Source organism: Myodes glareolus, chromosome 23, assembly GCF_982192425.1.
Source record: "Myodes glareolus chromosome 23, mMyoGla1.1, whole genome shotgun sequence".
NCBI classification, from domain to species: domain Eukaryota; kingdom Metazoa; phylum Chordata; class Mammalia; order Rodentia; family Cricetidae; genus Myodes; species Myodes glareolus.
The window spans coordinates 14,929,207-15,001,295 of NC_142048.1; the positions used below are offsets into that span (position 1 = coordinate 14,929,207).

The 72,089-nt window shown below is 39.2% G+C and overlaps 2 pseudogenes; one reads left to right on the forward strand and one right to left on the reverse strand.

Moving 5' to 3' along the window:
* The first annotated feature begins 2,072 nt into the window (after window positions 1-2,072).
* Window positions 2,073-24,743, forward strand: LOC125413946 (electrogenic aspartate/glutamate antiporter SLC25A13, mitochondrial-like; annotated as a pseudogene).
* A 39,176-nt stretch (window positions 24,744-63,919) lies between these two features.
* LOC146890627 (small ribosomal subunit protein uS5 pseudogene) lies at window positions 63,920-64,558 on the reverse strand (annotated as a pseudogene).
* Between the last annotated feature and the right edge of the window lie 7,531 nt (window positions 64,559-72,089).

A 72,089-nucleotide genomic window follows, 5' to 3' on the forward strand; every position in this document is an offset into this window, starting at 1 on the left:
CATTAGTGTCAGAGATCTGAAATGCATGACTCTGAGACCCTCCAAAAGAGAAGGGGACAAGTCTGGAGCATGTGAAGGGGATGAACCTACAGATCCAAAATAGGAAGATTCCATGACACAGGTCAATGGCAGCTTATCCAAGAGAAACCCCAGAGAGAACCCATTATCAGTAGTGTAGCAGAAACCAGATGTCTCAGGCCAGACTGATGACTCACAGCACTGGACATTTGCAAGTAAAAGATGAGTGGACTGAAGGGTAAACTGTGTATTTCAATGGGCCACATTACACCTCTTTTTCTTTTTTGGGGGGGGGGCAAGTCCTTTTAAATTTAATTTTGCTTTGAGATGGAAGGTTGCAAGAACAGAGGGTGGATGTGTGACGACAGGGAGATGAGTAAGATTGGAACGCATGATGTGAAATCCACACAGAATTGATAAAAATCGGGAAAGTAAAGTATTCTACATTCAGGGAAAAGACATGTCATAGAACACTGCTTTTAAGGAGATCAAGCTGAAGAATTCAAAAGGAATAAAGACAAGGGAGAAATCGTGTTGAATTATATGATATGTGGACAAGATCACACAGAGGTTGGCGTAACCTTAAACTTAAACTAGGTTTCATATTTATGTCCAGCTGTAGGAGCCAATATTTTTAGTGTATTTCATAAGCATGGAGTATGTAGTTCAATGCATAGTGACCTCATTGGTTATTGAAAGAAAGGTGTTTTCAGACTTCAACAAGCATACACAAATTAAAAAAACTTTGTTTTATATAGATCTACCAGAGAAAGCATATTGTTTAGACAAAACAGAGAAATTAAAAATGTTTTTCTTGTGACTGAAGATGTGACTATTCAAGAGCATATATTGTTTTCTTAGTGGTCCCAGGTTCAGGTCCTAGCACCCATGTTGAGTGCCCCAAAACACACACTCTCTCTGTCTATATATTACATACACAGAGAAAAAGAATGTGGAAGACATTATCCTAACCAGGGTAAATCATGCACATATGGGCAAGCACTGCATGTTCTCACCTACATGGGCAGAATCTGCAGAAATCACATGCATGGCTGCACAGAGGAATGGGTGGTTATCAGACAACATGGCTGGAATGAACTCTGTGGAGATGTTCAAAGAGCATTTTCAGTGAGGTAGAAGACTAACGTTTGGAGACACACTGCAGAGTGTGATGACTATAGTTGGTAATAGTGTATTGCTTATTGTAAAATTGCTACAATGGTAGACTTAATTTTTCCATAGTAATTTAATAACTATGTAAAGTGATAAATATGTTAATTAGGCTGATTTAATTTTCCTGTATTGTAAACACATATCAAAATATTTTTCCTCATAAATTTATACAATAATTGTCATTAAAACTAGCTTCAGCAAAAGAACAAGGAATTGTGCTTGCAATATGTTACTGATAAGTCTTTGTAGTTTTCATAATATTTTCATAACAATGATCTTGTGTGAAACAGAGGGACTTTAACAGCTTATAAAACACAAGTATCTTGGGTCCTTTCCAATTTAAAGTGCTGTCACTTTGGTGGTAAGCACTTCACTCTAAATGTCGACTTGTTAGGAGATTTTAACTTCCCAGTCATGTGCTATCCATTCATCCATCTTTTCATCCATCCATAATCTACCTATCTATCCATCCATCCATCCATCCATCATCTATCCATCCATCTATCCATCCATCCATCTATCTACCTATCTCTCCTTCCCTCCCTCCTTCACCCTCTTTCATTTTTTTTTCATTTCTTCCCTCCACAATACGCTGTGCCACAGGGCCCAGTGACTATGAACTGAATTCCCTGAAAATTAAAATGAAAAGTTTTGTTTTTTCAAGTAGATTTCTTTCAAGTATTGTGCTGCAGTGACAGGAAGCTAGCACACTGTTAACATTCGTTAGTATAGGCAAATGGATTCAGCAGAAATTCTAATTCTAGTAAATCAGAGGTTATTTGTGAGATTTTCTTCACGAACGGGCTAGCTAAAAATGGTCCACAAAGAGGAAGCTATTGTTCATTGTTTTAACCTGGGAAAACAACTACATACTGGGCTTGATGGAGAGCAGCAGCTTCCGGTACCTGCCCAAGATTGCTGAAGAAGCAGGAAGGTACGCGTCTTAGTAATGGTATTAAAAGGCTCCAATTCAAACAGTGCAGTGTTTAGCATACCCATTTAACTCACAAAATCACCTGAAAAACAAATGTTCTTGCTTGTCTTGTTGACCCTGAAATTAGATTATTTCAAGGCACTTGTTTTCTTGGTATTTTAAAATACTGAACCTGTTTAATCTATATGAATATGGGCTTGTATAATATGACATTTTATACTTTAGGGGACCATGGAGGCTGTAGTGTGGCTGTTTCCTCTAACCCAGAGATAATGGGTTGGCTCAAGAAATCCACAAGAAACTTATAAAATTCATAAAATTCAACAGGAAGCTCCTCCAGTTGGCTGGAGGCAGTCATTGAGGTGATATAAGCAGGAAACAATGGATCTCTGCTTTCCTGAACCCTCACCCATGCTAGGGTGGAGCGTTTTGGTGATGCAGTAGTGAATGAAGTCACCCATGATCCCTCAGTGACCCAAATAAACTCACAGACTCACCAGGATAAATGTTGGTAGAATAATTAATTTGTGGCTCTTGGAGCCCTATCTTGCTAAATAGATATTTGGTCAGGGTTTCTCAAGGAAAAGTCAGGCAACAAATGCTTTATCACCCAAAGCCATTAGGAGAAGAGACTGAGAGATTTTTCTTCCATTAGCTGTTCCCATCTATTGCAGGTTTAGACTTTTAGTTACTACCATACGCTTGCTCTGCTCAGAGTTGGGTTCTCTGCTGCCTTGTATGATAGGTAGAGGGGGAAAAAGCCTTCCTTCAGAACACATGTACTGCTTCCATTTAGCCCTTTTTATAAGTTGCCCAGATATTTTACCTGGGATCTGAAGCCTGTTCCCCAAAACCTTTTATGTTCTGGAGGATTCCAGAACCACAAGAATCAATTGAACACTTCCATTTTTCTTCCACTCTTGAGTTACTTCGACAGATTGTTTAATCTATCAGGTCTCTCTTTTGTGCCTGTATTTCATCTGGGACTATGAGATTCATAGTCTTCAGGTTGTCTGGGTTCTACTGCCCTAAGGGAGTTCTATCATTCAAGTCTGCTGCTAGAGTATATAACAACCTTTACCTGTGCTCAGTACCAGGAAGATCTTTCCTCCCCATGCAAACCATTCTACTAACTGCATTCCTAGTTTCTTGGACACTTTAGGCCTACTCAACAAAAAGACATGCTTTGGCTGCTGTCAGTTTTGGCATTTTTCTTATCAAGATTTCAGAGTGGAGGTCATAATGTTATAATAGTCTCATAATACACACTGGCCTTTGCCTGCACAATATAGAGAAAACATTTGAGTTGCCTAGATCAATAAAATAACTGGATTTTATGAAAAATTCTTGATGTTTTTGCCACTGTTTTGTCTAGTGTAACGTATTCTTTTATTACATTTCTCAGTTAAAATAACAAAAGGTGAAAATTAAAGTAAAAAGGAATATTAAAAAGGAAATGATATTGCACTGAAAGAAATAGTAAAATGTAGTCAAAAACATTTTAATTAAACAAGATTTAACAAATCTTATTTTAGTTATTTAAATTATATTGGACAGAGCCACCTTGTGTCCAGTATCTTTTTGAAGTCAAATAATAGGTGAAGTGTGATAAAAATTCACATTTATTAAATAATTCACCTGTAGCTATATGAATAGCTAACCCAGAGCCCAAGCTGGTCTCTGTGGTTTTGCCCCTCTTACAAAATAAAACAAATGTCCCAGCATCTATTCTTTCTCTGTTGTTCCTTGGCTTAGCACAGAAAAATGAGTTGCATTTTTTTTAAAAAAAAATCATAGTGTGAAAAGCCAAGGACATAAACTGAAAGCGTGTGCTGCTCAAATTTTCCTCAGCAATAGAATTCTGTTTCTCTGCAGCTTCTCTGTACTTTCTGTATCTACAGCTTTGGGAGATTCGAAGGGTCCATAAAATAATAGACTCATGTTTTCTATCATCTTCTTTCTTGTCTCTCTTTTTTTTTTTATTCTGGAAAGTTTCTTCACCTCCGTGAGTTTTGTGTTCTCACTTTTGTCGGGATCTGATTGTAGCATTGGCTTCTGAGTTCTCACTGTGAGGATATAATCATTTACTGAGTCCTAAAAATGAGTTAAGACATTTTTTAAATTGTTACCATTGTAACTTCATTTTCCTGTGTTTCTTGTTTCATTTTAGGGGCCAATTATCCTCTTTCATTGATTTCCTTGTGGCCAAGAAGGCTTTAAGTCCTGACCTTGGCAAAGGAGGAATGATGGTTGTAAAAGACAATGTAGTCATTAATCAGTCATTTTGCACGAAATTAAAAAAATTACTACATGTTAAGAAGTTGCCTCCAGCTTGGTTAAGGGTTAGGCGAGTTGACCTCTCATCACTGTTTTCTTACAGTTTCTCTTGTATAGGTAATTCTGCACTAATTCTGCACTGCTTTGAGATGCACATGACTGTTCACCAATATTAGAACTCCGAAGTGTCTTCAGCATTACTCTTTGGAAATGTAATTATCAAAAAGTATAGAAGGTTGACAAGATAGCTCAGCTGGTATTGCAATTATTGACAAGCCTGATGGCCATAGTTTGATCCCTAGGACCTAAACCATGGAAGGAGAATATTGACTCCTGGTGCTGACTTCTGACCTCCACACGTGACTAGTAGCATGTGCACATGCACACATATGCAAGAAATAAACGAAGGAAGCAAAAATGTAAAGAAAGATAGAGCCTCATCCCTTAGTCCCTGTGATGACTGAGAGTATAACTTCAAATAGACATCTTGCTCCAGTTTATAAAGTACTTCTTATCCTTAAGACAAGTTTGTCAAGATCATGCAGCTTCTAGCTGGCTCTCTGAGAAATCAGGCCACACTGCCTCGGGGGGTTCCTCTCTTTTTCTAGGTAGAAACTTGGTTTTAAAAAATGTGTGCTGTCACATTGGAGACTTAACAGCACACCTGAAAGCTCTAGAAAAAAAGAAACAGACTCACCCAGGAGGAGTAGAAGACTGGAAATAATCAAACTGAGGGCTGAAATCAACAAAATAGAAACACAGAAAACAATCCAAAGAATCAATGAAACAAAAAGTTGGTTCTTGGAGAAAATCAACAAGATTGACAAACCCCTAGCCAAACTAATCAAACGGCAGAGAGAGAACACTCAAATTAATAAGATCAGAAATGAAAAGGGGGACATAACAACAGACACAGAGGAAATTCACAGAATCATTAGATCTTACTACGAAAGCTTATATGCCACAAAGTTGGAAAATGTACAAGAAATGGACTGGTTTTTAGGTAAGTACCATTTACCAAAGTTAAATCAAGACCAGGTGAACAATCTAAATAGACCTGTTAGTCATGAAGAATTAGAAGCTGTTATCAAAAACCTCCCGATCAAAAAAAGTCCAGGACCAGATGGTTTCAATGCAGAATTCTAACAGAACTGCCAAGAAGAGCTAATACCTATACTCCTTAATGTATTTCACAATTTAGAAACAGAAGAGTCATTGCCAAATTCTTATTATGAATCTACAGTTGCCCTGATACTAAAACCACATAAAGACACAACCAAGAAAGAGAATTACAGGCCAGTCTCACTCATGAACATCGACGCAAAAAAATCTCAACAAAATCCTGGCAAACCGAATCCAAGAACACATTAGACAAATTATCCATTATGATCAAGTAGACTTCATCCCAGAGATGCAGGGCTGGTTCAACATATGCAAATCTATCAATGTAATCCATCATATAAATAAACTGAAAGGAAAAAAAAACATATGATCATTTAATTAGATGCTGAAAAAGCATTTGACAAAATTCAACATCCCTTTATGATAAAGGTGTTGAAGAGATTGGGGATACAAGGATCATACCTAAATATAATAAAAACTATTTACAGCAAGCTGACAGCTAACATCAAACTGAATGGAGAGAAGCTCAAAGCCATTTCATTGAGATCAGGAACATGACAAGGCTGTCCACTCTCCCCATACCTCTTTAATATAGTGCTTGAAGTTCTATCAATAGCAATAAGACAACATAAGGGATCAAGGGGATTCGAATTGGAAAGGAAGAAGTAAAACTCTTGTTATTTGCAGATGATATGATAGTGTACATAAGCGACCCCAAAAACTCTACCAAAGAACTCCTACAGCTGATAAACACCTTTAGTAATGTGGCAGGGTGCAAGATCAACTCCAAAAAATCAGTGGCCCTCCTATACACAAAGGATAAAGAAGTAGGGAGGGAAATCAGAGAATCTTCACCTTTCACGATAGCCACAAATAGCATAAAATATCTTGGGATAACTCTAACCAAGGAAATGAAAGATCTATTTGACAAGAACTTTAAGTCTTTGAAGAAAGAAATTGAAGAGGATACCAGAAAATGAAAAGATCTCCCCTGCTCTTGGATTGGGAGGATCAACATAGTAAAAATGGCAATTCTACCAAAAGCAATCTATAGATTCAATGCAATCCCCATCAAAATCCCATCAAAATTCTTCACATACCTTGAGAGAACAATAATCAACTTTATATGGAAAAACAAAATACCCAGGATAGTCAAAACAATCTTATATAATAAAGGAACTTCTGGAGGTATAACCATCCCTAACTTCAAATTATTACAGAACTACAGTATTGAAAACAGCTTGGTATTGGCATAAGAACAGAGAAGTCGACATATGGAATCGAATAGAAGACCCAGATATTAACCCACAAACCTATGAACACTTGATTTTTGACAAGGGAGCTAAAGGAATGCAATGGAAAAAGGAAAGCATCTTTAACAAATGGTGCTGGCATAACTGGATGTCAACCTGTAGAAGAATGAAAGTAGATCCATATCTATCACCATCAAAACAATCAAGTCCAAATGGATTAAAGACCTCAACATTAACCTGACCACTTTGAACCTGATAGAAGAGAAAGTGGGAAGTAGTCTACAAGACATAGGCGCAGGAGACCACTTCCTAGGTAGAACCCCAGTAGCACAGACAATAAGAGAATCAATGAATAAATGGGACCTCCTGAAACTGAGAAGCTTCTGTAAAGCAAAGGACACTGTCAGTAAGACAAAAAAGCTACCTTCTGACTGGTAGAAGATCTTCACCAACCCTTCATCAGACAAAGGTCTGATCTCCAAAATATACGAGGAACTCAAGAAACTAGACACTAAAACTCTAATTAACCCAATTAAAAGATGGGGTACTGATCTGAACAGAGAATTCAAAACAGAAGAACTTCGAATGGCCAAAAGACAGGGTCATGCTCAACATCCTTAGCGATCAGGGAAGTGCAAATCAAAACAACTGTGAGATACCATTTTACACAGGTCAGATTAGCTAAACTCAAAAACACCAATGATAGCCTATGCTGGAGAGGATGTGGAGTGAGGGGAACACTCATCCATTGTTGGTGGGAATGCAAACTTATGCAGCCACTGTGGAAATCAGTGTGGTGGTTTCTCAGGAAACTGGGAGTCAACCTCCCTCAAGACCCAGCAATTCCACTCTTGGGAATATACCCAAGAGATGCCCTATCATACCACAAAAGCATTTGTTCAACTATATTCATAGCAGCACTATTTGTAATAGCCAGAACCTGGAAACAACCTAGGTGCCCCTCAATAGAAGGATGGTTAAAGAAGGTGTGGAACATATACACATTAGAGTTTTACTCAGTGGTAAAAAACAATGACATCTTGAATTTTGCATGCAAATGGATGGAAATAGAAAACGCTTTACTGAGTGAGGTAAACCAGACCCAAAAAGAGGAATATGGTATGTACTCACTCATAAGTGGATTCTTGTCATAATTAAAGGTCTTTGTGCCTATTATTCGTGATCTTAGAGAAGCTAAATAAGAAGGTGAACCTGAAGAAAATCATGTAGTTTTCCTCCTGGAGATTGGAAGTAGATAAGAGTGTCAGGCAACATTGGGTGCATGGGGGCAGGAGTGGATGGAAGGGGAGAGGGTTAGAGAGAAGGGAGTAGGGGAGGATTGGGGAAAGCTTGGGGGATTGGAATGGGTGGAGGAAGGAAGGATGATTATGGGAGCAGGGAAGTATATATCTCAACTAAGGGAGCCATTTTAGGATTTACAAGAGACTTGATTCTAGAGGGGTTCCCAGGTCCAAGGAGAGATCCCCAGATTGTTCCCTGGACAGCAGAGGAGAGGGTGCCTGAACTGGTCTTGGCCCATAACCATACTGATGAATATTTTGCATATCACCATAGAACCTGTATGTGATGGCTGCCCCTTCTAATCGAAACTCCTTCTAGGACCTGAAGACTTACTCTTCAACTTCAGGCCATGATGCTCTAACTCCTAACAAGCTCTTATGGGCAATTTGTCTCCGCCTTCCTTTTCTCTGGTCATCCCGATTCTTTCTATTAAGTGCAGACAGTTTGCATTTGCTTTGGCTAAGGACTATTGACAAACACAGGTCGGGGAGGGTGTGTTTAGCCATTGTCCTGTGGCAGTACGTTTTCCCTGGCAATGATATGCTGCAATTTTGTGTTAACACTTGTTTCTGACCCACCTACTAGCTATCTTTTGAGAACAACTTAAACTGACGTGCGCCTGGGTCCGTCTCTGCCGGTGGTTTTAGTAGCTTGGGCTTCCGTCACTGCAGTTCGGACAGAGCAGTTCTCGAAGCCCAGACATCTGTCCCCGTTGGCAACCCGTCTATTCTACTCTACTTTTGACCTTTTGTTTTCCTGCATGTTTGGCAATTCTTAGTTGTCTGCTCATCTTTAACCACGAGAGAGTTAGTAAGTATATGTAGTGATGTGATGAATTCCTTTCGTTCATACTTTCTTTAAAGAAATCTCCACTGAACTGGGGTCCTATGGGCAGGTGTCTGTGAGAGATGGAGCTGGTCCTCTGGCAAGCTCGGTTTGCAGTTGAGCAGATTAAGATACCCATGAAATTGCCAGACTCTAAAGCTTTTCTTCTACGATCAGCAACACCTATATTTTTCCCAAATAAAATGTTTGCCTTTCAAAACCAACTTTAGTTTACTTGAACTGGAGAAAAATGTGTGTGTCTGAGTGTGTGTGTGAGTGCGTGTGTATGTATTTTTGTATGTGTGAAAGAGAGAGAGAGAATTAGGAGGAGAAAGGTTAGAAGGAGTAGGGAGAGGAGGAGAAGTAGGAGGAAGAAAATGAATAAGAGTTAGTACAATTGTTCTGAAGACATAATTTCAATTATTTTGCCTGTATTTTTTAAAATTTTCCTAACCTCAAGTTCACAGAAAATCAGCTGTTCTACCTGAAAAAGACAGTTTTGCCACCACAAAATACCATCTCATAAGTATTTAAAAAGTTAGAATGATTTATTTGTTTTTTATTTTATGTGTAGGGTTATTTTGTCTCCATGGTTGTGCACCACCATATGCATGCAGTGCACAGTGCCTATGGTTGCCAGGAGAGGGCGACAGAGCTCCTGGAACTGCCGTTAATGGTTGTACAAAAGCCACCTTTTGGGTACTGAGAATTGAACCTGTGCCCTTTGGGAGACGAGCCAGTGCTTTTACCGCTGAGCCATCTCTCCAGTCCCTTCTCACATATATTTTGATGTGAGGTCTTCAGATAGTTTTTGGTATCTTTATTTTTTGATTTTAAATGAGTAATACAAATTATTTATATTTATTGTATATAAATATGTTATCTTGAACTATGTGCATATTGTGGAGTGGCTAAATCTGACTAATGAACATTTCTATTGCTTCATATACTTACTATTGTTTTGAGAACAGAATCCTTAAAATTTTTACTTGTAGGTCAGTAAAACATCTCAGAGGGTAAAAATGTTTGCTGCCAAACATGACAAGCTGAGTTTGATCCCCAGAACCCACATGATAGAAAGAATCAATCCCCGCCCACCAGTTTTTCTTTGATATGCATACATTTGCCATGGCACAAATGTGCCACCTCCTCAACACACACATATGTAAAATAAATAAATAAAATATAATAAATTGCTTTTCAAAGCTTCGTCTTCCTTGTCCTTTCAGAAGGGACAGTTAGAGATAGTCAAGGTGATTGAGTTGGGTGGGGATTTGACTTATTGGCATAGTTCTCATGTAGAAAGTCCAAGACCCTGGAAGGAAAACCGAAAAGCATCCCTTTCCTTAAAGCAATCAACACTTTTCTTCTTATTGTATCTCCTAGAAACAGCCCACCCATTGGATGTATCATTGTGGGCGATTTTATGTCTCCTTTACTGCCATTTTAACATTTTCTACAGAAGGCAATGCCGTGCACTCTCTGCTGCTTTGCTTAGTGTTTCTAAGAAATGAGAGCCCAGTCAGATGGCAGTGCTTTAAGAAAGATGTCCCTGCTCAGCCACAGCGTGGGTAGGCAGCTCTCTCGAGGTTGGATAAAATACCATGATATGTTCTGAAAAGGTGTCCAGATAAAATATTTAGAGCCCAAGTCTCCTTGATGATAAATCAGGGAGATGAAGGTAGCACTGGCATTGCTGTTTCTACAAGGACACTTCTCTAGAAGAGAATGGGACCAGAACACCAGGGTCTCCCTAGAAGACAAAGATCAGGGCTCTCTGCATCTGAGAATGCTAGGAGAGGATCGGGTGGTCTGTGTTCCTATTATGATGGGAATAGAAAGAAAATATCCCCTGACCCATGTTTCTATCCCCAGAGGCAGATGGAAATTAGCTTTAATAGGAGATATTTTTGATAGGAGATATTTTGAATTGTCTGGAAAATCTAAAACCATAAATTGTTTTATCAATTCTATGATATACTTCCTGTTTACATTTTTTTTTAAAACATGGTCATATCACACAGGTATGAACCCAGCTCACAACGTCTAAACAAAGTACTGGAGTTTAAAATGTCTTAGCCAAAGCTAAAGCATCTCTTTTGGAATGCACATTTATCCTTGCTTCAGAGAGTTCATACAGGAAAATTTTCCCGAAAAACAGGCGGCTCACTGTTAGCCACCGATGACCCCTATAAGACTCAGGGCCTCAACGTGTGACAGCTGCTAGTAATACAGCCTGTCAGCCCTGCATGAGAGATGGAATGATAGCTTCAGAAAAGGCATTTATGACAGTGAACACTTTTGGAATTGTCTTTGGGGAACAGAAAATTAAAATCAATACAAAAACAAAGACTTAACAGGTCTGAATATGAACCAAATAGACAAGCCTTATGTAATCTGAATTCCTCAATTTGTATACGAGAGTGATTCATTTGTCCTTTAATGATGGAATTATGAGATTGTTATGTCTCTCACCTTTTTTTTTACCTTTTAAAAGTCACTGCATGACAAGGGATGTGCAGTCTAGGAAGACAGCTCTTCTTTGTATTTCCTTTATTTAGTTTTGATACATTTTCTTGCATCTTTTTTAAATATTAGAACTATGGAGAACTATCTTGTGGTGTGTTGTTCAGGATTTCCGAGAAGTGTCATTTTATTTCAGTAAATGGAACATTCTAAGCTAACTATTGACTATCTTATGCCTGCATTGAATGCTGGGCCCCGATTCCATAACTCACAGTTGTCTACTTTCTTTTAGAAGTATACACACTTGAGAAGCCTTTTGAGTGATGTTGGTTAATACCATCGGTGAAAGCATAAAACTAAAGAGGCAGTTGAATGTGTCTCTCCCTGTGGGTGTCAATTTTCTTTATTTGAAATGCCAGTCCAGAGGGCTCAAACTTTTGCACAAAAATGTGAGTTGGTGACATGCTAGCTAATGGGCAGGCACAGTGGGGGGAATGTCGGAGGTCACCCATCACACGGCTGCTGTGTTAGTGGCAGCATTTTGTGTACGAAACATAGCGTTATAAAGAAATTGTTTTGATTTACTTTCCTTCCTGACTCCTTTATACTTCTAAGTAGTACAAAGAATGAAAAAACCCTGAGAAATTTTTGTTGTCAAGGGCATTTTTACAAGCTATATTCTACAGAAAAATTCTTTTTTTCTTTTGTTTCTGAGAAGGCAAAAATCTCCTTTTTTATATTTTTTAAGTTGATGGACATGGCTTGTGTTCATACTTACCCTTGTGATAAATATTCCAAAATCACAATGTGAAGCAAATGTCTGCTTATAATTAAAAAAAAATTGTCTTAGGCATTGATGGTTGAAAGTGACAATCTTTGATTTTTGCCAAATCTCCATGTCTCTTTATGACAGGAAATAAAAGAAAATTGTTTTCATCTTGATTTGACAATGTCACCTTGTCAAAGAATTCTTTCTTAGATAGCTGAAAAATTATATTGCAAATGTTTCAGAATTAAAAAAAAACAAATCACAGGAACTTTTCAAAGATTCAGACTTCAAAGCTATGTCATCCACGTGAAAGTATATGAAATGGCGGACCAATGAGCAAGAGCTAATGGAACTTTTGTCCGCCAGCGTTGTACACTGCACATACTCCAGTGAAGTCATAAGTCAATCAAACCTTCGCTGCATGTGTGAGTATCTGTGGAGATGAACACTGTAACTCAGAGTCCGTGTTAATGTTTTAGACCAGATGCCTTATTTGGGGGAGGTATCTCGGGCATTATAGGATATTAAGAGTATTCCTTTTCTCTGCTGGTAGATTCAGCCTATTGCAGTAATCAGAAGGTTCTCGACATCCAGATGTTCCTAGCAAAAGAGGAGACACAGTTGCTACTGGTTGACAAATACTGCAACATTGCCATTATAAATCTAGGCTTAAGCAAGGTAAGAGAGGGACAAAGAGCCCTGGGAATTACTGTCTGTCTTTCCTTTAAGTGGACCAAACTGAGAAAAATGACATTTAAAACATCAGGCTTGTCCTCGGATATCTTAGGTGGTAATAAATTTTTGTTTCCTCTTTTATTTTTCTGCACTCTGTGAAAAGGAAAGAAGGCTTTTTTTGTTTTTTATTTGAACTTTTTTTTATCAGAAGGCAATGTGAGAAAACCTGTTTTCTTCTGAGACTTGTGCCTTTTGTGAAGAACAGAGAAGACAAGAGAGGCCTATGCTAAGGGCTTAGATTTTGGAACTAGATGGGAAGTCTGAGGCTCAGCTCTCTAAGATCAACTGGGTGATCTTTTCAAAGATTTTACCTTTCTCATGTCTGCATTTTCTACTAAAAACTTTGGATAAGAATTAAGAAGTCCTAAGGGTTAAAAGAGATAATGTGTGGCCTGCTTAGGACAGCACTCAGTGAATCGAAATGATGAATTGATATGAAAAGATGGAAAGAAAGCATTTATAAGAAAAATGGAGACCTAAGCTGATTAGAAATTTTATAACCTCCTTGGTGTAATTAAGCCACACATATTTAACAAGCACTTGACAGTGACTAGTTTGGTACCCTCGTAATGTCTTAGATACACCACAGATAAAGTTTGCTATACCGTAGGTGAAGCCATGACCTCTTAAGTGGAGAAACTTGCTACAGTTTCTGGATATGAAATATTTGGTCCATGAATAGACATTACCTCCATCTTCCCTGTTAGAGACAAAATTGTTGGGATTGTGCCTTCGCTCACCATGGCCACCATGACCTGGATAGTTTTCCTTTGTCTCAGCTCAGATATGATAAAGTTTTGAGTCCCTTTCACTTATTTCATTAGAATGATGCGATCAGGATTTCCAAACTGTTGGAGCACAAGCAAGGCTTATCAGACCCCAGAAGAGCCATTTTCTGATTCTTGCCGGAGCATAGAGAGCAAGAATAAACACAAAGAAATAGCTGCCAGAAGCTCAAATCCTCTGAGCCTACTTAAGTTTTTTTATTCAGAGATAGAAACACATAGAGAAATTTAGCTATAACCCGAAGCACTGACTAACTGAAGCAATATAATATTTTTATAGTTTAAATTAGAAAGGAAATGGGTAGGAAGCATGCTTTTGTTATTTCCTATTATTGTGAGCCCAGGTACTTGGGATTTGGAGAAACTACTGCTAGGCCTGGATCCTTGTTGTACACATAAGTTCATGCTGAGTTCCATTCCTTGTTGTTAGAAGGAAGTTAGTGTTGGGTTGGGAGATGGCTCAGTGGTTAAGAGCACTGGCTGCTCCCCAAGAGGACCTGGGTTAGAGTCCCAGAACCCACATGGTGTGTTAGAACTTTCTGTAGCTCCAGTTTCAGAGCATCTGATGACACTTTCTGGTGTCATGTCACTGTGCATGGAGATAAATGCAGGCAGAACATCCGTGCACATAAAATAAAATATAGAGTTAAAAAGTGAAAAAGAAGTTACTTATTAAAATTCCCAACTTCTATCAGATGTATAGCAAATCTCATCTGGCCGTTATTATTTTTAGAGCAATGGTCTCTATCTTCTGCTTTAAGACCTTAGTGCTTGATTCTACTGCATGGACAAGCTTTGTGGGAGCCTTGTCTATTTGGATGCTCACTTTCCTGGACCTGGGGGGAACGGGGAGGACCTGGGACTTCCCATAGGGTAGGAGACCCTGACTGCTCTTTGGTCTGGAGAAAGAGGTGGAGGAGGAGTGGGGGGAGAGGAGGAGGGAAGTGGGAGGAGGGGAGGAGATGGAAATTTTTAATTAAAAAGAAAAGACCTTCGTACTGGCATGTGATTTAATTGCACAGAGCAAACACAAACTGTCTGAAATATCTCATGTCTTGAGAGGATGATGTGAGAGAAGTTGTGTGTAATATGACCTGGGCCAAGTTCTTCATGATCTCTACAAGGACCCATTTTGTGTCCCTCTTTTAGAGATGCTGATTCTACACAGGATTGGGCACAGTGAGGTGTATTTCTTAGTCTGTTTTAAAGGTATCTATGGAGGGATGGCCTCTTGTTTATTCTAAGGCTCTTTCATTGTGATTTCAGAACTTGCACAGATAGCATGGAAGGAGCAGTGTAGGACTGTTTCTCTTGTACCAAAAAATAGATGTGAAGCATGGAACTAAGGTTCATCAGTCACACACACACGCTACAAATTATACTTCAGAAAATGTGCCCCTTCTTGCACACATGCATTTTCGCTTAGGTTTCTCTAAACTAAAGTAAATCTCCAAGTTACTCTTTCTCCTTATCTTTGCGTTAGTGGGAATTGTGCTGACTCACTTTCAGCACAGTTTTCTTTCCTAAACGTGTTGGATAAGAATATAGACACTTCCTCGGAGGTTGTGGATTTCCTGAGAACACTGGCGATCTCTCCCCGTTGTTAGCTCGTCCTGGTTATGCTTATAGATCCTTGAAAGGTGGATAATTTCCCTGCAGCTGTGCCAAGCAGACACAGGCTTTGCTGAGCCTGGGGCCCTGGTGCATGGGTCTGGCCTCAAGTCTGATGTTGTTTACTTCTCTGTGTCCTATTTTTCTGTATGAGAACATTTATCACAACAGAGAGGGTTTTGATTCTCTCTCTATTGCAATACCCTGCTGCTAATTATTATAAAAGTCTTTCTCAACTGCACTTTATAGCTTTAATTCCCCAGGTTCCTAATTTATTACCAAAGGTTTATTCTCCTTCAGTGCAGGCTTGGAGAATGCCATCCCCATTGCCAGTTCCCAGATAGGGCTTTGGATTTCTCTTTGAAATCTCTCCTGGCTTTGTGTCCCCTTGCCTTCGCCTGGCAGTAAGAAGTTGTTAGAGATAGCCCTGGCTTTTGGCAGGGAAAGAACAGCTTCCAGGCTAAGTGATACCTGAAAAAAAATCTACCCACTGTGCTGAAGTCATTTTTTTCTGATGCTCCGAGTGCCAGGCCTTCCAGAACCTTTGTGGCTATAGCAACCCTGGGTTTAATTGCTTCGTATGTTCTCCAAATGACATAAAAGGGAACAGGATGAAGTCGAATGGAGAAATCCAGGGTTTAATCTCCTATTTAGCAAGGAGACTTGAATGACAGTCTAGCTTTTCCCATTCTTTTTCTTTTGGCAGAAATTTTATTTTTGTCCCTATGTGCAATTTTTCTTTTCAGATTTTAAATCTCTTATATGTTTCCTGAAGGGGACAACCCAGTCTATTTCTTTTACATAAAAGAATGCAGAGAACGTGTGTCTTTGATCTCTCGAGTGACTGCATTGTAGTGGTGCTGAAACAGACTGCTTTTGATCTTAATTCACACCGCTTGCAGAGGACAGGGAGATACTTTACTGAAATAAACTTACGAAATGAGAGTAAATTAATGAGCATCACACCAGCATGAAATACATAAAAATAGGACTCTTAGTTTGCAATGTGCTTGTCTTTATCATTGAGAAGCACTATTCAAACACAAAGGAGTATGCTGATTGGGAAACCCTCACAAGTCAAAGAGGTCAATTTGATTTGTACTCTATTATTTTCCCCATCATTTTACATTACACAGAAAATAACTTGATTTCATACTTTTATTGAGGGACATTTGGGATTTTTATTTTTAGTGTTAATGACTAGGAAGTCTCTGGTAATGCACGCCTATATGATCCCAGTTTTTGTGAAACTGAAGCAGGAGGATCAGGAGCACAAAGCCAGCCTCTGGGATACATAGAAAGACACTGTCTCCAAAGTTAGACACCTAACTGACCGGCCAACCAACCTGCCAGCCAACCAACCAACTGAACAAACAAGTAAATGCAAAGTCAAAGGTGAAACTGCTTTTAACTAGTCATGGTCTTCAGAATTGTATATTTGGAAGGCAATTTGTTGAACTGAACTTTTGTTTAGTGAAAGGTTATTTTCTTATTTATGCTTATTGAGTTAATGTCTTCAGTGGTTAAGAGAAACCAATTTAAACATTCACTTTCTGTTTACCTCAGGTTTTGCCAGTTTGTCATAGGGGGAATGAAATATCATTTCATGAATATGTTCCTTAAACAAAACATATGTTCCCAAAACATGATTAAATTTTTGTAAAAGGAGCAGTAGGCTGCATTCCCGCCTGGATCTTACCCCTGAAATAATTACACCAATACTGTATTCTTTTGAATACTGCCTGGCCCATTACCTCCATTCTCTTATTGGCTAACTCTCACATATTGATTCAACCCATTTCTAATAATCTGTATCTCACCATGAGGTCATGGCTTACTGGGAAAGATTCAGCATGTCTGACCTGGCAGCTTCATGGAGGGCAGCTCTCCTGACCCTGCTTTCTTCCTCCCAGAATTCAGTTCTGTCTACTCCACCCACCTATGTTCTGACCTATCAGGACAAGCAGTTTTTTTTATTAATTAACCAATGAAAGCAACAGGTAGATAGAAGACCCACCTACATCAAGTTTTCACTTGAACATTGAGAGGGAATCAAGCAATTTTCTATGAAGAACAATGGAATGCTTTAATGTTTCAGGGGCTGGGATTTAAGCTCAGTTGACAGAGGGCTGATTTCCAACACTCCAGATGATGACATGGGTGTGGTCTCTATAATCCCAGCTCTCCAGAGGTGGAGGCAAGAGGATCAAAAGTTCAAGAACACTCTTGAGCTTTACAGTGAGTGAGGTTAGCCTGGCATAAAGAGGCTCTGTGTTTAAAAAAAAAAACATCCAGACTTGGGGGTTTGAAATACATTTTTATAGAAAGGATTAATTTGGACTCACTTAGCACAATATTCTTTTAATGACAAATTGTGAACCTGCTCATCTGTACCCATTTGACAGTTGTCTATAAAAGCATCTTAAGTGACATTCCATCTTGGTTAAAAAGAGATCTAGATGACATTAGACTGCAAACCTACTCTCAACAACATCTGGTAAGCAAATGCCGTTGAGTGGCACTCTGAAGACCGTTCAGTGAATTCTGATGAAAATTAAGTTAATATTTTGAATTCACAGCACAAATTTCAATATACCTTGAAGTTCCCAAGTCTTATTTCTTGACTGCTCATGGAAACCTGATATTTGTCATGATGATATTGATACACTTGAAGACACTTTGAAGTTGTTCTCATTGTATGATTTGAAATTTTACATGTATCCATGAAGAGTTGGCCACAACATATGTATGGGTGTTGTACAATGTGGTGTATAAGCATATGTGTGTGTGTGTGTGTGTGTGTGTGTCTGTGTCACTTTATATCAAGACCACAGTAAAACGTCAGATATTTTCCTCTACTGCTATCTCTCTTACTGCCTTCAGTCTCTCTCTCTTTATTAGATACCCACTTTTAAGCTATTCAGACTGGATATTTACCTGTTTGCTTCCCTCAATCTGGGATTACAGCACAGTCAGCGTTTTTACATGGATGTTCGAGATTTGAACTCAGTGTTTGATACTTACACATTTATCTATTTATTTATTTATTTGTATTAAAAATTTCTACCTCCTCCCCTTCTCCCACTTTCCTCCACTCCCCTCCCTAATTCTCCAGGCCAAAGAGCAATCAGGGTTCCCCACCCTATGAGAAGTCCAAGGTCCTCCCCGTTCCCCCAGGTCCAATAAGGTGAGCATTCAAACAGACAAGGCTCCCACAAAGCCCGTGCATGCAGTAGAATCAAAGCCCAACACCACTGTCCTTGGCTTCTCAGTCAGGTGGCATCAGCCACATTCAGAGAGTCTGGCTCTATCACATGCTCCATCAGTCCCATTCCAACTGGTCTTGGTGAACTCCCACTAGATCAGTCCCACCATCTTTGTGGGTGTGCACACCTCTCACGGTCCTGACTTCCTTGCTCATGTTCTCCCTCCTTCTGCTCTTCATTAGAACCTTGGGAGCTCAGTCCAGTGCTCCAATGTGGGTCTCTGGCTCTATCTCCATCTATCACCAGATGAAGGTTCTATGGTGATATGCAAGAAGAGCCATCTCTTTAGACTCCTTCCCTATCATACGCCTTTTAGTGCAACGTGAAACTGTAAGCACTAGGATCCTTGCTAGAGCTTATCGCTCTATGTGCTCAACTACCCTCAAGTGGTGAAGGTTAGTCTTGTCTCATCAAGGACTTAAGACTGCAAACAGATCTTGATCATTCTCAGTAAAAGAAACAGTTGAAGATGCTGTCCAGGGATATTTTTACAGTTCACTTTGTCTATATGCCACTGTGCCTCATGAGAAGATAAAATAAAGCTTGAGGATTATTGGAAGTATATAAAACATTTAGAAAGGTGGAGCCAGAGCTAGGGTAATTTGGAAAGAAACTTTGTCTGGGCTGAATAACATCTGTGGAGATGAAGGGAGCTAACAGAGACAAGGAACTGTGCTGCACTCTGAGGTATTACAGTGACTAGTGACTTTGCACAATCTAAACAGCTTTGAAATACTTATTCTAGGTAGACCACGGTGGTGGTCCCTGTGGCTTCCTGCAGAGGGCTTCAGGTACTGACTGTTAATGAAGGCATGGGAGACTTCCTGCTTTCCGGTCATGGAGGAGCAGTTCTCTGAACAGCATGAGGCTCCAGAGACCCCAGGCCAGCTGTCTCAGACAGCTTGCAAGAGCCACCTGGGGCTATTGTTGACATGAGGAGCCACTGATGAAAAGAGCCAGTGTCTAGGGAGGACATTCTCTGAGAATAGTCTGCAAAGTCATTGCCCTCAGTATCTTCTCCTGGGATAAAAAATTTAAGTAGCAATTTGGAGAGTGCTTAGTTTCTTGATGGTATTGTCCAGCCTCTGCCAACTGAGCAAGTCAAGAAAAAAAAAGTTGCTATCTGTTCCTTGTAATTCTCAGGGCAACACTGGACTTTTATTTTTTAATCATTTTTTTTTCTGTATCAAAACCAAACAGTTAAGAAATGATATAGAAAACATGCCTGGATACTGTTCCCCCTCAAACCTATAATAGAGAAAGCTGTAGTTGTTTAAAATTGGTGTACGAGTGCTTATGAGCTACCTTAGTAGAAGCTAAAGATGCTGCTGAAGCCTGACATGTTCAAGGTCGCCCCTCCCTCCTCTCAGTAGACTCAGCCAGCCTCCATGTCAGCAATGCTGAAAGAATACAGGAAGCACTGACATGTAAAAAAGTGAAAACTTCCAGAAAATTTTAGTTATGACGGTGTATTTGTCTACTTCGAAAGGAATTTGTTGATTCTGTTAAAGATTGGAAAAACAAAACCAATTGAAACTGGACCAATCATGGAGGATCTTAGATCTATGCGTGATTTGGTTTTGGTCTCATTTCTAACACTTTTGATCTACGTGACTTGAAGAAGGTGATTCATTCTTTTTGAGCTTTGATCTTTTCATTATGGAATGTAAGTACTACCTACTTCTAGAGATTGAGAACTTGGGCTTTTGTTAGGATTAGTGAACTAGTGAAATGAAACATCCCATTGGATCAACTGACATTAGCTTTTTTTCCCCATGATACAGTCTGAGAGATATGATACCGCCTGGGAGTGCAGAAACAGACTTCTTCTTTCTGCCTGTTAAAGAAATAAGGGGTATAAAAGACATGCTATTGTACAGGGAGTTCTGGCATAACCACCCTATGATACCAGGGAACTCAGGATTCCTCTTGGAGTATTTAGCCTCATTAACGAAAAATAAAATGGGTTCAAATGGAAAATCGAGCAGTATTTAATAGAAAAACCCCAGAATGAACAAGATCTATGTCTCGTGGCTGGCAAGAGTAGAGGAAGAGGATGGAGAAGAAAAAAGGAAAAAGCAAGCTATGTCAGTTTGATAAACAGGTATAAAGCTTAGCCACATGGTGGAGAGGGAAACTGTAGAGAAAGAGAGGCTGAGAAGCCCAAAGTACTAAGGAATTTAAAACGCATATGTAGGCTCTGGCCAACAACAACAACAACAACAACAACAAAAAGTGAAGCTACAGAAAGGAATAGGAGTAGAACTCAGGAGACTCTCGTGGTGGCTCCTGGGAACTGGACTGGGGGTTCTGGGAAGGAAAGGCACATTTTCTTAAAGCCAGTCACCCTTTCTAGGGGTGCTTCTTTAGCTGGGCCCTTGACATGCCCGAGGTGGATTAACTCTTAAGGGAGGAGACAAGGGCGGGTCTTCACTAAGAGGAAGATTTAAACATGTATTATAGTAATTACAGTTGGAAGCTAGACATTTCCAAATAATAAATTTCTTAGTCTACAAGGAAAATGAGATGGCAGCAGAGTCAGCTGAGAAGATACAAGATAGATCCTTTGATTTCAATAGTTTGGTTTATTCATACACAAGAGACGAAACAAGGACCAAGCTTACTCAGGAAAGAATATACCTCTTCTCATTGTCTTTAAACCTCACTTTTCTTACTGGAACCATTTCCTTTATGATACAATCTATGTATTTTTGTGTGGGGAAGGGACAGGCACAGAGATGCCCTAGGTTGGTATAGGGTGTCTTCATGGGTCACTCTCCAACTTTTCTTTGAGTCAAAGTCTTTCCTTTAACCCAGTAGTCACTTATTGCCTGCACAGTCTAGCTAACAAGCCTGGGAATCTGTTTATTTCTTATCTTCTGCCCCAACCACTCGGTATTAGGGTTATAGGCATGCATGATCATGCCTGACTTTTAAAAATGGTTCGTAGGAGTCCCGAACTCAGGTCATCATGCTTGCACAGCAAGCACTGACCCAACTGAGCTTCAGGCCCTCTGATGTATTATTTTTAGATTTAAAAATAAATCTTGCATTTCTGACTGAAAATATTGATGTTAAGAACACAGTTTTCATGAGGCCCTTTGACCCAAGGCAAGCTGAAGTAAATGATGGGAAGCACAGTTTAATACGCTGGATAACAGGGAGCAAATCTAACAGCACCAGGATGACAGAACCAGGATGAAGACAATGCAGCAGGGAAGGAGTTTTGCTGGAAAATAGAAGCATTTAGATTCAAGTCCCAGTGTGTGTGTGTGTGTGTGTGTGTGTGTGTGTGTGTGTGTGTGCATGTGTGTGCATGTGCATGTATGTATTTTACCCTAGAGATAAATACTCTCAGAAATCAGGAGAGGATTATCTGTGGTCCAGAATAGTGAAATAATGTAATAGCTTAGCTGAAGATGGAACACAGTAGATCAATAAGGAAAAGGCTCTCTTGGGGTCTGGGCTTGAATTAAAATGAGATAACATGAATGAGTGATGTCTTAGCTCCCTCTTTTACTGCTGTGACAAAATATCAGGTCAGAGAAACTTAAAGAAGGGAGAGTTTAGTTTTGCTTCACAGTTTGAGAGTGCAGGAGCTTAAGACAGACGCTCATTCACTCGGCATGTGCAACCAGGAGGCTGTAAATTGTGAAGGGTCTTGCTCAGCTGGACTTCTACTCGTTAGACAGTCTGTGACTCCAGACTGTGGAACAGTGCAGCCTTTATTTAAGATGGGTATTCCCACTTCACTCAATCTTACTTAGAATATCCTTTATAGACATGCCAAAGCTGTGTCTGCAAGGAGATTGTATACACTATGAAGTCAGCAATCAATATTAGACATTACAAGTGTTAAACAAAGCAAACAAACAAGCAAACAAACAAACAAACAAAAACTCTCAAGATCTCCATATATTCCTGAACTAGCTCAGGAGTATTAGATCATATTTCTTCAAGGGTACAAGAATGTATTCCAGACCCCCTTGTATAATTCAATTCAAATTATACAAATATTGAATTTGCTAAAACTAGGCAGTCATTATCAGAATGAGGAAAATGACAGAAATGGAGAATTTTGGGTCAAGAAAGTGAAAAAGATATTTTACCCTTTTATGCCCATAGTTGGCAAACTTTTGAAGATGCGAAGCAAGATTTTGGATAGACTACAATTCATCAACATATTCTATTTCACTGGTATTCAAAATTTGTGAAATTTCATTTTGGAAAAGCAAGAAAGAGATACTTTAAATTTGCAGAGTTACTTTTTTAATTTTATTTGCAGAAATACAGTTAGAACATGGGAAGCAGTCTTGATCCAATGAGGCAATGCCTAGCCTGGAAGAGTCACAGGCATTTGGCTTCCAAGATGTCATGGTCACTGTCTACCCCTGTGTCCTGACTCCTTTTGTTGAAGAATGTCTGGAACGACTGAATCCCATGTAGTGAATTTCTCTTATTTTATTGCATTTATTTTTTTTCCTTAACAACAAACAAGGAACTCATTAGAAAGAGCAAAGCATTCTGTCTGGTGATGTGGGATTTCCCTCTGTATGCTATGATTACCATTAATGAATAAAGAAACTGCCATGGCCTGTTGATGGGGCAGAACTTAGGTAGGCAGGAAAAACTAAATGGCATGTTGGGAGAGAGGAGGTGGAGTTAGGAGAGAAGCTCTGCCGAGACAGATGCCAGAACTTTAGCTGGTAAGCTATAGACACGTGGCGATACACAGATTTGTAGAAATGGGTTAAATTAATATGTAAGAGTTAGCCAATAAGAAGCTAGAGCTAATGGGCCAAGTAGTGATTTAATTAAAAACAGTTTCTATCAGGGCTAAGTGGCCAGAAACTAAATAGCGGCTTCCCCTCATTACAACAGTCTGGTAGCAGGAAAGGTGTGGAGGTGACTAAGGAGTAGTCATCCTGTTTCAGTTAGCAGCTTTATATGTGCTAAGGGGACATATGCCCTGAGCAGACGTGGAGCGCATTGCTTCCCTGAAAGAAGGAACTCTGTCCTTCAACTTGACTGAAGTCCAGATACAATACACGGCCCCAGGCAAGACAGCTAGGCCATTTCTACAGCTTGCTAAGTCACCCGGCAGGTTTCATTTGAGTTCTGTTGCAGGAGCTGGTGGAGTCATTGCTGTGTGCCTTGCAAAGACTTGAATCTTGTAAAGTTCTTGTAAGGAATCAAACACAGAATCAATGATCAATTGACTGATTTGTGGGAGAGCACTTGTATAAACAATCGTTTTCAGAAAATGCTCCACTATGAAGGTTTCTTTGTACTGTACAGAGATTTGTGGCTGCCACAGTTACTAGGAATCATCCTGGAGAAGGCCATAAACCTTACAGCGAATTATTTTTGTGAGTGATAAATTCATGCACGAAGATAGCTCAGGCCACTCGCAGCAGAGATTTTTGCAAGAGGCTTTCAGAGGATTTTCACCAATCCCTTAGAAATTGTCAAGATTTGCTTGCAAGTGGCTGGAGAGATCATCACTGGTCCCAGGGTCAGTTCTCTGTCTGTGGGATGAGATCTGGGATTTTTTTTTTGGCATCTACACTGGTGCCAAAGCATGCTTTCGTTGGGGCATTCTTTTCTTGGCCATCTACTTCACGTGCCATGACCATGTGAAGGCTTCATTGGAAATGTAGATGGGTAGATGATCCAGGAAGCCTGCTCCTAGTTGGTACTACAGTTGGTATGCCTGCAGCATTTTTAGTGATCCCCGCTGATGTTATAAAGACTAGATGATGGGTGATTGCCCAAGCTGGTCAAACCTCTTACAGTGGTGTTATGGACCACTTCAGAAAGATACTATGGGACGAAGGCCCAAAACCTTCTTGAAAAGGAGCTGGTGCTGGTGGGTTCTAATCCTTGCCCTAGTAGGGTGTCACCTTTCTGACTTATGAATTGCTTCAGTGATGACTGAGCAACAGTTTTGAAGGAGTACAACCTGTGGGATTTGAACCCATTCATAAATCCCACATTACTCTGCCTGCTCCTGCTCCTGACCACACTGGGGGCTATAAATTGGCAATTGCAACATTTGAAGGGATTAAAAACAAATTTGGAGTTTATCTACTGCTCTTCAAGCCATCAGCATCTACCTCAGAAGTGACTAATGGGGGCCATAGGAGGATTTACCTGGGCTGTAGTTGGGAAATGGTTGGTGCTGCAAGAAATCCCATCTCTGATTGAAGCATAACTTTGCCCCTTCTGCATTTGTCTTATTTAAATTCAGGTCAAGACCTTTTCTTTTTCTTTCCCTTTCCTTTCTTTTCTTTCCTTTTTTGGAACAGAGTTTCTCTGTGTAACAGCTTTGGCTGTCCTGGAACTCACTCTGTATACCAGTCTGGCCTCAAACTCACAGAGATCCACCTGCCACTGTCTACCAAGTGCTGGAATGAAAGGCATGTGCCACCACAACCTGGCAGGTCAGGGCTTTTTAAATATCAAACGCAATCAGTCATTTTCTGGATGTTTTTGTATACATTGGCACTTGGTCCACAACTTATGTTTGTGTGTTTTCTATACTGGGTTTAGTCAATGCTAAGCTGATCTGGAGTAAGTCTGAAGGGAAAAGAGGGCCGTCTCCTACCTGGACAAGGATAATGATCACATTGAGGCCATTGAAAAGCAGCCATCATTCCTTAAGCAAAGATTTCTGAGGATGATTAAAGTAGTAGAAAACTGGGCATATATTAGTAAGAATGAAAAACACTGTAATAATAATAATATTATTGATGATGATGATGATACCCCAATACCCAGCCTGGATTCAAATTTTAAATGTGAAAAAAATTGATCCCAATATGGAGGATATTTTGTAATCATGTTTTCTTACTTGTACCAAGTCTACTAGGGAAAAGTTTAAATTTTAAGGAAGTGCTTTGGTATTTTTCTTATAGAGACAAAAGAAACTGAGAAACAATCCTATTCCTGAGCATGCTAAGTTGGGATAATACTTATATAGTGAACAAATGTTAATTACTTCCCATTTTAATAAACACTGTAGGAATAGTATACACCCTTCTTGCTGGCACCCACTTGCTCGGATTTTCATAGCTGGTGCCCATTTGTCTTTGAAATCCACTTAATCTTAAATCATACCAGACAAAGACACTAAATTTTTACTTAGTTTGGGGTGCTTTGTATCATGTTCAGATGTTTGTGTTTTTGAAGAAGTAAATAAATTGATTTTAAAGTTAAACCCTTGGCTCATAGAGACTGAATCGACAACCAGGAAATCTGCATGGGACTTCACTCTGCATATATGTCACAGCTGTGTAACTTGGCCCTCTTGTGGTACTGCTAACAGTGGGACCAGGGACTGTCTCCAACTCTTCTTTTAAATTTGTTACTTATTTATTTATTTTGTCTCCTACTCTTTTACAGGCATTTGGGAACCTACCCCTCTTACTGGGTCATCTTTCCCAGCCTTAATATATGGGGAGGAGTTTACTCTTACTACAGCTTGACATGTAATCTTTTGTTGATACTCATGGGAAGCCTGCCCTTTCCTAAACAGAAATGGAGGATGGGGGGGTGGAAATGGAGGGGGGTGGGAGAGGAACTAGATGGAGAGAAAGGGAAACCCATGGCCAGGCTGTAAAAAAATAAATAAATACACAATACATACATAAATAAATAGATTTATTAAAAATGCTAATCCCCTCACAAACTTTAAATATTAATCTGCCTAAAAAGCTCTCCTTCTCAAGACGAGGAAAATTCCATTTCATTACCCAGGCCTGAAATCTGCTGCTTTTCTCTTGTTTCTTTCGTTTCCCATTCCTATCTAAACCTTCTTGCTTTGCTTTTCTGTAACCACGTGTTTTTCTGCCAGCCCACTGTCTACAACAGTCCAGTTGTTCCTCAGTGTGTCTACAAGGACGGTATTCTTGTTCCATGCAGTTCATGCGACTGTGCTGGATTGGCATGGCCTTCCCTCACCTGTTGCATCATGTCCATTCTTTCAGTCTCCACGTCTCCAAGTAACCTGTCCAGTAAATCCAGGCATAGTCACAGAGGTCAGGGCTGCTCCTCGCGTCTCATTACTTTAGCAGGACTCTGGTGGTACTGTGGTAGGATTTGTTCACATTTATTGTACTTTGTGGACATGTGGATAAGCTTCTACAGTCTCTACTCAAAGCTGAGATGATTTGTTTTTTAATTGCATACAATGTAGTTTGACTATATTTACCCTCCATGCCTTCCACACACATACTCACCCAGATTTATTGTGCAGGATGATAGACATGAACCTATTTTCATTCTTCTACATGCTCCTATCTTGTCTGACCAGCACCATTCATAAAATACGCTGTTTTCTTCAGTGTATGTTTTTGACCTCTCTGAACTCAGGTATTGCTAGGTGCATAGATTTAGGTCCACATCATCAACTTTATTGCGTTGATCAAGGCGTCTGTTTTTATACCAGTACCAAACTGTTTTTATTTCCCTGTATCTGCAGTAGAACTGAAAATCAGGAACGGTGCCACCTCCACCATTTCTGTTATTGTCCAGCATTGCCTTTGTCATCCGTGTTTCTTTGTATTTGTAGATGAAGTTGAGGGTTACTTTTTCAATTTATTTGAAGAAAAGCTTTGGAGTTTTAATGAAGTTTGAACTGAAATTTAAATTACTTTTGGCAGGATGGGACTTTTAACACCGTCTATTTTACCAATTCATAGGCATGGGGAGTTTTTTTCCTCTTCTGGTCTCATTCTCAATTTATTTCTTTAATGTTTTAAAGGTTTTAAAAAGACTATACAAGTATTTTACTTCATTAGTTATGTTTATTCCAAGATATTTATGAGTCTACAGTGAAAGAAACTCTTGATTTTTTTTCTCAATATATTTGGCATTGGTTTATAGAAAAGCTTCAGATTTTTGTGTGCCTATTTTGTATTTTGCTACTTGGCTGAAAGTGTTTATCAGTTGTAAGAGTTTTGGGTTTCTTGTATGTGTAGAATCATGTCATTGGCAAATAAATATACTTAGATTTCTTCCTTTCTTCTTTGAATTCCCTCATCTCTTTCAGTTGTCCTACTGCTCTCGTGAAGATTTCAGGTGCTATGTTGAGCAGGCACTGAGAGTGTGACCATTTTTATCTTATTCATGATTTTAGTAGAAATTCTTTGAGCTTTTCTCCATTTAGTGTGGTATTAGCTATGGGATTGTTGTATGGCCTTTATTATGTTGAAATGTTTCCCCCATATCTGCAGATTTTCTAGGACTTCTATCTTCAATGGGTGTTGGATTTGTCGAGGGCATTCTCTGCATTTAATGAGAAGATCATGTGGTTTTGGTCCCTGAGTATGTTTACATGGTGCATTACATTTGTGTATGTTGAGATTATTCCTTTATGTCTAAAAAATTCCTCTATGTGTTTTAAACACATTTTATTTATCCATTCCTCATTGTTGAAAACATAGCTTGCTTCCATAATTTACCTGTTGTGACTAATGCTCCAATAAATATTGATGTCCAAGTGTTTCTGTGATTTATTGACTTGGAGTCTTCTGGATGAATGCTCAAGAGTATGGGCAAACAGGAGTAGGTAGCAGTGAGAAAGTGGATCAAAATAGTATAGGAAATATACACAGAATTTGTTATACACTTGGAACGAAAATGGTTTCATATAACCCTGCAAATTAAAAATAAAAGACAAATTTCTCACACTGAGCTGTAAATTCCTTGTTGGTTATAAGTTTATTTAGTATTCTGAAATTTTGCAGCATCAAACATGTGGAACTTTCATTGAGTTTCATGCTTTGTCACTGGTGAGTCTCCTTATGAAGACAAGGGCCAAGGGTAAACAATGACAGCCTTGCACTCCGCGTGTCCTTTCCAGACCCTGGTGTTGTTTGTGTGCTTTCTGACTTCATAGTTTTCCCTGTCATAAGAAGAAATACAAATGCAATATGTATTCACTCATAATTGAATTCGCTTTTAGACAATAAAGCAAAGAAAAACCAACCTACAGTTCAGTTCTACAAAAAAACCTAGACAACAAAGAAACCATCCACAAATCATAATTCTCGAGAACTTATACAACAATGAGGACCCTGAGAGAGACTTACATAGATCTAATCTATGTGGGTAGTAGAAAAAGACAAGATCTCTTGAGTACATTGGGAGCATAGGGACCTTTGGAAAGGGTTGAAGGGGAGGGGAGACACAGGGAGGACGGCAGAGAAAAATATAGAACTCAATAAAAATCAATAAAAAATATAAAAAATAAAATAAATAAAAAAGAGTGCACTAAGAGAGACATACACGGATATATGTAGGAAGGAGAAAAAGACATGATCTTTTGAGTAAATTGGGAATGTGAAGGTCATGGGAGAGGGTAGATGAAGAGAGAGAAGGAAGGAAGGGAAGTGAAGAAAATCTATAGTGCAATAATAACAATATAAAAGAAAAAGGAAATAAAAATAAAACTGTAGGTTATGCACTAAAAAAAGAATGTTGATACCTTTTATGTTTACTCCTGCATGGTTCATTTAACTAACTTGGAAAAAGAATTCTAATTATTTTGTACGTGAGTGAGATGAAACTTTTAAAAAGTGGTTGTATTATGTGGTAGCCTCATTCTAATTTTACTAATTTTTAATTTCCTTTTAATTTGCAGTTGTTTATTATATTTTCTCACATTATGAAGTAGCCTAATGTGCCATCAAACATTATTAACTGCCATAAAAATTAAACTGCCACTCAGCGTAATTCATTTACAGTCCTCTGTTCTTCAGAATAGAAGTTCATAGAAGTACAGTTTGCTGTAGAAGTTCCCCATCCATGAAACAAACAATATAGGCAAAAATATATAAAGGAAAAACCAGTCATACATGCAGCAGGAAGGACTGAGTACCAGGCGGTTTTTGATCAATTAGCATACCACAAGGCACAGCAGGCTGAACTGTATCAGTACCAGAAGCAAAATCATTCATTTCAAAATCATTCAAAACTAAATGCATGTCATTTAGTTAGACATGCAACTAAATCATGATGTTTAGTTGCATGTCTTTCATCAGAAGGCACGTGTTTACATTCTATCGTTCTGACTTACATATTTCCAGGCAAGCATTTGAGAAAAGGCTGCTGACGCCAAATAAAGGAAAGAAAACAGAAAAAGAAAGGAATAGGAATAGAAGCATACTTTTATGCTTGAGTTTTTTCATTAGACATTCATTAGAATAGCATTACTGGGCAAGGCTTGGGTAATGATTAGGTGAGTTGTTAGCATTAAGGTTTGCCCAAACGTTTGTGAAGCTGTCAAATGCTGAAAGATTACAGAAACAAGTTAGAAGAGAGGATGGAAAAAGAAAAAAAAAAAGAAATAAATCTTGGCCAATTCTTGTAGACATGTCCAACCTTTTGACATTGAACATGACATTGTCATTTATAAAGCTCATATTTGAGAACTGTGCAGCTGAGTTAAGAAGAAAAAGCACACAAACAGTTTTCACACTGTTTTAAATAAGTTTACAATTTTGTATTGCACCATGATTGTAGCTATTCTTGGCGAAATGTGGCCCCTGGGCCATAGGGTGGTCAGGACTGCATGATGAAAACCACCACAAAACACAGTCTATTTAATCTGTTATTCCAAATCTTGTTTAAAGCATAATAAAAGTGATTTACAGTCAGAAGAAACATTGTGCTTGATATTAAATAAAAATATTTTTTCGTGGATAAGTTGAAGAAACAACATATTTGAAGAAATTAAATATGTTCAATTGCCAGCCCTTTAAAAATTGCATTTAAAATAAAAAGGAATGGAAGAATTAAAATAGTCAATGATGATTAAATAATAGACACATTTTATAGAACTTTATTTTTTAAAAAATGTGTAACATATTAAAATTATCTGTGTCCATGTCCACCCTATTGATATTAAAATTAAATATTTCAACAATAATATACTACAATGTTACAGCAATTTTATTTCATATTACATGAGAGAGTACCCTGATGTGGCTAGGCAATAGTCTTCATAAGTAATACATGAGAAAATATTTTGTAAATTGTAATACATTATTTAACTGTAACGTCTAACTAATAGAGTTAGAAGTTTGCAGATTATTTAGGTTTTTGAGTGCTTGGAGGATGGCTTTAAAAATGACGTTGGAAGATACTTTTATTGTCACTAGGCTGAAAAGTAGAATAGCACAAGTTTTTGAAAATGCACTTTTACAGCTTGACTTGTGTTTAAAACTTAAAATGATTTGAAGATTAAGAAAATGATCAAAAATACTACTAGTTTAAAAGTTCCAAATTTGATTAGCTTTAGAATTTTACCTTCATGTAATTTTCCTGTCTTTGGAGATTTAAAACATTTCTCTTGGAATGTTGATTATGCCTATAATGTCATTTTTTTTGTTGATTCTGAAGAAAGGAAGAATATTTTTGACGTACTATATCCTGTCATGACAGGACAGTGATATATTTGACAGAGACTTGCCAACACAGTTCAAGGGTTTCTCTGATACTAAGATTACAGAAGCTCAAGAAGATCCATAAACATTTGAACCACAAAGAATGTCCCCACATTGCACAACAGAAGTCTTTCACCTTTGTGGCGTTGTGGGAACTCCAGCTATTTTTAAACACACTTATACATATTAAAGATTTCATTAGGTGCAAAAGGATCACATTTCTTACTGCTGTGAGTTCTGTTTTACTACACCCCTGGCCTCTTCAGAGAAGCTAATCTAAAAGACAATCTCTGGCAATGCTCCGCATACTGGGATTATACCTAGAATCGTTACGACATTCAGATTTTTTTCCTAAGCCTGCTGTCATAAAGTATCCCACACAGAGTGACTTTAAAGCAAAACTTTATTATCTCGCAATGCTGGATGGCAGTAGTCCAAGGTCAAGTTGTGGGCAGCTTTGATTCTTTCTGAGGCTCCAGGAGTAACTTTTTATCTGTGTCTTCCTTGACCCCTGGTGATGGCAAGCAATTTGTGGCATTTCTTGGCTAGCATACTTGGACTCCTTGATCTCTGTCTCCATATTGTATGTCATTTTTCATGTTGCTTGTTTGCATCCAATGTTCTTTTTAGAGAAACATCACTCCTACAGTGATTGAGCTCCATCCTATCTTCTAATATAATCTCATTTTAACCAAGTCTATCTGCAATGAGAATATTCTCAAACAAGGTTATAGTATGATATCCAAGATAGGATTTCAATATTTTACTTAGTGGAGGAATAGAATTCAATCCTTTACAGATAATCTATGAGAACAGTACTTCTGGAACATTATTGATGGCGTGAAGAGCTGTGGAGATGCCGGTGTGTGTATGTGTGTGTATGCATGTGCACATGCATGTCTGTGTCTGTGTATGACATGTCTCATTCTGAGACTTCTGCTACATTCTTGAAACTGCTGGAAATACTGAATTTTACATAAATTGTTTCTCTTCCAAATATATACCAATGGCCAAGTTTAACTTACAAATTAGGCTCATGGTCCTGGAGAGATTGCTTAGTGGTTGAGAGCACTTTTTGCTGTTACAGAGAACCTGGGTTCAGTTCCCAGTACCCACACAATGGCTTACAATCATCTGTAATTCCAATTCTAGGGCATTTTATGCCCTCTTCTGATCTATGCAGGAACCAGACATCCACATAGAACTCATACATACTTGCAGGCAATACATTCATATGCACAAGAAAATTGACTCAATGAGAAGTTAACAAAAATAAGTAATAATAAAACAGAACAATTGTAACAACACAGAAGTATATCAGTGCTCCTCACATATATTAGAAGCAGGACTTATTACATATTTATATATAAATATATTTATTTATTATATTTAACACATAACTTATCTGGTGTCAAATCATTTCTTAGTTTACTGTTCATTCCATTGAAGCTGCTCATTGAGTTTCTACATGAGACAGGAATTGTGAAGTATGAAGCAAAAACCTTACTTTCTGAAAAATCACTTTTAAAGTCCCTAAAACTTCTTAGAGTCATTACACTTAAGAGAAAACACACTATTTATCACCTGATGACACTCATGTGGCATATCTACATTTTTTAATACTGATAATCACTCTTGATCACATCATCACTGACTTTAAGCAACTTCTACAGTCTTTGTCTAAACCATCAGCAGTTGGTGTTCTGTGGTTCAGAGCTACCAAGTTTCATTTGAGACAGTAGTAAAGTTCCCAAGTAGAAAACTCTGCAACCAAATCAAATGTGGAGTAAGAGATGGGGCCTTGTGGTAGCTAGAGTAGTTGATGGATACATTTCTTGAGAGGAGAGTCATGGCCAGCAATATGTACACAATTTGTTGGTGTGGGAAGTCCTTTTGTATATGTGTTGCTTTTATTGGTTAATGAATAAAGATGCTTCTTGGCCTGTGTTAGGGAAGAGTATAGCTAGGCAGGGAAACCTAAACTGAATGCTGGGAGAAAGAGGCAGAGTTGTGGGAAGTCAGGTACCCCCACTGGAGGCAGACAGGCTGGAAACTTGCTGATAAGCCACAGCCACGTGGTGATATTCAGATTAATAGAAATGGGGTAACCAAAGATGTAAGAGCTAGCAAGCATTATGCTTAAGTGATTGGCCAACAAGTGATTTAAATAATATAGTTTCTGTGTTATTATTTCAGGGCTGAGTAGCCTGAAACAAACTAATAGCCTTCTGCCAACAAATTGTTATTATAAATTTGGGAAAAACAATATGATTAATTATAGCAAATGTCAGTAGGTAGTTAAGTGACCCACAGAAAAAAAGCTAGCTAATATGAGTCATGAGTTAGTTATTAATAACCCCAAATTTGAAGAGTTTATCCCCTGAGACCACTATTGAACCATGCACTTTAAGAAGCCTCAATGCTGGTGAGATTTTGTGGATATAGTTTCTGATGTTACAAGGAGACACAATCTCACAGCAAAGTCCCCTGTCTTCTGACATATAAAAATTTTCCACCCTCTCTTCTGCAATCTTGCTTGAGCCTTAGGTGTACTAGTGTTTTGTAGTGTATCCACTGAGACTGGGATCCACAGTTCTGCATTTTGGTTAACATTATATGGACTCAACAGATTGTATTTAGGAGTATGCATATAATATTTCATACATATTTCATATATGGAAGTGTTTAGCAGGAAGAGCAAAGGGAGAAACATAATTAAATTACAATCTCAAAAATAAAGAAGAACACACAGGCATACCTTTATTGTCTCATATAAGTCATTGCATGCTATGTTTTGAATTGAATTTGACCAGGAACTTAATGATCAAATTTGAGCAAAGGCACAAGTTGCTTTAATTCCTCTTGTTGCAGCCTCCACCAAGAGAGCAGTGTCTGCTGTTTTGCTTAGGCTGGGGCTCCAGAGCCTTCCTCTCATGAACTGTAGTCTACCACTTATTCTAGTTGGCGAACCCCTCATTTGCCCTGTCTGTTGATCTTACACTGATCCTTATTTATGAGGCTTCTACCTCAATCCAGACATTTATCACCCTGTTCTGGAGCCTGCAGTGAAGCAGCCCTGCATTCTGACCACATCATATGTGACTTAAGTCTTCTGTTCAGGGCTGATGAGCCCACGGCATTTCATCTCCTCAACACACACTTTGTCAAAGTTGAAAGACAGAAGTGTCTTTACTAGAAGGCGATAAAAATAGTCTATGTTTAAAGTCAGTTCTTACTTCGCTGTTAAGAGCGCATGTTTATCTCCTTCCAGGGTCACAGTTCAAAGTCTGGCTGGTACAAGAATTTTACTTTTTCTTTTCCCAATAGTAGGATTGATAGAAAACATCAACCAACGATTGCTTGTTCTTTCCACACTATATTCCACATTGTCTCCTAAGTTGTCACATGATTTTTTTGCAAACTAATTTGTTTCATATTCTATTTTTTTCCCAAAATAAATAAATAAATAACAAAAAAACAAAACAAAAAAGAAGAGAAATTCTATTTTTTTTCCTATCCTAATGTGGCAGAGGCGGGAGGGATAGGACACAAATGGAATGTATTTCTTTATGTTTTAATTTATTTTCTTAGTGCTACCTGAAGTGATAGCAGCAAGTGCTGAGGTATTCTTTGTATATAGAAGTGTATACAATTGTATATAGGCAGAATGAAAGTTAGAATTTAAGAAGAAGCAAAAGAAAAGAAAAAGGGAACCTCCCAAAATAAAACCATTAAAGAAAGAAGTAAAGATCTAAGTGTTTTTCAAAACTGCAGATGGGTGGCTGGGAAGGTGACTCAGATTAAGAGCATTTGCCATGTAAGAAGGAGGATGTGAGTTTGAATCCACAGAATCCACGTGAAAGTGGGCCATGATTGTGTGTGTCTGTAGCAGTGTTGGTTCAGGGTCTTCACTGACTAGCCAACAAAAGTGTGAGCTTTTTTTTTTTTCAAAGAGAAAACTTGTCTTGTAGAATAAAGTGGGGGCTATAGAATAAGACACCTGAGGGTAATGAGAAAAGAGCTCTGATGCGCATATTATCTTCATGGCACTTGAAAGAAAGATGGCGGGACTTTGGAAAGAGAAGTTTGTTGCATGTGAATGTGAAAGAAAGAGTGTGTCAATATTTGACCTCTTCTGTCACTCAAATTCTGTCCATAATGGTAGGTGTCCTGTCTTTCTTTGCTCTTCATGTAATTCATTGTAAAATGCTGTCATATACTGGTAAGTCAGTTTATAAATTATCTGGATATTTAAAAATTAAATAAAGCAGAAATGGAATTATGAAATAGAAAATAAAAGGTTTTGTTAGACTATGTGATTTTACAAGTAAATAGTATGTTAAAATAATATCACAATTATTAATAATAACAAATATAAGTATAATGATGTTGTTATGGTGGTATTTTTTCTCTTTTTAAGGGAAAAAATCTCATTTATTTTAAAATTCAATTTTGAACTCTGAGACAGTTTTGGGTGTCAATCTATCACTTGCTCACTGTGAATATTCCTGTAGTCAAGTGAGATTTTAATGACCCTCCAGATTTTGGTGAGGCTTACATATATCCCAGGGCAACAAACAATGAAGCTATATGTATTGTTATTTTTAAGTATATGTTATATGTCCTAAGCTGATATTGTTTTGAAAGCTCATGAGATAGCTGTCTTTCTAGCAATGTTCCACAACTGCATCACACCCCTGACTGCTGTACTGGGGTTGCGGTGGCTCAGGATGTATCAGGGAAGATTTGGGAGAGCTTATTAAAGGATTTAAAGAATTTAGACATGTTCAAAAACCCTATGAAATTTCTATCACAGATATTGATATTTGGGGATGACTGGGTTGTCAGTAGAGGTTGTGCCAAAGGATAGAACTGTGGTAGGTGGGATTTAACCTGATCTTCTCACTACTAGAGATTTTCTGCGTGGATGAAGACAGGGGCCTCACATTTATCCAGATCATAATGGGTATTGACCTTCTCCTGCTGGGGTTGGACTGAAACTGTCCCTTCCTCTCTCACTTTGTCTTTCCTAAGAACTCAAATCTCCTGTCTTCTTTTCCTCGCTGGTTTCCCTTTTTCTACCAGTACTGGCCCCTTCACCAACTACACTGATTTTTCTTCTTATTGGAAAAGAAACTGCTGCTTACTTACTTTCCCAAATGGACAATCACGGCACTTCAAATGCAGGGGTAGGATGTCTCTGTGTGAGGAACAAGGACATGAGTCTAAATGCACTGTTACAGACTACTCTATGCATCATAGCCAAAGAACAGAGCTCCAAGCAGAGTCCCTGTGGCATTTGGAAATTTCCACACAGAGGGTGTGCGTTTTCGTACTGACTTGAACCATGGTGCCCGACTCCCTCTTATGCATGCACTTCACAGGTTTATGAAGAAGTGCATGGCATGGACATATGAATACAGCTCTGAAGCAGGAAAAGTGACCTTTGAAATTACCTAGCCAAGCAGAGATGGGCTTTTTAAGAAAATACAGCGTAGAAGGTTTTGGTTCTTAATGTCATATTTTTGAAGCTCTGTTTGCTGTATTATACATGAAATGTTGTTATCTTTCTTTTATCTTGATTCATATTTGGGTCTTCTTAGGGTTTACAGAATCAGTAATGACAGCAGAGGTAGCTCCTGGGGTGCACACATTTCTTCTTTCCTCCCTCTCTCCCTCCCTCTCTCCCTCCCTCCATCTCTCCTTCCTTTCTTCCCTCCCTCTCCCCTGTCCTTTCCCACCCTTCACTTCTCCCTTCCTATTTTCTTCCCTCTAGTTTTTTTTTCTACTGCTGTGGGAAATTATCAAGACCAAAGCACCTTGTAGAAGAAAGAACTTATTTCTCTTCTAGTCTACAATTGTAATGAAATGAAGCTCGGGGCAGAAACTCAAGACAGGAATCAGGAAGCAGAGACCTTGGATGAACTCTGCTTACTAGCTTGCGCCCCGTAGCTTCTTGAGGCTCCACCCAGGACAACCTGTTTAGGGATGGTAGTGCCCTCAACCATGGCCAGGCCCTTCGACATTATAAAATCAATCACCAGTCGAGGAAATACCTTACAGATCTGCCTATAGACTGCTATAATTAATGGAGGAGTTTTCTCAGTTGAGGTTCCCTCTTCCCAGTGGAGGCTAGCTTGTGTCAAGCTGACAAAAAACTAATCTACACACCTCTCTCACTCTCTTCTTTCTCCCCTTCAGTCCTCCATTCCTAAAAATATTCTCCTTTTCTTCTCTCTCTCTCTCTCTCTCTCTCTCTCTCTCTCTCTCTCTCTCTCTCTCTCCCTGTAGAACATTGCATCAAAGTCTGATAGTCTCAAATTTTATAAACACAGCATGTCATTTTCATTTAAAAAAAAACCCTCTGGAGCAGTTTTTAAAGTTTTATATTTATTTCTACAAAAAAATCTATTTCAGTGACTGCACGCTCTGATTTTGGCACAAAATTTTTGCTGTGCTTTTCAGACCAAATCAAGTCATATTCTTTCTCCTGCTGCCTGTAGCTACAGTGCTGAAGATGCTGCCACTGGGGTTTGCCCCCTTGCTGACATAAGTGCTTGTCCCTCAGGGATGGCCCTGGAGGGGAACGCATATATTTAGCAATCAGAAAGACTCTCTTAGAAAGACAAATAATAAAAAATTCCAGCCACCTTTTGAACTATTAAAGGTGCTATATCCCAAGCTTCCGTGACCTGGGGAGGAAAGGAAGGATGTAGGAGACATGTAGATGGTAAATGAATTGGATTAAATTTCAAGGAAGGCAATGAGTATCTCAAGGTGAAAATTTTCTTTTATTTCCAGCTTAGAACAGATGAAAAAGAAGTCTGCAATGTTTATTGTTCACGGAAAATGAGTTTTGTTCCCAATATAATAAAACTCAATCTATGGGTTTGCTCTTTTTTGGGAGATGAACTTAACGTTTTGATTGAATTTTCTGGTGAGGGGTTCTATATAAGAAGAGATAAAACTCTCTTGGTGGTGGTGGTTGTATTCCAAAAGCACTGAAGGTATCTGTTATATCTATATCTTATATCTATAGTGGTGGTTAGCCTCCAGGTCCTTTCTGGGAATCTCTTATATCCTGTTTATAGTGGAGGTTAACCTCCAGGTCCTCTCTGGGGGTACTGGCTCAGGGTTTTTTTGTCTTCACAACTCCTTTGTCCTGAAATGCAAGATTCTGGACATGGCAAAGGTTTAGTAGGTGCTTGGGAATGTCTTAGTAAGTGGGAGGATCTAGGAAACAAAACATCCCACTGCCAGTGACCTTTCATTCAAGTAACAAGAGATCAAGAGTGCAAGTTTTTTCCAACCTGATATTCCATTTCACTGGTTCATCGTCAGTCTGAAGAAGGCTTGTATCTCAGGTTATCATTCACTGTGAGCCGCAGGGAGGCCCCCACAATTAATAGTGGAAGGGGAGAGTTATACTTGAGGATTCTTTTTATCTTCACTGCAGGAACATTCTTGGCTCATAAGAACTACTCACTCTTTCTTGGGTCTCCCCAAAAGTTTTAGGAAATGTCACCAAAGCCTTGACTAACTGCTGAGTGCCTTATAGGTTTATGGGATAGTAAGTAACCTAATTCAACAAGTAAATGTATATTTTATTGGTAGTTTAAGTTAATAAATAGCCTCTTACCACAGTGATTTATTGGCCTATGTACCAACCCTGATTAGTGCTCTTGCCCTTTATTCAAGTAACAAACATGGATTTTCATGCTCTGTGCTCCTCACGCACCTGAATCACATAGCTTTGACCCCCAAAGCTTATTATTTTGTTCTTCACAGCAGCATAAAAAAGAAATATTGATGAAATTGTACAGCATAACATATTTGCACTTACCATAACTTAGTATCATTTTGTAAGTAGAGGCAGATGCTGTGCACATAGCTCCATGACCTTTTCAGTTCATACTTACTGACAACTTCTTGTCTACACAATAGCAATTGGTGGTGTTGCTAGTAGTTTGGGATTTGGCCTTTCAAGTAAGATTAGATTATGTGTGTGTGAATTCCTGCTATGCTGCTTCTTAGCTGTGTGACCTTAGGTAGTTCACTTATCCTATTGTCTCAGATTTCTCTTTGTTCAAGTAGAGACTACAGTGGTGCTGAGTATCAGGGCCTTCAGAGGATTATGTGAGTTAATGGAAAAAACTTCAGGAACGCTGCCTGGCATGAAAAATCCCTTTCCATCTATGTTAAATAAAGTCTTATTTTCACAAGGTCTAAAAGATATATGAATGAATTGAGTCCTGCTTCAGTCTAGAATACCTGCCTGATATTTAAATTGTTTTTAAAGACAATTTTCTTTTCTATTAAATGCTGGAAAAATAATATCATTAAATATATGAAAGAAATTATAATTTATAATTAAATATAAATAAATAATAAAATTGGTCATGTTAAATGAGAAAATAATTTATAAATTAAAAAGATAAATGATAACAATGATGACAATTATGTTTGTTACCTATATTTGACTGTTAATGGTAAGATGGGATTATAAATAGTTAGCAAAGTGTTTTGAATTTCACCATCCTTTCTCTCTCTCTCTCTCTCTCTCTCTCTTTCTCTCATGAGTTCTTTCTCAAACACACATATACTTACAGAGAGTTACTAGAACTTGATTGTCACTGCCAATGGGGTCACAGTAAGCCCAATAGCAGTAGAAGAAGAAACACTGACCTTTCTACTTTCAAAGTTCAAAATTCTGGCTTTAAAAATATGCTGGATAAAGTACTGTTGAGATAAGAAGGAAACAAGAGAGATTGCCAGAGTGTATGTTGCCAACAGGAGGCTTTAAAGGGCACTTTGTACTTGGGGACTGGATGGAGGCTCTTTAGAGTCATCTGATCTGTCAGCAGATGTGTGAAGCAGAAGGCATCTCTGTACCATTTATCTTGGAGGGAACTCTGCTATGTTGGCTGTGAACTGGAGAGGGCTAAGGGGGGCATTGGGGAAAGAAGATAATGAAATACCTTCACTGTAATCATATTTCTGAGAAGATGAACTTTGTCCTAGTTTTGTTTTTAGCTGTGATAAATACCATGACCAAACGTATCTTGGAGAGGAAAGGTTTTTTTTTTTTTCATGTTATAACTTATAGCCTGTCACGAAGGGTTGTCAAGAAAAGGACTAAAGACAGGAGCATGGAGCTATGAATGAAAGTAGAGGCTACATAATAAGGCTGTTTATTGACTTGCTATCCCCAGGATCTCATTTAACTCCTTCCTTATACTTCTGAGGACTACCCATAGGTAGGACTGCCCACAGTGAACTGGGCACTCTTACATCAGTCATTGATGTAGGTGGGCCTTCTGTTATGTGTTATTTTCATTGGTTAATAAAGAGACTGCCTTGGCCCTCTGATAGGACAGAAAATTAGGTAGGCGGAGTAAACAGAACAGAATGCTGGGAAGAGGGCAAAGAGGCAGATGCCATGGAGCCAGCCACCAGGTCAGACATGCTGAATCTTTCCCGGTAAGCCACCACCTTGTGGTGCTACACAGATTATTAGAAATGGGTTAATCAAGAAGTGAGAGTTAGCCAGTAACTAACTCCATAGAGATAATGGGCCAGGCAGTGTTTAAATGAATACAATTTGCGTGTTGTTATTTCCCGGGCTAAGCTAGCCGTGCAGGAGCTGTGTGGGATGAAAAGCAGGCCAGCCCGCAGCTCCTTGCTACAAGTCATAATCAAGAAAATGCTCTACCCAGACTTGCCTACAGGCCAGTCTTATGTCAACATTTTCTCAGTCGAGGTTCCCTCTTCCAAGATGCCCCTAGCTTGTGCCAAGTTGACAAAAATCAACTAGCATAGTTCTCTATATTTCTTTAGGAAAAGTCATAGAAATTGGCTGAAAAAGAGTGAGAAAGGGAGAGGAAGAATGAATACAGACCTGAAGGATGTGGATTTTTGAATGAGTTGTGGCAGTTGCCTACAAGGAGTAGACTATGTGACTAAATGTCTGAGACAGAGGCTTCATCAATAGATGACAACTGGTCTATAGGCTTACCCAGTTCAGAAGCCTCTCCTGATGGAAGGATTCTGATTCCCTAAGGGAAAAGAGAAAGACTGCTCAGTCAGAACAGCTAAGGAATGAATTGTGTAAGGATACATGATTAATTACCTAAAACAATCTTAAATCAACTGAATGACTAACCCTTGGTTAACAAAGCTTTCTACAACTGACCATAATGGCAGTTCGAGTTAGAAAGTACATGCGGTTATTAAGCTATGAAGATATCAGTTGTGTGTCTAAGCTTTTCCCATTTAGAATATCCCAACTCTCTTACTATAGTGCACCAAACATGGCAGAGCTGTGGTCATCTGCCAAGTAGGGTCTTTCTCTTAAAGGAGAAGAGCTCCTGCATTGAGACATACATGAGGGAGAGGAGAAGAGAAGAAAAGAAAAACATGACCTGAAAGTTTACCTCACTGATCCAAAATGTATTGAAGTATTCACAATTTCAACTTATTCAGGAAATATGAAAAGGTCTCCCTTTCTAAGTAACGTTGTTGGCACAGCCTATGCCATTACTTCAGTTTCTTACTGGCCGTTCTGAGCACAGCACAATTGACATTTCCATTTGGGCAACTACTTGTTGTAGGGGACTACTCTGTACATTGTAGGATATCAAATAGCATCCTTGGCTTCTAGCCAGTAGTATCTGACTTCATTTGTGACAACTACAATTACCCCAGGCACTGACAAATGTCCCTTGTGGGGCACAATCATCACTGTTCTGCAGTATAAATCCTTACTACACAAATGTGTCCTTGACTGTACTATAGAAAACTAAAACATCAGTGTTCTGCTCTTAGTACTGCTGGTCCATGAAAGCTAAGATACAGGAGATGTACTAAAGTGTGAAGGAAACTTTGAAAATGATAAGTACATCAATTTTGTAGGGTTAGTTCCTAGAAATACTACATACACTTTCTTTAGACTCACACTTAAATAAATGTCATTGAAATTCAAGACCTTGATCCCAAGAATGGTTATTGAATACATTCTGAGAGCAGCTTTCTATTTTATCTAAAATATTGCCTTTCATCCCCGCTTCTACATTCTATTTCCCGGCACTTAATCGCACGTGTGTCTCACCTTCCCACTGTCTCTGGAGTCTGGGCGTGCTGATAAAGGAAAGAAAAGACTGATATCAGAGAAATTCCTGAGAGCGAGGGAGGGGACAGAGAGAAAGGAATGGGGACTGTAGGAGGAGAGGGAGAGAAGTTGGGAGGGAGGGAGGGAGAGAGAGAGGGAGGGAGGGAGGGAGAGAGAGAGAGAGAGAGAGAGAGAGAGAGAGTAATGAGTGCTACCATGAAGTATGGTGCTATAAGGAGGAAGAATAAAATGTTGGCTGGCTGAGGCACATCCTGTGTTTCCCACAGACTTTAATGAAAGGCTGTGGCACAGAGCTGTGCCTTAAAAATTTGTAGATTAAGTAACAACCGAAAAATGCATAAAATTAATATGAACAAGTAGCTACAACGAGGAAAACAAAACCACTTCACTGTCGCTCTTATTTACTGGCCCAGTTTTCCTCATATAAGCAGGGTTTTACTTAGGTTTCGGAGGGAAGATACTGTATGAATATTTCATTCTCAGGGAAACTGAGACTCACAAAAGATTTATTTTCTCCGGTTCCTGAAACTGGGTTCAGTGAATCTAAGACTTATTGACAGTTTACTGTGGAGAGATTTATATTGTCACACCCACAGATCCTCTGGTGTTTTAATAATTTGTATGATTTATAGGTGTGGATATGAATAGCTCAATGTCTTCATCACGTTATCTGATTCCCATGCTTATCTTTTCCGTTTGAATGAGGATTTGTATGTATGATTAATTCAGCAACCTTAACTGGAAAATATTTGTCCCATAATGAGTTCCCAGGTGGCATGCAAACTCGACTTTCAAATAAGATGAAAATTGCTCTGTCTCCTTCCAGCAGGGAGCTAGTGAAGAAACAGGAGTTGGTCCGTAGTTACATGGGGATAACTGATCCGGTCCCCAAAGTGCATGCTAAGACGAGACTGAATTCCCGCTGCTGATTCCTTCTTCTGAGAATTGGGAAAGTGCCTTTGACCGTTTTATTAGCCACCATGGGCTGTCACCCCTCTCACCCAGAGCAGTTTTCTGGTCCAAGGACTCCACTTGTTTAGCATTTCATACAGCATGGCTTATCTCCGAATCCAGTTCCTAAAATTTCTGTCACGCTGGCCAAACAAACAAGTATGAGGTGGGAATACCACAGCACTTAAATATTTAACTGTTGCAGAGATGGAGCACAGGGGGTCCACTGCTTCCTTTATTTCTGTTGAACTTTTAGCACGGACTAGCTGAGACCATGTCCCTACCAGATGTGCCTCTAACCATCCCTTTGAAGACATTTCTAAGATTTTCAGACATTATTATTGATGTTTGCTGAGGAGGCATAGAAGTGATGCTGGGATAGCATCTGGCTAAGTTATACATTCTGTTTCAAGAGGTGATTCTAAGGCTCATTAGCTCAGCATTCCCATCAGCCAATAATAAGTACCCTAGCGCAATCACTCAAGGACTGAACATGGTACTTCCTGTCTGTTGTCTTTATGGAGAAATCTTTTTAAAAAATCAATCTGTGCAAGATGGTTTTAAAAGTTTCGCTGTTGACTGGCTATTTCCGTCACTCAGATTTTGGTATAAAAACTTTAAGTCCCGAGAAAAGAAAGTAGTTATGTATCCCATATATGTTACCTAACAAAATATGTTAAGGAAATGCATCTCCATAAAGCAGAATGAGTCATTTCATTGAGGGATAGGCTGGCATTTTAGTGACTTGTCATAAATAGTGCCCTGGGACTAAGTAAACTGAGTTTAATGATGAGTTTTACAAGGTAGTTTGTTCCTTCTTCTGGGCTCAATGACCTTTTCCCAAGAGAGGAATTTATGTGAAATCTACATCTTGCTTTTATATTCTCCCAAACCTTTAGCTCACTAACGAGGAACAAAACCGATAAGGGAAGGATAAAACACGAAACTGAAAGGATGTGGGGTGGGAAGGAGCAAGCTTTCATCCAGAGAAACAACCCAATAGTATGCAAGAGAGAGCTTTTTACTCTGAAGGGGAAATAGAGAATTTTAGGTTGCTGAGGGAATAGTTAGTGAAGAAAACATAATACAGTGCCATGGGTAATTGAGATTCTCCTGGCATAGTCATGGCTCTTTAATAAATGGTACCACTGTTCGCACTTTACTTTGGCAAAAATGCCCTGGTACTTTTCTTGGTTACCTCTTATGCTGGTCATTTCCTTTTTGTTGATTTCTAAAGTAATCCACATCTCCATCTTAGTGGAATGCTCTGGTCCTAATTGTAACTGGATGTTTCTCTCCCATCCAACAGTTCCTGAATAATCACTCAGAGGCTTAATATTAGTTATAAAGGTTAGGCTGGTGGCTCAGTCTTATTACTAGATAATTCTTACATTTAAATTAACTCATTTCTATTAATCTGTGTATCTTCAAATGGGTTGTGACTTACCAGTGGTGCTCTGGAATGTTGTTCCTTGGGTGGCTGTATGGCATCTCTCTGACTGGGTGGTGCCCTTCTTCTCCCTACTTGAATTTCCTGCCTGACTCTATTCTGCCTGGCTATTGTCCAAATCAGCTTCCTTATTAACCAATGGTAATAAAACATGTTTACAGAATACAGAGAGACACCCTACATCACCTATTTACTATCATTTTTTACTGTGGCTGCCCAGACGTGCTTCCTTGCTGGCCTCACTGACTCCACCCTTGCTATTGACAGCACTCCACTACAGTGGAGCTACAAGATCTCTGTAAACCACATTCTTATGATGCTCTTCCCCAGTGTAGAGAAATGTAATGATTTATACATCTAGAATGAATACCTGGGAAACTTTAAACATTAGAAATCATTATGTCACTTTATCAGGGTATATGATATGCTATTTAATGTATAGGTATATATGTACATATGCATACACACAAAGTTCATGCTTGGAGATATCAGGTTTTATAATGTTTTCAGTGGAACATCGAATCATCCAGATTTCTTTATTTTCTAGAAGTGAGTTTTCATCAAAATGCCTTGCTATGCTAGTACGTAGAAATCCAAACACATTTCTTGTAGTATAAGATGTTTAGTATTAGATTTTTGATCTTAGTTGTTGATTAATTCAGTATTTTGAGTATTCCTTTGAATTTGGAGAGGCCTGGCTATATGCTAGGCATTATTCTAGAAGTTGCAACAAAAATCAGTAATTCTGAAACACTGGCTTGGTTTCCAGTGTGAACTTAGCTGAAATAGCTAATTCTTAGCTTTATATTCAGCTTTACCTTTGATGCTTGTCATTATATGGCAATGATGATGGTAGAGGTATGAATAACCATAAGTGGGACAGTTAACAATTACATAGATATTTTCATTACTGTAATTTTATTAAGACATTCACATGTGTCATCTTATTGTATGTCCACAGTCACCTGCAAGATAGGAGTTAATATTATACCCATTTTACATATGAGAAAGTAGATTTTGAGATGTAACTTGGGCAATGGAGCAAAACTAGAAGAACCCAGAGAAGTTCTTTTTAATTATTGTTATTTTCTTTCCTTTTATCTTGCTCTGTTTCCTTTCTTTCTTTTTTAAACTTTTTGAATTTCATTCTTTTCTTAAACACAGGGGCAATTTTACTAAAATTTGGGGAGGAAAACAACAGAACAAGTTAAATAACTAAATCTTGATAGTTGCCAGGAAGAGGGAGATGGAGAAGTAGAAAACCATACCTTTTAGAATTAGAGTCGAAGACAGGAGACAGGGTCAGCCATGGAGTTGGCAAGCAGCTTCCTGGCTGACCATGCAAGAAGTAGTGTTGGGACAGGAGTCGTTTCATAAAATGATGAGAAAACCTGGTGTCAGTGAATGCAAGTGTAGGTTTCTGCCTGGCACACAACATGAAAGAGACAGAAAGAAGGAAGAGGAAAGTCGTTTTGACTCCAGACGTTGTGAGAGAGAAATAGGAAGACAGGGAAAATATTCTAAGGCTTTGCTTCTACTTTCCCCATAAAGCTGCTGTAAATTTGCTTGTTATGAATGACACTCAAAATGGCTCATTTATTCTCGAAAAATAAAAGACTGAAAGTGAAATGGTATTATTATTTCAAGGAAAATTTCCTTGAGAAAGGTAGATCATTTTCTTCATGGACATAGGGAAATTTACACTGGACATCATAAGCAAGACATGTGCCACACACTGAGTGCAGATCCTGTTCAATTTGCTAGCAAGGTGGGAAGGAAAGGACTGTGGTGTGAATTCACGGATCTCCTCAGAATTCATGCTGAACCTGAACGATATTAAGACGTAGGATCTGCAGGTGGAGAGTTTAGGCAAAGTCTTCCAAAGAGGCTTAGGTGGCAAGTCCAACTTTCCCTTCTTGTTCCTTTAGCTCTTCTTCCCCATAAGGGCACAGTGTTCATAGCAAGTGGTCAACTTCTCAGGAGAAGCCTTATCACACTCTGAGTCAGGTGCTAAGAAGTCAGCATCCTAGGAGAACTCTCCCCATGAGCTGAATCAGATGCTGCCTTGATCTTAGTCTCCCCAGCTTCCATGACTGTGAGAAATTAATTTTTATTGTTTATAAAATCCTAAGTGCGTGGTATTTATAACAGGAGCAGAAACTAATCAAGAAAGAAATCTACGTGTTTTTTCCCTAATGTATGCCTTCATGGATATCTCTTCAGTGGGCCGCCAATGAAGTAACCAAATGTGAACTTATTCTAAGCTTTTCATAAAGGGAATGCAAATTGAATTTAAGGAGAATCACTTTTATGCAAAACTGGACCAGAAAAGATCCTCACTCCAAGTGTACCTTTTTCTATTTGTACACTGATGAATAAACAGCCTCCCAGGGGATGGAAGAGTTCACTGTGCAGCTGACCTCCAGTTCATGGAGAAAGACTAATAGGATCGTTGTAAATGTTGACCTTTTGGGTTATATTGCCTTTGTTTCAGGGTGCTCACCAGCATCATTTACCTGGACCAGGAGAGTGTCCCTTCATGCTTATCCCAGACCAGGTTTGACAATCAAGAATATCTTCAGACATTGAAATTTATCCGTTTACTTTGATTTGTGGACTCAAAGGGATCCCCAGGGCTTTTCGCTGTTATCAATTACATGGAGGACGCTCAGCAGCAAAGTGCTCATAAGCAGTTTCATTGCCAAAGTGAAGAAATGAGTACAGAAACGAGACTCTTCTTATGGAATTAACAAAATAAACAAGATAAATGGACACAGATGTATGATGAATTGGTTCTTTTGCCAGAAATTTGCCCTCAAATCTTTAAAATTTAAGCACAGATTTCTTTCAATGACATAGATATATCTAAAGGAAATGACACTGTTATCTATTTTAAAAGAATTTACATGTCAATTCTTCGCAACTGTATACTCTGATATCATTTTCAAGATAATAAGTAAGTCAAAGCAATCTCTGTTTTCCAGATGACCAGACACCAACTTGTGATCTTGTGGGGAGATGACTTGTCTAGCAAAGAGCTTGCCCTATCATCATGATGGCCTAAGCTAGATCCCTACCACCCTCTTGAAAAAGTCCAGTCCAACAGTATATACCTGCAATCCCAATGCTGGAGACACAGAGACAGAAGGAAAGCTAGCACTCCTTGACCAGACAGATAAGCAGAATTGGTGAGTTCCAGGTTCACTCAGAGACCCTATCTCATAAAATAAAGGACCAATTAAGGAAGGTACCTGATGTCAATCTCTGGGCTCTGCACACATACATATAGTATACTGCATATCTGTACACAAACATGCATGCATATGTGCTCACACACATACAAAGAAAATGAAAAAACTATTAACTGGAAAATTTGTTTTCTCTTGGCTTGAAGAAGTTCATGCATCAGTTTTATGGGTTTTAACATATTTGTCACGATTTTATATTTGTTTATTTTGGACTCTTAATGTGGTAGTCACTTCAGACCCCACAGAGTTCTAGCATTTGATGAGCATTTGTAATGTCTTGTTCGCTAATTTGCCTCCTGAGAAGCCATTTCATTTTTTGATGGCTTTGGCGAGAGGGCGGGGAAGTAGGGAGTCTACTCCCCAGCAACACTGGAAAGCCTTTTCACAGCAGGGAAAGAAGGTAACATTGGTTATTTATAACACAGTTCTTTAGCCCTTCCAAGAGTTCCTGTGGGGAGAAAATGAATTTTAGTTCTTTCATTGCAGAGAGCAGAGGCAGCAGTTTGAATAGCTCACATAGCTCATCCTGGCTTCTTATCACTAAAATCTCAAAAGTCCTGCCTTGGATAGTCTGTTCTATATGTTGTCTCTGCCATAGATGAGGATGGAACAGCAGTCTATATTTAAGGGCTTACGATATTGAGCTCATAAATCTACTGCTTTCTGATAATGCTAACTTTGTTAATAAAGTGATAGTCAATGAAATAATTTAGATATGATACATATTTTGGTTCTGTAGCCTCACACTGCATAACAAAATCCACCCTTTATAATGGTTATATTCAGGCTCTAAAGAGATCACTCCGCAGTTAAGAGCTCCGGCTGCTCTTCTAGAAGACCCAGGTTCAATCTCCAGCACTCACATGGCAGCTCACAGCTGCCTGTTATTCCAGTTCCCGGGGATCCAACCATTCTCGCTTCCACAGGCACTCATGTGGTGCACAAACATACATGCATACAAAACACTCACATGCATAAATAAAGTAAATGAGAAATATTTTTAAAATTGTCAAAATTAAATGTGTATGTTAGTAACTTGAATCTTTAAGTATATATTTTCAATACAATTTTTAAATTTTAATGCAAGAAAAAGTAAACTTCAGGTTCTCCAGCAGTTTATTGTTTGACTTTTTAAAAATAATATCTCATAGATTTAGCCATTCTTATTTGCTATAACTAACATCTATAGGTATAAAATAGTGATAATCGACAGTTAAAACTTTTATTAATTGTTTTCTAGTCTTGAAAAATAATGGATACTATTTCACAAACTTGTTAAAAATCTCATTAAAAGTTACACTTGGTATTAATTTAAAATTGAATGTTCTGTCACTTTAATTTATGTGATTCTATTTTTAAATATATGTTATTTTATAAATATTGTTAAATCTATTGCAAGAATTCTAGGAATTTCACTTGCTGATGTTTGAAGAATTTAATGAAGTTGTGATTTGTTATGCATTATAGTTGCTTATTTTACTGCTAATAGGTTGAGAATATTTTTTAATTGATACTTCAGTCTTTATAATCCAATTCAGTATTCTTTTTTCTTCCAAAAAACCAGAACTACTTAGATACTCTGGAAAGCTCTTCTCTATGAAGCATAGAGTTTGAAGTTTTCATCCTGACTTACATATATCCAATCTTACTGAGTACCATCAATATGCACATTCAAACAATTCTTAAATAATTGCAAAAACATCTTAACATTCATCCAACAGGCATTGTTCTAGTACAAGCACTGCCTCGGCTGTTAGTTTATGTCTTATAGTCTTTCTCGAATGACGCTGTTGCTATGTTTTTCTGAATGCCTATGTTTGTATAATTTCTATGGCCCGAAATTCTTTGGTCACTCACCATTGCATTCATTATTAAACCTAACCCTTGCCACCTAACACTTAAACCTGGTTTCTAACTGTCATTCAGTATCTTTTCCTAAATATTTTTCAAATTATTGAATGGAATAATATTTCTATTTCTGCTAAGGTTTGTGTATATCTTCCAAAATACATGGTAAAATTTAATTGGTACTGCAGCAATAGTTAGAGTTCGGGCCTCCATGAGTTGGTTTGGTGTTCTCCAGAAGGTATCATGTTGATTTTAGGGGAGTGGTTGGTTATAGAGACAGTTCCTAATTCAAGGAATGACTTAATTCAGGCTTCCTCGCTTTCTCATGTCAGCTTACTTCCAGCTTACTTCATGACACAGCATGAGGACCTTTATTAGATCTGGCACCATGCTCTTGGAATTGCCAGCCTTCAGAAGTGCTCATCAAACTTATTTATAAATTACCTATGCTGTTGCATTTTATTATAACGGGAGAAAACCCCAAGCAAAGTAAGGCAATTTCTCCAGGTGAAAATTCTTTTATCCCGGGGAGGGGGAGGATTCAATATATTTTCTTCCATTTCCACGTACTTACACTCTTTGTTGGGGGATGTTTCGTACACACAGTTTTGTTGCATTTTGTGAGAGCCGTATTTGCCATGACATACACTTGCAGACAGCACCTGAAGCCTTGTCCCTTTCTTCCTCGACTGAACTGATGATACTGTTGGTTAAGCTTAGGATACATACATCTGACATAGTATTTCCAGAAACTACTCCAGTTGGTTTGACTTCTGTGGATGTTTTTGCATCACATTGTAGAATAGCTGTAGAAAACAGAGAAACTCCCCGATGTGATTATGGACACATTTGGTGAACCGAGTGCACAGCTTAACAGGTATGAGTGTAAAAGTTGGCAAAGAATAAAGTTTGAGATGCCATACGAAGGCCTTGCTTAAGAAAAGAAAGTTTCATATTTGCATTTCTTGACTAGCTTCTGAGAACATTTCACATTATAAATTTCACATATAAATATGCACTTTGTAGAAATGTATCCTTTGGTGGAAGCCAAATATATATGTACAAATATGTACATACTACATATGTACAGTATACATGCTGCTCATTCCATTCTTCTCATCCCTGTCACCTGTGCTGAGCCTGTATACACAGCAAATACTGGTGTCTTTTAAGGCCCCTACTCAGCTGTCTTCTGGAGAAAATGTCTTGCTCTTATCTTTTAGGCATAGCCTTGAACGGCTGAGCCATCTCTCTTTTCTACATAGATGCCATGCTCTAAATAAATAGAATATCTCAGTAGATTTGGTGAATTTTTAAGGACTCGGACCTCAGAGTCATTTCTCCATCATTGCCAAACTACCAGAGATCTTCTGACTTCAGGTTCCATGGCACGAATATTGCCTTGGAAAACTACAGTGTTGATTCTCTTGGGTTCTTTGTTGTGATGTCCAAATGGTTTCCTTTGTCTCTTTGTGAAAGTAAAGGCCATCTTTTGACTGGAGGTTAGGGAAAATAATATTCCTTTTTGCTTCTAGGTTAAGGTCTTTTTTCTGTAAGTGGATTAGAAGCTCTTATAAGACAGAGACTATGGCGTCTCTTGTGTCCTTAGAAACTTAAGTTTCTCAGGCTATCTTGTTCAAGGAGACTGCTGGGCCATCTTATCCACTACTCAGTTATGTTATGCCATCTCTGTAAAGGACTTGTTCAATTGCACTTCAACTATGGCTGCAGGTAGTTGCTTGAGAGGAGTTAGTAGGTAGCCATGTACCTTCCCTGGACCCATCGCTCCAGTTTCTACGGGGTGAAAATGTGTCTGCTGAAGTTGCTTGCCCACCTCTACACACACACACAGAGAGAGAGAGAGAGAGAGAGAGAGAGAGAGAGAGAGAGAGAGAGAGAGAAGAGAGAAGAGAGAGAGAGAGAGCAAGAGAGAGAGAGAAAGAGGAAAGGAGCAGGGAGAAAGAAAGATGGAAAGAGGAGGGAGGTAAACTTAAGAAACTGAAATGCTGAAACTTTCACTGGCAGCGAAGAAATATTCCTCTCTTCCTTTCCCCTCTTCCTTACACAGCCCCCACTGTAAAGCTGCTCCCCTGCTGTGAAATGTCCACTAAGAAAGGCCTGAGTATCCAGGTGCCACCCCTACAGCAGAAAAGTTAGCAACCATCTTCCTCTGTTCCACAACAGGTAACGACGAGAAACATTAGACTGTGGGCAACCACGCTTCTTTGAATTTACGGTCAAGTTTGGGCCAGTCTCAACTCCAGTCAGACTCCTCTCTTTGCAGAGACTAAGTAATATATCCTAGCCATGCTGAACTCTGTGCCTGTGGTCAAAACCCATTACCTAAGACAATTCGGCCTGTTACCTTGGGTTTAGTTTGTTAGCAACCATGCAGATCATACTTTCCTTTATCCACAGGGGTTGCTGTATTGGAACATGTTAGCAACCATGCAAATCATACTTTTTTTCATCCACAGGGTTGCAGTATTGGAACGCGGCTGGTGGAAGATTTTTTGGCCCAATCTCCAGGTGAAAACTCATTGTTGATTAAGAAAGATCATTTACTTCATTTACTTGAAATACAAATTAGCCTCCCTTCTTTGATCAACATTCTTATTTATTCTTTCAAGAAACTTTCAATTAGTACATGTTAATCTCATAAATATTTCATTTTAATAAGATTTCTAAACATACACTGTATGATGGAGCTATTGAAATTTCAAAAGTTTATTATATTGTTTATTCATGGGCCTGTCAACATTTTTATAATTAATTAATTAATTAATTTTATATTCTAACTGCAACCTCTTCTCTTTCCTCTCCTCCCACTCTCTCCTCACTCTTCCCTCAGTCCCCACTTCAATCCCTCTCCATAAGCACTCAGAAAGGGGCAGGCCTGCCATAGGCTTCAGCAATGCATGGCATATCAAGGTGCCATAAGAACAGGCACCTCCCTCTGTATTCCGGCTGGACAAGGCAAGCCAGCATGAGGAATTGTTTACCAAGTGTTGTAGTAATGTTTTATTTGTATTTTAATAAATAAAGCTTGTCTGAAGATCAGAGTGCAAAGTTAAGCCACTAGAGGCTAAGGAGTAGTAGCTCACACTTTTAACCCCAGAACTCAGGCGACAGTGGGATCTCTGTGAGTTCAAGGCTACCCTGGGCTACACAGGATTGATTCAGAAACAAATCCAGGTGATGGTGGCTCATCCTTAAATACTAGTATTTGGGAGTCACACACCTTTAATCCCAGCACTAGGGAGGTGGAGATATATCACAGGAATGATATGGCTTGGTGGAGAGACGAATATAAAGGGCAAGAGACAGGAACTCACTGGAGTGTGGAGTCTGTGGTCTGCTGGAGACACAGTGCAGTCTAGGCAGTCTGAGTATCGCCCCTTCAGTCTGTGCATTGGTAGGGGTAAAAGTCTAGTGACTTACTGATCTGCTTCTTTGTCTTTTTTTTTCTGGCATGACAAATTACCCCAGATTAACAACTTGAAAGAAGAAAGTTAATTTGTGCTTTGGTTTAGAGGTTTGAGTATGCTTTTACTTAGGTCTATGGTGGCATAATACACCATGAGGTACATGTATGGCAGGGGTACATGTGTCTTATGGCAGCCTGGAAGCAAATGAAGACAGAGAGGGAGGGAGGGAGGGAGGGAGGGAGGGAGAGAGGGAGAGAGAGAGAGAGAGAGAGAGAGAGAGAGAGAGAGAGAGATACATGGGGTTGGGTGTGGACAGAGCCCAGTATACTCTCCTCTGTAACTCAGCTGTTTCTCCTTAGGCTCCTGAGGGTCCCGCCACCCTCTGCTTGCATGGTAGCCCGATGGCTAGGACTTTGAACCTGTGGGTCTGGGCAGAGTGTGGGCTGTGGATTTTTGCCTTACCTTATGTAAGGACATGGAGAACTTTAAGAAAATTTGCTTGATCAGGAAAGAGCTGATTAAGGCACTGGGTTCAAGAAACTTTGCAGCATCAAGAGTTAGCTGGGAATAGGAACCTTTGCAAAAGTGCAGACCAACTATCCCTAACAGCTAGCACCCTGCAATACCCAGCTTTCTGGTCTAGACAAGAGCAGAAAATAACTGCCCCCCCGGGGGGACATGGGGGGCATACACAGAAGCAGAAGTCCATACCCTGAACTCAGAAAAACCAATCCCCTTGACTCTAAGTAAACCTGGCTTGTGGGTTTTCCTATATATGTCAACCCCAAATGAGGAACAGGAGCTCTCCCTACTGCGCTGCGACTGCATGTAATAGAGAACTCCCAGCTAGCTGGCAAAAGAAATAAACCTTGTTTTTGTGTTTTGGACTTGACTGGATTCCAGTGGGTCTCTCTGGGGGTCTCAACTTGGGCACAACACTTATATCAGTCTTTTATTATAATTATGGTTTTTCAAGTGAATACAGATTCAAGTGCAAAATCCTTTCAGTCTTTTAAGGTTTGTAGTAGTTGGAAGTTCAAGTTTACAGTTTATATTCCCGGCATCACATACATATTTTTAAAGAAAGAGTCTGATTTATTTGCTTGCTTGCTTTTTTTGCACTTTGAAGACAGGCAGTTTCTTCTGTGTGTGTAAATATGTTTGTGTCTTACAAATGATGTTGAAAACTTGGGGAAAACTTTATTGAATGAACTTGTGCCATTTGGGGAAGGGGGTGCTTTCTTACCAAACAGCACAGGTCAATTAGAAATTGCTACTTCTCACAGATGAGACATTAGAGCAGGCTTGCTTCCTATAGGGGACGGGCAGATGGGGTATAGGAGAAGGCTGAGTAGGCTGTAGGAGCAGCATGGCTAAGCGACTCCTCAGGTGTGGCTGCTATTACACTTGGGTTGTCAAGTCCTCTGTTGCCTGATGCAACTTTTCAGAAGACGGAGACAGGAATTCTTATTGGAAATGTCCAATATATTTTGGAGTTTCGCAAGCTATTGGAGTTGAAGTCACCCTGCAAGCTGCTGGTTTATAGCCTGGACCCTGACGATGTGGTTATAAAATCATTCACTCACCCAAGGAAATAAGTTGTAGCAGTGGGGCAGGAAGTTTGAAAGTCAGTTAGAGTTTCAAACTATAAATAAACAATTGGCCTGTATTGTGAATATCTTAGAATAATGTATGGTTTAGTATCTGCCAACAATTTGGTGTTAACTTAGACATCTGAATTAAGTTAATTTATTCATCTTTATTGCTGTGGTCAGGACTTTGGCCTGATCTATGTTCACTGTTTGAATTTTATGATTTTTTTTGTATATAAGTGCTAGTTACTGTTCTCCATTCTAATCTCTCTTTACTAAAAGTATAGAGAGAAAGCTTGCCATATAAGCAGAGTGAAAAAAATCCTAAATTTCCAAGACTTTTTACTTATAAATGGTTTTATTATTCCCAAATGTGACTACATTATTTTTAGCTACTTGTCTTTAATCAAAGCATTTAACAGAAAAACATTTACATTAATTTTCTTGGAAACAATTCTCTTCATACTATTTCATCAGCTTATGTAATATTTAATTAATCTAGATAATTACAGTGTAAAATGGAGCTAGCAAAACAAGTTTGGGAAAAAAATAAGACCAACCCTTGGCAACCATTCAGTCCAACAGATGGAGAAGAAGTATATAGGAATACAAAGATTAACTTTTCAGCCACAAAATGTGGTGGGATGCGGTCAGTCATCTGTGGTTTTTCAGGGAAGACTCCGGATCACAGATTGACACATTTAAATGGTTAAGGTTAGGGCAGTTAGCAGAGAGGACTGATGCTTTGTCTTATAGTGCTCTCCATATTTCTTGTTATGACTCATTCTGATCTACAGTGTTGGCTTCTTTATATGACAGCCTTACAATCAACTCCTTTTGGTGACTCACAGAGTTTCTCTGAAGCTGGATAACTCTACGCTGGATGGAGAGACATTGGTGACATGCAGTGTTATGTATATCAGGTGATGCTCTGAGTTCAATGTCACCACGCAAGGCGGGTGGGTACAAAGTTTTAGTAAAATGTTTGCTTTGTGTAACTCTACAGAGACACATATTAGAACAAGATGTTCTTTATGTATGAGAACAAGAAGAGAATATTCCAAAGTTCAAGTTACTTCCCATTGGGAAAAAACAATCTTTGTTTTCATCCACAATTTCCATTCCATTTTTATTCACTTCTTCCATAGAACAATTATTTATCTTCATAAATAATGGTTTGTGCTTAGATTAAAATTCAGATTTGTCTTTGTAAACAGCTCATGTTCTTTTTAAGGAATCTAAAAATAATCTATGCAGCTTTATTCCACTAGGATCATTATTTTTAATGTATTGTTGGTAATTGTTTAGCTTTATCCACTAAGCTGACTACATTAAATCTTAGGAGTATTGCTTAGACTCACATATATATATATATATATATATATATATATATATATATATATATATATACTTTTAAAATGGTAGATATATTTCAATAGCAGAATTATAAAATAGGTGAGAAATTTAGTTATCTAACCAATTGCTTTTAAAATACCCAGAATGAATGACTATTCATATTACTTAATAATTGACAATGGCAATAATAAACAGTTAAAGTGGGCATTTTAATACTCATCAGGACGTACTTGTGGAATGACCACTTATTGGTCTAAGGACATTTTTCAAAATGATCTTTAAATCTGTGGAGGTTTCTCTTAACGGTTTCTTGGACTCTGCCCCCACATATATGGAGCTGAATCTTTAAATGGGGTGCCTGAGTTCACAGCATTATTAGTCTTGATGGTGGTTTCTATAGATTTCCATGGAGAAATCAGAAAGTACCTCTTCATAGAGTGGACCAAACATTGTTAAACCCTGGTGGGAGACAAGGAATCGTTTCCCAGGGTAAGAATCCACCTTGAAGTTTTGCAGATCTGGATCGTTTGCCAGTGTGTACTCAGGAAGTCTGTTCTGCCGTGCTGTGAAATGACTAATCGTTAAAGTGCTGGGTCTGGGGTCTGGAGAGATGGTTTAGAGGTGAAGAGCACCAGCTACTCTTCCAGAAAACCTGGGTTCGATTCCCAGCACTCACAAACTCCTGTAACTCCAGTTCCAGGGGATCAGACACCCAGTTCTGACCTCCTCGGGTATCAGGCATGCGCTGGTGCACTCTCATACATGCAGATAAAACACCCATCCATATAAAATAAAGGGATTTTGATGGGCTAGACCTGGAGTAGAGGTTGGCTGGCTGTGGTGACAATGTTTCTAAAGGGAATCTGGGTCAGGATGTCACCCATGGTTGGAAGAAGAAGACAGAATAGTCATCGTAGGTCCATGAAAAGAATAGGACAAAGGATCTGACTCTGATTCACCTTGGTGAAGCAAGGGGACCTAGACTCAGGTATTTCTTTTAGCCAACCATGGGTCAGAAACCTGCAATCAAACTCTGGTTCTGACTGAGCAGCATCCCAGGCCCCAGGATTACAAGAGGACATGGTCACTTCTTTTTGAGTCTGTAGTTCAGCATCTGTTCCCATGCCGGGGACATCTAGAAATGGAGATTTATTGTAATTCATTGTAAATCACATTAAGGAATCTATTTTATTTTTCTTTGAAAAGAGATCCATTCTCTTTTTCACATGTTAGTGCTGTTCTCAAATTGATTAAAAATCTATCAAAATATTTCAGGCTCCATGTAATGAAGCAGTCAAGCAATCCATTTATCTATTTTCTGAATACATAGATACAGACATATTGTTTATTTAATTATTTTTTATTAAAATGACTAGTTTCCCCTCTGTCCTCTCCTCTGTTAGTTCCCTCCTTCTGCCTCCCATCTACCCCATGCCCCATCCCCTCCTCCTCCTGTCTCCATTCAGAAAGGAGTATGCCTCATATGGGTTGGAACAAAGCATGGCACATCAAATTGAGGCAGGACCTAGCTTCTCCCTCTGCATCAAACCTGGGCAAGGTGATCCAACATGGGGATCAATTTCCCTAAAGCCAGCTAGGAGTGAGGAACAGGTTCCAATCTCACTGCTAGGAGCCGTACAAACAGACCAAGCTTTGCAACATGCAGAGGGCATAGGTTGGTCCCATGCAGGCTCCCTAGCTGTTATTTCCTTTGCATGTAATAGAGTGATTGAATAGACAATATTGAGGTTTATATCCATATTACTTTGAAACATACATATAATTGTCTTGCTATTAAATCACATTTTCCTCTGTCTGAAATCACGTTTTTACCTTCTGAAAATACCATGTGCAATATTCTAAAGTTAAAGACCACATGGCCTCACAATCTACTGTAGAGGTGAATGTTTGGAATATGTAACATGAAGGGTTAGCTTGTTGGGGTTTTCTGTCCTGCCCAGTTCCCATAGCCAGCAAGTCCCAAAGGAAATCACACAGAGATCTCCATAAGTTATAAAACTGATTGGCCTATTAGCTCAGGCTACTTATTAGCTCTTGTAGCTTATATTAACCCATTATTTTTGTCTATGTCAGCCACATGGCTCAGTACCTTTCTCAGCGGGGCAGCACACATCTTGCTTCTTAGGTGGTCTGGGTAGAACTGCGGAGGGAGCTTCCTGCTTCCCAGAATACTCCTGATCTCATCGCCCTGCCTCTACTTCCTGTCTGGTTGACCCACCTATACTTCCTGCCTGGCCAATCGGCATTTATTTAAAACATGATTGACAGAATACAGACAATTTTCCTGTACCAGGAACATGTGCTAGCTACTGAGAAAATTATGTAGAGTCATATGTGGGAGACCACAAGGGTAGGGTCGAATTATTTTGTAGACATTCTCAGGGACAGAAGAACACACAAGAGACTAGTTTCTTAAGACTGTTTAAGTGGGCTTGACTTCACATTTGAGTAGCTGTGTCCTCACTGGAAAACTGCTGCTCAGTTCTTTGTCCAAATGGTGTGGGACTCCAGAACATACTTCCATGCCTTTTGTGCCTCCGCATGTAAATACATAACCGTATTGAATGCTGCATTTTGAGAACTGACATCTCGGCTTTTTAATACTAGATATCAGTTTATGTCATTAGCCCATGTTTATGTTTTTAAATTTCCAGGATCATTAACCTTTTAGATAATAGCAAAGCTTTTTGAAGTTTGTTCAGGAAACAATTTAACCATGTTCTAAAAGTACTATTCTTTATCGCCACATATGTTACATAATGTGGATGCAAAAGTGCCCAGGAGATATCATTTAAGATATACTCTCACAATAATGTTTATTTGAAACTTTGACATTGCATAAGTTATTCAGTCTGGGAAGGAATACAAAAAAAATCCATGGCTCATTTAGAATTGATTTCCCTGTGTAGTAAGAGAAAGAGGTCTAGTTTCACTCTTGTTACTATGGATGTTCAGTACTGCTTACCACAGTTTCAAAGATTGTTCTTTGAATTTATGTTTTTCAGGGTGTTACTCTGTGTGTATTTTTCCCCATCCCACACTACTCTGTTCATTGTTTACTCTGCAGAAGCTGCTGATGAAATTATTCTACTTGTCTAGTTTCTTCTGTTGCTTGTGAAACAGTTGGATAGTGGGAAATCATTAGAGAAAGGAGATAAATCAGGGCAGTCTTTGGGGGATAACTATCTCTGAACTCATTTTGTTGTACTCTTTGCTTCCTGTCCACTGTGATGTGAGCTGTTGTCCAGCACAGCATCCAGTAACCATGTTTCTTTTTTCTAAGTCTACGGGGCCCAGTGACCAAGCAGTGAGCCCTTTGGAGCTGTCATCCAAAATAAATTCCTTTCTCCTTTCATTGTTCACTCCCCTATTTGGCTACAGTAACCATAAAGGTAACTAACTATATAATACAAAGAGCTCACTCTAATGTAAATGTAATCGTATCAGGATTGGCCAGTTTGCCTGTAACAGATGCATTGGATCGTTGCAAGAACTTCAAAAATAGAATCCTGGGGAATAGATACTGAACTGAGTGAGCTTTGGCACAATTTCTGTAAAGCTAAAACTCCTAATAATTAAATTATTAAAAAGTACATCATACCATTTCTTCAGTTTCAGTATTATTCAACATTATGTAGGTGATCTCTCCCTTCCAACTATGCTGAAGAAAAGGTAGGAGGATCTTGTCAGGGCTAGGGTAAGTTAGTGGGAAACTACTAGAAGTTAGAGGAGCATTTGATCAAAGAATGGGATGAGGTTAACACATTGTTATTTCTGACATTGCAAATGTCTTGCTTGGTGATTAGACCATCTGTGTTTGTTAATTGGTGCTCATGGCAGGCAGACTCTACTCCCACAAGTGCCTGGAAGAGTGGGGAGCTATCTTTCTTGATGATTCAGTTTTACAGGAATAGCCCCCAGCTTCTGAGAAAGACACTGCTCACTTATACATCTGGCGAGAGGCCTTAAAAAAGATTTATACCTCACAAAGATAAAGAATTCACAATTACAATTTCCCTTCAAGTAAATGGTGACAGTAAGCGGAGGTCAGAGTTTAAGGTGAGGTAGAAGCCCATCTAAGGTTTAGTTCAGCCAATGAACTTGGGAAGATCATCATCATTTCCATCACTTTCATTTCTCGATCCTCATGATTAGAAATGTCAGTTGTAGAGGAAAGTGAAGTCTATTTGGAAATCTCATTTTTCTGTTTGCTAAGGTTATGACCCCAATTCACAGATGTTCCTCTGTGTAGAGGAGGTTTAAACTTCAAGGGAAGAACTACCGGGTGGTAAAAGTACTGGGACTCTATTAAGTCTTACAGAGTTCTTTTTATTAACATTTTTATCTGTTTTCTGTGACTTTCATACATGTATACAATGTCTTTGGTCATACCTACCTATCCCCAACTTCACCTGCCTTGGAGTCCCCTCCTATGTTGCATCTCCCCTTCAACTTCATATCTTCTTTCACTTAACAAAGAACTGATTTAATTTAGTGCTGCGCATATGCACTTAATTGTGGGCCAACCTATCAATGGTTGTAACCAAAGAGAGATGACTATCCCTCTTATGCCATTAATGCCTTAGCTAGGAACATAGCTTTCTAAGCTCCTCTCCCATCTGTACTGGAAATTGTTAGTCCTATAGAGTTTTTATTGACCACTAAAAATATTATGTTTCCTGAGACCCCTACTATGTAACTAAACATAAAAACTAATCTATAAAATTATAAAAAAATTTGAGCTATGTTATTTATTTTTATATAACTTACCTTAATAATACCTTAAAAATTCATTTTCTGGCTATGCATTTAAAGTATGCAGCATACATCAGAGTGAAACGTTAACTATAGTTAAATAACATATTCCATCTTTCAGAGTTATCTTTGTTTTAGTAGTAATTGTAACTTAAATATGTTCTCATAACAAATCTTCATTATATAATACATTAGAACTAACAATTGTCCTCATGAGCATTAGGTATACAGATTCATTATTTTAAGCCAATATGCTTTAAACTATTTCTTTTCACCCTACAACTCCTAGTTCCTGCCTCATCCCCTGGGTATCTTTACTATATGTTTATAAATATTCATCTTTCTAAAAATTAAATTCTACATATGGCTATTTTCTTTGTATCAAACTTACTTTATTTGAAGTGGTGTGTTATGGATTCATACATGTTTTTGCATATGGCAGCAGTTCCCTGTCAGTAAGGCTGAGTTTACCTCTTTTAAGTATTTGTCTTATCAATGTGTACTTAGGTCATTTCTGGATTTGGGGTTGGTGAATAAAGCTGTAGTGAACACAATACAGATATCTCTATAAAGCACTAATTTTATTTACTTTCTTTATATATCCATCCATGAGAATTCTGCATCACATTGTCTTTCTACTTTTAATTTTTGGTGAGCATCTACCATACAAATAGTACAAACTAGTTTATATATTGACCAATAATATTTAAAGGTTTCCACTTGCTTGTGTTTCTAGTCATGCCTATTCTAACAGGACTGAGGTGATCACTCAACACAGTTTAGATTATTTCCCTATCAATATCATAGGGGGATATTCATAGGGGAATATATATATATGGAACACACATGCTTTCACACATACACACACACACACATACACACACACACACACATATATTCCAAGTTCAACATTAACGCACAAAACTGATATACTGCTGGAGTGAGGTGGCTTTGCTTCCTATTCTGGTAATCTTCATTGAGGAACATTATTTTTCTTATTTCCATAATAGGGTCATTCCTATTATATTTGCATTTCATCTCTTGATCAGAAATAGTATGCTGACTTTTCTTCCTGATGCAACACTCAACAAATGAGGAATGAACGCATTTTCACTCTACTTTCTTGACTCTTATTGGGTTGTGCACCAGAAAGCATTATCATTCAAATGTTCTTCTAATCATGAGTCTCATAGCATTACCAGCAATCAGAACAGATTTGTAATTTGTGAGCCATGTGTGAGGAGAAGATAGCTTGCTTCACTGAGAAAATAGACAATTTCATGAAGTATTGGCCATTTATCTGTCAAAGTGGGCTGTTATACATTGAACTACAGCAAGAAGCCATCATCTACTTTCAATTCCTTTCATTTATTCTTTAATGGAGGGCATTTTTTGTTTCTTGTAGAAAGCTGATCCAAATTCTATATTTGAATTCACCTTTGACAAAAATAGATAAGTGAAAATATTAATCAGGAGAACACAATTTGAATGATAAAATTAGAATTATTAGGTTGACTGCAATTATAAAATTTAAAAATATCAATCATTGAGAAGCAATGAGGAAGAAGGACACAGAGAATAGAATGGAACATATTTGTAACATGAGGCCGGCTTGTTAGGATATCTGTCCCACACAGTACCCCACAGCCGGCAACTCCCAAGGAAAATCAATCACACAGAGAACTCTATAAGTTATAAAGCTGATTGGCCCATTCGGTCAGGCTTCTTGTTAGTCCTTATAACTTATGTTACCCCATTATCCTTATCTACATTAGCCACATGGCTCCGTACCTTTCTCAGCTGGGCAAGTTACATGCTGCCTCTTCGGTGGTCTGTGCAGGAGTACCTGAGGAAGTTTCCTCCTCCCTAGCCTTCTCCTATTCTCATTGCCCTGCCTCTACTTCCTGTCTGGTTGACCCACCTATACTTCCTGCCTGGCCAATCAGCGTTTTATTAAAATACATGATTGACAGAATACAGACAATTCTCCCACACCATATATTTTCTCCCTACTGTCTCATCTCAGCACTGCGGGTTGTTTTCTAATGTGCCAGACTTGAACACTGTTCCATTGTGTGCATGGAGAGGCCATTATTCTCTGTAGAACTTCAAAATGGTAAAGAGTTTTTCTTATTTATATAGGAATAAGTATAGAACTGGTCATTATAAGACTTGATCTTTAATTCCTGTTCTGTAATTCACAATGTATAAATGTTGTAGCCCTAGATGAGCAATTAAGTTTTTCTGAAATCAGATTTCTCCTTCTGAAAAACATAAACAATAAAAGGTGTTCTTGCTTTGTCTGTTACAAAGTTGTAATAAGCAGCAAATAACCTGATGCATGCTAATGTTTCTTGCCACTATAAAAGACTATAGAGAATTATTATTTATGCTTCAATGCATGCATTGGGCATGTTCTGTATAATATCTATTTTCAGAAACTTATACTCCATCATGTTGACATTTGCTAATTTTAAATCACGCTGCAAGTGAATGACTCAGATTGGAACACCTGCTATCATAATTTCTTAAGAAAATGAGTATCATTTGATTTACTAGAACATTTTATCTTAATAAGATCAGTTCAGCATTTATTAGCATGTATTATCCCTGTAATTCCCTTAACAGGTTATCACACTTGATTCTTCTCCCAGAAGTCAGAACAGTAGTTGCATTACTCTCCAACAAAACACTTAGTAGGTACCCTGTCTTAAGGCTTTTCCAGAAATACTGTAAAATATATAGCATTTGATAATACATATAAGATGATAGTTTGTCCTACAAGAATGAAAAGCTCATGACATATATTTTATATTATATTTTCTGTATTGCTAAAAATGATAACTATATATTATAACAAATGATCTTATATCAGTTTTCATTTTCCATTACATTTTTTTACAGACTTAATTTACTGTCATTTTTCTTTTATAAAAACCCATTATGTGGTGGCCACAGCTGGAGCCTGAGTCCTCTGAACAGAGACTCTGGTGTGGGTTTTCACAAGATGGTCAGTGAATTTCTGATAAGGAGACTTGGTGAACACAGTCTCTTTACAGGAGTCGGGGGCCAGGTAGCTGTAGGTCTTAAAGATGGTATCAAAGTTGGCCTTGGCAAAGTTGCCCAGGGTGGCAGTGCAGCACCTGGCTGACAAGTATCAGTCATCAATACCAGCCATCATCAGTAACTTCTTGGGCACAGGAGCAGAGACTATGCCAGTGCCTCTGGGGGCAGGGATGAGACACACCAACACAGAATCACAGCAGCCTGTCACTTTGCAGGGAACAGTGTCGGGCTGACCAATATTGTTCCCCCAGTAGCCTCTCCACACAGGGACAATGGAAAGCTTGGTCAAGATGATGGCAGTGGCTACATCCTTGGAGCACTTAACACCGAGACCTACGTCACCATTGTAGTCCCCAATAGTGACGAAAGCCTTGAACCTGATCTGCTGACCTGCTCTAGTCTGCTTCTGCACTGGCATGATCTTCAGAACCTCATCCTTTAGGGATGCTCTCAGGAAAAAGTCAATAATCTCAGACTCCTTAATGGGCAGGGAGAACAGGTAGATCTCCTCTAGAGACTTGATTTTCATGTTTTTAACCAGGCGACCCAGCTTGGTGACAGGAATCCACTTCTTGTCTTCAGCTTTACATCCGCGAGCCCCGTGGCCTCGACCTTGGCCACCATGACCTCGGCTCCTCAGACCACTGCCGAATCCTCTGGGGAAGCCGGCAAGGCCTCCTAATCCTGGGACCCCGGGTCCTTTGGGCCCTCCAGCTGCAATCGGTGTCATCTGCCATTGGTGTTTTCCAGAAGAAGAAGTTGCCATTACATTTTTAAAATGACTGCAAAGAGAAATATCACAGGAGGCCATCTTAAGATACATGTGGCTACTAAAACAGGAAGACCAAATAATTTTTTATTTGTAAGAAATTTGTAGCTCTCCGTTCCCTCAGATCCAACCTTCAGTTACATCCCTGGTAACACAACAGATCACCAGCTGCAGCCTTCCTTCCCTTGCTCCCATCTTCTGTGGATCCCCCAAATCATCTCCTCCTAAACTCCTTTCCCCAATGTGTTGCTTTTTTCCAGACCCCAATCCCAGCAGCTACCACCTGCTAATCCAAGAGCAGCTCCTCCCAGGGCAAGAAGTAGAATGAAGGCAGATCTATACCTCTCCTAGATCCAATTTCCCGGGGTTTCATAATAGAAAGGGAAAAATCCAAGCCTAGTTATTTGTAGATGATATGATAGTATACATAAGAGGCACAAAGATTCCACCAGGGAACCCCTATAGCTGATAAACACTTTTAGGCATACAAGGTAAACTCAGAAAAATTGGGTATCTCTTCTATATACAAATGCCAAATGAAAGAGAAATGAATCAGGGAAAGAACACTTTTCCCAATAACCTCAAATAATATAAAAACATCCTGCCATAACTCAGTCCAAGGAAGTGAAAAATTGTTATGCTAAAAACTTCATGTCTTTGAAAAAAGAAATTGAAGAAGATATAAGAAGATGGGTAGATCTCCCGTGTTCATGGATTAGCAGAATTAGCACAGCAAAAATGGCCACCCTATCAAGAGAAATCTAAAGATTGGATGAAACCCCCATCAAAATTCCAGCACAGTTCTTTACAGATCTTTACAGGAATATTCTCAGCTGCATATGAAAAAACTGAAAACTCAGAATGGCTCAAATAATCCTGAAAAATAAAAGAACTGATGCATGTCTTATCATTCCTTATTTCAAGTTATACTACATAGTTAGAGTAATTAAAATTCAATGGTATTAGCATAAGAACAGAATGAGTTGAAATGAATGAAGACCCAGACATAATCCACATACCTATGGAAGGCTTATTTTCTATAAAGCCAGCAATGCCAACTGGAAAAAAGAAAGTATATCTTTAACAAATAGTGCTGGTCAAACTGTATGTCTGCATATAGAAGAATGAAAATAGATCCGAATTTATCCTTCTGCACAAAACTCAGGTAGAGTGAATCAAAGACCTCAACAGAAAACCAGATGCACTGTACATGGTAGAAGAGAAAGTGGGGGAATTGCCTGGAATACATTGGCATAAGAGAAGACTTTCAGAATAGAACTGAGGTGCAGACACTGAGGTTGACAGTGAGACCTCATGAAATGGAAAAGCTTCTGTAAGGCAGAGGAAACTGTCAATCAGACAAAGAGGCAGTCTACAGTCTACAGTCTTGGGAACTGTGGACCCCCAGACCCTAAATTTCCTGTGATCCCCTGTCTGCATGAGTAAACAACTTGTTTTCCTATGCTTGCAGCTGCTCTGAGTAAACAACTTGTTTTCCTATGCTTGCAGCTGCTCTGAGTAAACAACTTGTTTTCCTATGCTTGCAGCTGCTCTGAGTAAACAACTTGTTTTCCTATGCTTGCAGCTGCTCTGAGTAAACAACTTGTTGTGCAGCTGTTCAGAGCACGAGACTCTCAAGAGTTCCTGATAAGGGGAGTGTTTTCTGGTGGGCTTGGAGCTGAGAGTTAGTGCATGGCCATTGGTCAAGGAGAGCCTACATAAGCTGCCCTGGAACACAATAAATTGGGCATTCTTGGGGTATTCGTCTCACCCGTGTCTCTGTCTGTGTATGTGTGTGTGTTTCAATTTCCAGGCCCCTGCCAGACTCGCAAACCATACTGTAGCATGCAGAGCAGGCATTGTGCTACAAGTGGAGATCCCCAGTGTTATTGGGAACTAGGGATGCCTGAGAGATTACCCTTGGGAGTAGTGAGGGTGGATTGAAGATAGGTATATGTCTATGTGTTTTTTTTCATCTTCAGATTATTGCCTGATAGCTGATCCAGGTGGTACAGGCTCTATAGGAGGCATCACTGATATGGGGAACTAGAGAATCTCTGAGGGACACCCTCTGGAAGACTGACCAGCAGGAAAGTAATAAAGAGGAGGTGGGAGGATTAATTGAAGGCCTCGAAAAGATGGAATGTGCACAAAGAAGATGGATTACAGAGAGACATTTGATTCTGGGGATTGCTAATAAAGGTATCTTGATTTCAAACTATGAGTCTAAGGATTTGTTGCTTTGGAAAAGAGCTTCTGCTTTTGTTTCCACAGATGAGAACCTGTGGCATAATTCCAGACTAATGTGGTTTGATGGACCAAGACCCTCTGAAGGTCGCTGTGAATACCCGCAAACATTACTCACCCAACTAACAGCAGGAAGGAGTTTAAGAGAACGATACCCAAATTCCCTAAATGATTGTTTACTGGAGGTTGTGGAACTGAGGGGGACACTGTAGGCAGCTGTGGGGGAGGGAGGCAGAGGCGGTCCCTGACTTTGTGCTCCCAAAAGTTTGTGGCATTAGCAGTGGGCTTTTCTGCTAGACCCAAAGGACCCATGTAGCAGCTGTGGAAGGTCTCAGAGTCTGCCTGCTGCCCTGCCACCCAGGGGCAGTCGGAGGCCCATTGCCCTGGCTCAGTGGAGGCCGGCCTAGTGGAGCCACCCCGGGCCAGTTGTAGTGGTGCATGTCAGTTCCTCTGCTGAAGGAGGCAGAGGCAGGAGGATTTGGTATTTGAGGCTAGCATTTACGACTGCCTTACTCAGCTGTTGCTGAGTCATTCAAGATGAGACTTCCAGATCACTGCAGTTCTAGTGGCTGCTATTGTCACCACTGCGGCCACCACTGCGGCCTCCACTGCAACCAGAATTGTCATCAGCCTGCTGGCTGCTGTGGCTATCTTTTATAGGGACTATGTTTGCTAGGGCATTTTCCAACTTATTGCTGTAATATTTGTGTTACTCCCATGGCAGTCCAGAGCCTTAATCTAATTATATAGAAAAGGGGGAGATGTTAGGAAGTGTGGATCCCCAGATCCTGAAACTCCTGTGAACCCCTGGCATCCGGAGTCAACAACTTCTTTTTCTATGCTTGCAGCTGCTCTGGGCACGAGACCCTCAGGAGTTCCTGATGGCAGGGGAGTGGTTTCTAGTGGGCTTGCAGCTGAGAGTTAAGGTGTGGCCATTAGTCAAGGAGAACCTATATAAGCTGCCCTACAATACAATAAAGTAGGCATTCTTGGGGCATTCTTAGTGTGTGTGTGTGTTTTAATCTCTAGGCCCTTGCCCAGCTCGCAAACGTACCACAGCGCATAGCATGTAGAGCAGTTGTTGTGCTACAGGAAGTGATTTTTATCAACTCCACATCCTGTGGTGGATTAATAGTCAAAATAAATAATGAACACAAGAAACTAGATACCAAAACCCCCAAATATTTAATTAGAAATCTGGGAACAGATCTAAATAGAGAATTCTCAGGTGAGGAATCTCAAATGGCTGGGAAACACTTTAAGGAATACTCCACATTCTTAGGCATCAGGAAAATGAAAATCAGACTACTTTGAGATTTTATCTTACTTTTGTTGGAATGACTAAGATAAACAGCACAAGTGGCAGCTCATACTGGCAAGGATGTGGAGCACGGAGAACACTCCTCCATTGCTGGTGGGAGTGCAAACTTGTACAGTTGCTATGGAAATGAGTATGCAGTTTACTCAGAAAGATGGGAATTGATCTTCTTCCAGATTCAGCTATACCTCTCTTGGGTATATATCCAAAAGATATTCCATCCTATCACAAGGACATTTGCTCAACCTTATTCATTGTGACTTTATTTAAAATAGAAACTGGAAACACCCAGAGATCCCTCAACCAACGAATGACCAAGAAAAATAAAGTATATTTATACAATGGAATATAAAAATGATATTGTGACATTTAAAAAAAATGACATCGTGAAATTTGCAGGCAAATAGATGAAACTAGAAGGAATCATCGGGAGTGAGGTAACCCAGACCCAGATAAATACATATGGTATGCATTCACTCATAAGGAGATATTAGCTGTTAGGTAAATGATAACCCCACTATAGTTCATAGATCCAGAAAAATTAGGAGAAGAGCAGGGTTCTGGAGGGTGTACAAGGATCTCCCTGGGAGGGGAAAATAAATTAGAATTTATGGAAATACTGTGTAGAATGGAGACTGGAGCAGGACGGATCAGTTGTCGGGGGAAGATGGCATGGAGGGACAGAGTATGGTTGAGAAATGCCTCAGATTGTGAGGTGGAGGGTATTTGGGCAGTGGTATAAAAACTTTGCGTGATGGAAAATTCCTGGAATGGATGGAGGTGATCCTTATGAGAACTCCTAGTAATTGGGGACACAGAATCTCAACTGGACACCTCTTGTAAACAGGTAAGACCTCCAGTGAAGGGACCAGGGTGTATTCAGCTGAGTTGTTGACCAAGGGGGTCAAGTGGAAATTCCCAAACAGCCCAGGCTTTTGGTAAACAAATATTGCTCTCTGCAAACTGACAGTGGGGTCTCATTGCTGAAGATGACAGTGGGGTCCCAGTGCTGAAAGCAACACCCACACAATTCTTTTGACCTTGGAGAAGTTGAACTGATGCCTACTTGGAGCCTTCACTTCTATGTTTTTGTCTCTTTGGTGTAGGAAGGTATCTGCAGCCTACTGAAAGAGAATCGTGGACACCAATTCAGCCACAAAAATGTCACAAAACTTTGGCTTACAATTTGTCTTGCCTGAAAATGATGCTAGGTCAATGGTAACATATAACGTGCTGAAGTAACTCACCAATGTCTGATTTGATCTAATGCCCAGTTCAAGAGAAGGAACCCACACCCGTGACTACTTGGGTAATCAAGAACAAGAGATTAGATTGCCCAGAGGGCTATGGTAAAATCAAACATTACTGGCCTAAAAAAAAGAGACTTCTCCAGTGCAGGGTGACTCTAACTTAACTCATGTGTGTGTGTGTGTGCGTGTGTGTGTGCATGTTGTGCACATGTGTGTGCATGTGTGTGTCTTATAAAATAGTAGGATTACAAATAGCTTTTCAAATATCTTTAGTATTAGTAGTCTCTGACCTCCCCCACCTCCACCCTATTTTTCATCCCTCTCCTCACTTAAACTTTCCTTTCTATTATCTTCTTTCCTTACTCCATATCACCTGTGACCTATGAATTTCTCCCTCCCTTAAAATCTTTCTTCCCCCTACCAACCAATGACTCTTTTCTAGTTATCTGGGTTCTACATCTACTTTAAGTTAAGCAAACAAACCTAAAGATTTGACACTAGGATTCACATGTAAATGTGACACAGGGCATTTATCTTTCTGGGTCTGGGTTCATTCAACAGATTGATTTTCAGTTTCATCCATTTACATCCAAATTTCATTGTTTCATTTTTCTGTATAGTTAATAAAAATCCTATTTTATAAAGGTTCAACCTTTTCATTATCCATGATCAGTTGTTGAATGTCTAGGCTGTTTCTATGTCCTGGTTACAGTGACTATAGCAGCTATGAACATGGATTCTTTGCAATTACTTTGTTAATTACTAACTAGTGGGAAAATTGGGTCTTGCTATAGATCTATTTCTACTTTTCTTTTTTTTTTTGAAAGTAATTTTATTAAATTATAAAAAGTTTCCATTTACGCCCCTCCTCCCAACGCCCTCCCACTCCCCCCCTCCCTCTCCTCCTCCCTCTTTGTCCCCAAGGGCAGTCAGGGTCTCCTGCCCTGTGGGAAGTCCAAGTTCCTCCCCCCTCCCTCCAGGTCCAGGAAGGTGAGCATCCAAACAGACTGGATCCCAAAAATCCAGTATATGCAGAAGAAACCAGTCCCAGTGTCATTGTCAATGGCTTCTCAGAAAGACTGCAGGCCAGCCACATTCAGAAAATCCGGCCACATTCAGAGAATCTGGTTGGATCACATGCTCGTTCAGTCACGGTCCATCTGGCCTTGGTAAACTCTCATTGGATCCGACCCCTTGTATCAGTGGGTGATAGTATCCCTCGCAGTCCTTCGTCATTTTCTTCCTCCTTCTGCTCCTCATTTGGATCTTGGGGGGCTCAGTTCGGTGCTCCAACGCGGGCCTCCATCTGTATCGCCATCCAACGCCAGATGAAGGATCTATGGTGATAAGCAAAATATTCATCAGTATGGTCACGGGCCAAGGCCGGTTCAGGCACCCCCTCCTCTGTCCAGAGAACAATCTGGCTATTTCTACTTTTCTAAGGAACCACTGTGCTGATTCCCACAGTGGCTGCACTTATCTGTCCTCACAAGTTTCCTAAACCCTCTACATTCTCACCAGCATTAGTTGTCTTTTAATTTATGTTTTTGAAAATTTTATACATAATTATTTTTTACGTAATCCCATCATTTCTACTACTTCCTTTCCCCTTCCAGTGTCACCCATACCCCATGAAATTTCAAAATTGAAATTTATGCCCTGGCAATGCTGAAGCATGATTGGACAGCCCATATATGGCGGTTCGGTTGAATTTGTCCACATTGGGTTTCATGGTCTAAGCTGATGAGGACGATTGACTAGGTCTCTTCCTCCAGAGGACACCAGGTCTCATTACAGATGGTTGTGAGCCACCATGTGGTTGCTGGCAATAGAACTCAAGACTTTTGGAAGAACGAGCAGTGCTCTTAGCTGCTGAGCCATCTCTCCATACTCATGCATATCTCAGTACCATCATTCCGTTAAGTATTTCAAGCATGTATGCTTAAGGCTAACCTTTTAGATCAGATGAATTATCAGAAGTCAGATTGAATGCACAATCAGGAAGCTTTTCTCTGGAGTATTAATTGTTGTAGCTCTTTATCTTTGGGTGGGGCCTTATGAGCTTTCCTCCATTCATGTTGGATTGTCAACTTGTGCTGTCATTATGTGAGTCTTATTTAGATAACCATATTGTTGAGAAATCATGGGTCCAGCTTCTCTGTCATATATAGAAGACACTATCAACAAACATTCTAGGCTTCTTTCCCTTACAGTTTTTTTTTCTTCTTCTGCAATGTTCCGAGCCTTAGTCGTAGGGGCTGCATAATAGATGTATCCATTAGGTTTGAGCACTATTGTTCTCTGAACTTTGACCAGCTGTGGATTTTTTGCTAATAGTCCCCATGTGCTGCCATTTATGCCTCTTTGATGAAGGGTGAAAGCTGCATTTATCTGGAAACTCATAACTGATAAGATTGCAGTGCATAAGTGTTTGGGAGCACTAAGCCAAAGATAGGACGTTTGTAAGGCACACCATTCTGCTTGATGATCATGGACCATAACAGAAGAGATGGCAGAAAGATTATAAGCCACCAGAGGATAGGGAGGAACTGAGTGAAAGAGTATCTTCTGGACATGATAGGATTACTACACTCCAACTGGCAGTTACTATGGGTGCCTACTTGCACAAGATCAAGTCAGTCAACATTTCTGCGTGGATAGGGGAGGAACCTATGCG